Source organism: Helianthus annuus, chromosome 12, assembly GCF_002127325.2.
Source record: "Helianthus annuus cultivar XRQ/B chromosome 12, HanXRQr2.0-SUNRISE, whole genome shotgun sequence".
NCBI lineage: Eukaryota > Viridiplantae > Streptophyta > Magnoliopsida > Asterales > Asteraceae > Helianthus > Helianthus annuus.
The window spans coordinates 67065249-67137337 of NC_035444.2; the positions used below are offsets into that span (position 1 = coordinate 67065249).

Genomic DNA, 72089 nt, shown 5'->3' on the forward strand with positions numbered 1-72089 from the left:
AATATGTAGTGGGGGTAATGGGTTAGGGTTTCTTGGTGGAATTCTTGTGCATTTGGCCTTAAATCACGCTTAGAACAATGATCTTCCATAGTTGAAAGTAGAAACTGTGGAGGTGATGGTAGGGGTGTTCAAATTTGGTTACCCAGAGTTCCAGAAATCCGAATTTCAAATAGTGAATTTATATATCCAAATCTGAATCCGAATCCAAATTTTTGGATATCCGAAATTTCGAATTCGTTTATTGAAACGAATATCCGAATTTTGAAAAGATATATTTATCTTTTGATATATTTTTAAAAAATATTGGACAACTTGTAAAAAAATATCTGAAATATCTGAATTTTTTTAAAAATCTATTCGAAATATATGAAAATATTGTTTATTTTTTTAAATTCGGATATCTACAATATCTGAATTTTTTAGAACTCTATAAAATCCGAAAATTTAGTTATCCGAATTTTCATATATCCAAATTTTTGGATATTTCAGGTTCGGAATTTCGGATATATATCAGGTTTGATTCCGGTATCGGATATCTTTGCACACCCTTGCCCTTTCGTTATAAATCATGTGAAAATCTATCTCTTATACTAAAGCAAAATAATGTTGACTATTTGACCTTGATGTGGCAATACTCTTTGGCCAGAGAATTAGGTTTTTGAGCGGGACTGGCATTTCTCTTTCTTTTTAATTCACGCGGCTTCTCATCCTCTCTCTCCAATCAATCCAAACCCTAATTGTTCGTCTGTATACATTTCATCTTTCTTAAATTCATCTTTTTCAAAGTCAAACTCTAGATGCGAAGAAAAAAATAAGCCAATGGATCTTCTGTTGATTTCTCAAACTCAAACCCTAATGGCGATTTCTCAAACTCAAAATATTGTTTCCCACCATTGATTTCTTGACTATCGGAAGAAGAAATTCGTAAAGCTCTTATGATTCGTGTTTTGATCTTTGTAAGATTTCAAAATTCCATTCATATTTTCATTGATTTGTCTTTAATCGCTTGCAGATCTTCTATCATCTCAAGTTGAGCAAACAAGTGGAGTCTTCTCAATCGGAGTCGTATGTATGTTTCCAACACTGAATCTATCACATTGTTAGATTTATATGAAGGTTTTTGGTATTATTATAGATTTGGTAGAATTGTATTTTGATAATCAGTGTGTATCATCTTATAATCGTATAATCTGATCTCTCATCCTATTTCGTTATGTGGTAATTCATCTGTGGCTATTCATCGTATAATCCGATCTACATGCTTCTAACCAGAAACCTAGAACTCATCAGTAGTTCTCTTTATTTGGGTTAGTTTTTGCTGAAATTACTTTTGTTTCTTTTCTATTGTGTTTTCGATCTACTTATTTGTTTTGTTTAATATATGAATTTTTTGTTTTTGCCTCAGGCTGGTGCGATTTTTTAGGTGATTGTTAATCTGCGCATGATTTATGTGGTATGCTTTAGTTTTTTCATGTAGCTATAGTTATTTGCTTTTATTTTTTGTCGAAAGTGTTGAATTTGGTAGTTTGTTGTTTCGTTTAGTTGATTGTTGTATTTGGGGTTTAGGGTTACTCTTTTCCTTATTATTCAGGTCTTTTTTTTGGATAGAGGGTCCTGATGCGGAATATCTGTAGTGCATATTTATTTTGGTTATTGATGTGTTTATTTGCAATTTGCAGGTTTCTTTGTTGATGTTGCAGATAGATGGATCAACGGAAAGGACTGTAATTCGACAAAGTAACTCACCCGATTCCTCTCTGTCGTTTCATTTCTACAATTAATTCTTCAATCGGTACATGTTTCAACATAACCCATCGTATATTCTACTTATTAGTATAGTTTATTCCGTTATCTCATGTATTCTATATGTTTTTCTTTGTAATAATCAAAAGCCCTAAAACTTTAGGGAGAAAGTGTTCTTTGTTTCGAAATTTATATATCGTTTTCCTAAATTGATTTAGGTATTTTGTTTATTCTATTCATGTTTTTTGTTTTCGGTGTGTTATCAGTTGATGATTTCGTGGATTATGTATGTCTCAATTATCATTCGAAACAATTATCCCATCAGTCGTTTCAAGTAATCGTTATAGTTGTTATACATTATAGTGATGTATGGTATGGTAGAGTTTTAATTGAGTAATTATGATTTGTTTGCATCTATATACTTTAATATATATATATATATATATATATATATATATATATATATATATATATAGGGGAAGGTTCAAATGAAAACCACTAGTTATTGTGAAAACTCGAAAACTAATTAATAAAAGCCAAAAAAACATACAAAAAATTTTTTTTTTAATTTTTTTTTTTTTGCAATCAAAATTTCGCAGGTGTTTTAATATAAAAAAAAATTTCAAAAAAAAAAAAAAATTTGTGTAGTGCACATGTGTAATACTGCACATATGTATGTGTACTACACAAGTGTATTATTACACATGTGCACTACACAATTTTTTTTTTTTTTTTGAAAAAAAGTTTTTTTATATATATAAAAACTAGCGATTTTTATAAAAAAAAATTAAAAAAAAAATTTGTGTGTTTTTTAGACTTTTTTTAGTTAGTTTTCGAGTTTTCACAATAAAAGTGGTTTTCATTTGAACCATCCCCTATATATATATATATATATATAGATCAAGTATTTTTATAAGAAATCTAATTACAAACAGTGGGGATTGAGAATATGATTACTGGTTGAATGTAGACAAGGTGTTTGATGAAATGTCTGAGTGAATGTCTGATGTTTGTTTGCTTGTGTTTAGTTTTGTTTGATTGTGTCTTATGGTTTTTTGTTTACAGAAAATGGAGAAGCTTTTATTGAATGCAGACCGGTTGTCCAAAAAGTCGATGATTGATGCGCTTAAACCATAGCAACTTTTTGCATTTGATTTGTTCAATATGTTATATAACTCCTGAATTTTTTAGACTAACAACTTTAGCTGAGTTTAGACTAACTTAAATTATGAAAAATTATGATGCAGAATATTGATCCTGCTAAAAGACCGGGTGCAGGACCTGGTGGTTATGAGTCACTAAAGAATCATCGTTCTTTTAAGGAGTTGATTGGCATGATATAAAGTCAAAGCTATACTTGTATTGGAGAAGCTATTTCTAAAGGCCAAAGAAGTAATTCTACCTTGATACATTATACATATTATTATCCAACTTTCTACAGGCTCCCAATGCAGCTCCGCATGTCCTGCGGACACAAATGCAACTCCGAAATAATCGGACCTGCGTGAGGAGTTTTTGCACCATTTAAAGGCAGTTTTTTTTTTGATGTGAAATGCACTTTTGTATAAAAAATGCGAAATTTTGACCTTTTAATGCACTTTTCACTTTTGTATAAAAAAAATACAGCCACTACAGATTTTACTAAATATCGGCGATATCCTCGATATTGTCACTGGCCGAGATAATGCCGATATTACAAAACGATTTTTTGGGCTTCCACCGATAACCGAGATATCGACGCTATAGCACCGCTATAGCGCCGAGATTAACTGCATAGCCACTACTATGGATGTATGTCCTTTATCCCTTTTTTTCATTCATATTATTATTATTATTATTATTATTATTATTATTATTATTATTATTATTATTTATGTTTCTTAAATTCTTTTGATTTTTATTTATTTAGAATGCTAATGTATAACAGCATACAAATTGTTTGTGGACAACTGGGATGTAGAAGGATCTTTTAAGCCATTGCATTTTAGAATCCAACAAGGCAAGCTTTTGTTCGATCCACTATTTAAAGGCATTTTGGGTATTGTTTTTTTTTTCCAACAAGGCAAGTTATCACATATACTTATGTTTATTGGATCAAGCTTTATGTGGTTTTAGTTGACTGAATGTGTGCATCAACGCAAGCTTTTCTCTAGATCCATAATTTAAGGTAATGTGGGAGAACGATAGTGATGATGATGTCTGACCATGCAGGGCATCGGCTTTAGTCTCTTTCTCTATCGCTTTCGCCGGAACAAATCACGACTATTCCAGCGATGGTTTTTAGTGTGATCAGAGCTGCTGTATGATGGCAATGTGGCTAAGTCCTAGCGGTGGCAGTGGTTTCAAACAGAATGTTCCGGCAACAGAGGTGTGTACCTGGTCGACGTTCTCGAATAGGTTGTCGCTGAGGTAAGTTTGGTCGTTGTTTTTTCTGAAGATGGGTTTGCTATTTTGCTTTAGGGTTTTCTCAAATTATGTACTTGCCTATGATTCATTTACATGTACTTTTCAATCAAACGAAAGAAAAGAACATAAATTGTTCATTAACTGTTATGATCATTTGTACGCGCTTTTATTTTTACGTGTTTTTTTTCTTTTCGCAAATTTGATCGACTAACATTCATTTTCTTATCAAAAGTAGGAATCGAGTAGCATCGCAGGTTCATCTCCAATGATTAATCGATTTATGATAAGTAATATGTAGCAAACTTTGGTAAGAGAATTTGAAACTAATTTGGATGATTTGGTATTCTATGGTTTGTGTTTAATTTAACTGATTTGTATTTTGTTTTTTTTTTTTTTGTGGATTTTTGTTTCTGGAAGATGCAGTGACAATTGTCGGAGGAAGACCGACGGAAGACGGAGGCACAGACGTTGGTCGTCAGCGATAATGAAGGTTGTTAAACTCATCATGCTTATGGTTATCTGATTATTCAGGGTTAAAGATATCTATCTTTTATATTAAACTCATCACGCATGGTATGTTATGCAATTGGAAGCAGAATCTAAAAAGAATAAAAACTGAAATCATGCCAAATGACGGTTTTAACACGATATGTTTTTTAAAGGTTTAAGTCTGTCTCTTATTGTAGGCTTTAGTTGCTTATGTGCTTTTATAGGTGTTGGAGCAACATTCATGTCTGCTCAAATGGTCAAGCACCTTGGTATTTTAAAGTGTCACACCCCGACCACGATAAAACAACAAATCGTGGCGGAAACATCGGGGAGTGTTGTAACAGAATCATTGTTTCAAAACACACGGAAATTTGAAGTTTCGTTTTATTAAACATTAAAAATTTACATCGTCTTGAAATCTAACAAAGAAGTTAAACAGAGTCTATTATTGTTATTAAGTCACTAAGGCCTCGTCCAGACCTATGTGAGTATGCATCCTAGCAATCAACATCACCTGAAACATATGTGAAAACAAAGTCAGCAAAGAAATGTTGGCGAGTACATAGGTTTTTGAGAGTGTCGGATTCATGGCTAGATTACATGTTGCAATACATAATTAAAAACCTTGTTTTGAAAAGTATTGTATTGCGACATAATTAACCGACTCAAATCAAGTTGGTTATAATTTATAAAATCTCGTAGCCATGATTCTTAACCCAAAACATTTGTTTTAATAAACCAAATCGTATAACATCTCGTAAAAACTCGTTAATAATTATCGTTAATAAAATTCGTATGGTTTATATCATTTCGAAAACCTCGTTTGTGTGACATCGTCTCAAAATCGTTTACCCAAGTGAACTAAATAACGCCACGGTATGTAATACGATGAAAACACTTATATATAGGAAGTACCAGCGGCGTATCCACCATGCTTTCATCACATTACACCCGTCCCGTTATCTAAACACTAACCAAAAACCAATCGTTTATCCAATTCGTTTAATTCGTCATAATCGTTTCAGTCGTTTAAATCATTCTCGTTTTAATTGTGAAAACTACTTTTGGTTGTCTTGCTAATAATATCCAAACCTACGTGACTCGCCTATCGCCAATCTCGCATTAACTAACCACCAAAGGGTAAGTTAACAATCATCTCGCATTAACTAACCACCAAAGGGTAAGTTAACAATCATCTCGCATTAACTAACCACCAAAGGGTAAGTTAACAATCATCAGATTCGGTCGTTACCCACCTAACCCACACATAACCATGGGTGCAGTCTGATAACGGGATTTGTCAGATCCTATGGTACCATAACCTAATACTGGTCGGTTCGGCCAAAATTAATGGATATTATTCGTTATGTAAATACAACCAACAAGTTTGTTCACTTTATCAAATCTTTATAAATTTTGTATAAACCATATCATTTATTTTTGAAACCCTCGTTAAAACCTCGAAAACATTTAGCACATGTGAATCACCCCAAAACAATTGAAAACAGTAAAATAGGGTAACTATGTACTCACCTGAGAATGCTTAGTGGTCTATGAACAACAACCAAGCAAAGCTAGAGGGAGCACGGAATCAATCGGCAACCTAACTATATAAATAAACCGGACCTAAGTCGGAAGATCGGATAGGATGAGGTCTTGTAAACCAAATGAGTTATTGGAACTCATATGACATGGTTTAACAAAGCCTACATTCTAAATCGAAACTTAACCTAAGTGCTTTCGACCCGTTACGACCCATTAAGGTAGCTTACGCTACTTTAACGCGTCGTTCGCGCAAACGCGCGTTCGAGACGTCTAACTAGTCCTATGACAAGTATTATATGCCTAAACATGTTTAAATAAGTTGCATAATCAGTTTAGGTGACAAAAGTTAGGTTACATATGCTTAAAGTCCAATTATGCATGAAAAGGGCATTTTGGTAATTTACCTAAGGCATATAAACCACCTATCATACAACTACTTAAACTCGGTGACCATAAGGTATAACCTCGGAAGGTTATTCCCTATGAAACTATGGTCACTAAACATGCTTGGTCGGATCCTAAAGATCGACCAAACGGGTCGAGTTCGAAAGTCTAAGCGGTGGTTTAGACCGCTCGACTTACGACTCTAAACAAGCACTAACTAAAAGCGACAAGCTAAACATGTCAAAGCATGTTTAACCTACTGATTTGGTATCAAAACAAAGTGTTTTGATACCTAATAGTAGTTCCGTTGCAAAATGCGTGCTAAAACGCATTTTGACCGAAACTTTGACTCGTCACTACACCTAGCCAACGTGGTAATCAATTGGTATAGTCACTAAGGACTATAACCAACGTGATTACGCTCACGTTGCGAAGTTCAAACGAACTTCTCATTGACCATATCGTGGTCAAAGCTGAAAGTCAAACAATGTTTGACTTTCAAGCTAGGAAAGCAATAAAAGAATGAAAGAGGACTTACAAAGGGTCCAAATAGATTTGGTTCCAAGTATTCTTAGGTAGGTAGTGAAATATCACAACCACTTAGAGAAATCTCAGACCAAATGCAAGGAAAATGGAATGAAAGCATGGCCTTTATATAGTTTTCACAAAACCGTTAGGATCATTTCTTGGAGAAGAGGGAATGATCTAGGCCATACAAGTGTTAGAGAATGATTGGGGGACTTGTTCTCCACACAAACCAGTCCATAGCATTGAAAACCATTGTTCAAAACCATCAAAATCGAGCTAAATGACCAGATTCAAAGTTTCTGTCTGATGGGCTCTCGCGGGCCGCGTAAGAAATGGGCTTAGGCTTATGCGGGCCGCCTAAGAAGTTTGACAGAATTACAGTTTTAGCCCCTGCAAGCCTAAAACTTGGTTTTCGATGCATATTTGACACGTTTAAGCCCCGTTAACCCTATTTCAAGGCTCTAACATGAATTTAAAGTATAGGGCACTCAAAACATGCTCAAAAACATCTCGGATGTCGGTTCGTTTGTCGTACGATCGCGTTGTTCGGTTAATTACGACGGAAGTCGTAACGAACGCAAAAACGATCCAAATTGAGCGACGAATGGAATTTTATCATGCCAATCACTAAAATAAAATATTTTAATGATTACATAAATTTTTGGATGTCCGGATATATTCAAAACGTAAGATATGCGCGAAAATGCAAACTTGTGCACTTTTTGACCTTTTAGTCCCTGAATGACCAATAAGTTTATTTTTGCACACCAAACACCTTAAAGCCTATTTATAAGCTATGTAAAGGATATTTAGGGCATGTTTAACTTATGATCAAGTTCCGGAATGTTCGTTACAGTACGATTCGGCATACTTTCGCAGTTTGTCGAAATTAGTCCCTGTAAGCGAATAAACTTGATTTCGACACACCAAACCTTCCAAAACTTATTTCTAAGTTATGTAAAGGTTATTTAAGGTATGTTAAGCCTATGTCACTATTCCGGAGTGTTTGTCGCGTTAAACTGATTACGTTTACGCATCAGTTCGCGTATAACTTTCCAGAAAGCGATTTAGAGCTTGAAATCGAACAAGAATTGATATGTGCAAATGATACACATATTTATACAAATCCCAAGTATGAAATACAATATTTCATTGATTTGGTATTTGTTTGATGGCCGCGGAGGCACATATGTCACATAAAGGTTGGCTTCTTTTTTACTTATTGTATACTTATATTCCCAGGCTTTCGTATATTTCTGAGGACATCCCAAATTCTAAACTAGAGGTAGCAAAACGGGTGGGTTTTGTATAGGTTCATCAAAATGGGTTGGGTCAGGTTGGGGCCGTTGGGCTGACCCGCTGGCTCTTTTTGATTAACCCATTTGACCATTTAGAGATAAAAACATAACTAAAATTGATCCATTTATTGAATCATTTCCTTAAAACAATATAATTGTGAAAGATGAAAATGCTACGAAGTTGTAATGAATTTCAAGTTGTAGGCTGGAGCAGCTGGATTCATATTGCAAGCTTCAGTTCTTACAAAGGCGGTCGGCGTCTATTGGAGTGGAGCTCTTACAAATCAGACCGCACTTCTGTTTTTTCTTGGTTTTATTGTAAGTCTACTTTTCTTATATCTACACACACACAAAAACATATGGAATTTACAGCTAGCATAAAAGACAAGTTGGTTGTTTGCTGGGTAATGTGTCAAAACAAATTAGATTGACCTACCAACGTTGTTTTTGTACTTTTTTAATAACTGGTATTAATACGTTAAATATAATACTAATGAAATTGTGATCTAGCTCTTAAACATTTCAATATAGGAGATTGTAAACACCTTTCCATCGGCTACTGACCTGTTATTAGTAATTTATATCCTTGGCCAGTTTCATATTAAGACCTTAAATTTGCCATCTCTAATGGAAGTTGTGATCTTTTTCGCATCAGAAAAAAGCCCATTAATTATGCTATCACTGTGTGACATTGGCATTTTAATAAGCTACCATTATCAAATCTCTAAAATGGTTATATATAAAAAACAACTAATATACAGGTGTTATCAAGACTGGGACACATGTCGTATGAAGTAATCGGGTCACAGATTCTACAAACCAAGATCCCGCCTTCTAAAGCAAATCTTATCGGGGCAACCGAGGTTTCAATTGCCAGCTTAGCAGAGTCAATAATATTGGGTGTTGTTATAATTGCAAACGACGTATCACATTTTGGATTTTTGGCCACACTTTCCCTTATATCGGTGGTGGGTGCAGCATGGTTGTTTTGCCGGTGGTTGTTATAATTGCTAACGACGTATCATATATTTTGGAATCTTTCTACTGCGTTTATCGGTCTCGGGTTCATATTTGCTACATCGTGGAAGCTAACATGTAATATAGGCATTGCAATTTAAAAAATAAACTTTCAGGATTCTAGCGGTTCCAACATGTTTCTTATAACTTGCATTTTTGTTATTTTTAGTATTGGCTTTGGTTGTTGTTCCATTCATTTCAATTGGCAAGAGTATTGAAATTCTTATAGGCTGACTTTTTAAGGTCAAACATAATAATATTCTAATACAAATTTGGGATAATTATTATTAAAATTTTTAAGAGGTTGACAACTAGGTTGAATTATACATGAGTAAGCACTACAAAATCTAGATCTCTAATTTTAGTTTCAGGAAGAAATCCAGATTCTCTTAGATCAGAATAGGTAAGAAGTTTGACCTAAAAAGTTCAAAGTGTACATGGCTTTTGGAATAGAAGACACATTCTGATTATTGATGGAATAAGTCCCTTTCCAATATTGCATATGTAGTTTTTGTTCTTTAATTTTATATTCAAATTAGCAAGAAGCTACACATATATAACATATCGGCCCGTTTACTCATGATGAACTTATCGAAGTTGACACGTATATAAAATACGAGATTACAAATGTGGTGTATAAATAAATTTTTAACGACTTGTGATGTTTTGTTGTTCTTTCTTTACTCTTCATTGTGATTTTCTATTAACATAAGTAGCGGGATGTGTCTTTCATTCCAAAGACTATGTCAACACTGTTTGGTAATATAATTTATTAGTTCAACTATAAATAACTATTTTTAGTTACTTAATTGCCGCTACATTTGTCAACTGTTGTGCCATTCAGTAGCATCTTTCATTTAGGATGGGTGGTGTGGAATAAAGCCCCTATGGGCTTTAGCACGTCACGTCAACGCCAATTGCACAAGAGTCCCATTGTGGGATAAAACCCATGTCATAATTAATAAATCAGCTATTTTAATTTAATTTTGTTTATTAGATTATAAACATAATAAATTTATAACAAAATAACATAATTAAAAAAAACAATTAAGACAAAAATTACCATAAATTTAGAATAAAAAAGAAATTACAAACAAGAAATAAAAAAATAATCTTTTAATAGTTTATGTAATACTATTAAATAATAAAATGTTTGTGTTAAGTCACCCGCGAAATTCGAGGGGTTCTTAGACTAGTACCTTTATATAATGAAATGCATGAATAGGTGGTAGCTTAGTTGTTTGATATTGAGTCCAACTTAATTTAAACTAGCGGGATTTCCTCGTGGGATATGACGAGAATTCGGTAAACATCGGTTTGGTTTATGAACCAGCACTCCATTTAACATCATTATATGCACAAAAGAATGTGTTTTGCGCTAAAACCATAAAACAAATACCTATACCGGTCATTAGTAGTGATGCTGATAATAAAACAATAAAAACAAATAAAGGTATCGGTCTTGATAAAAACAATATTGGTACCGATGTCGATATCAGTCCGGTTCCTCACGGTAATATTTTGAATAAAACACTATTTTCAACAAAGTTTATACATAAAGCTCGAGAAATAAAAATATTAACCAAAACTTACAGAAAAATTAATATAACAACATAAAAAGTATTAAATTACTATTCATCAGGAACTTGGTGCAGCTTAGTTTATTTTATTGGCATTGTATGTATAATTAAAAGAGTAAAAATTTGTCCAAATACTTACCCCGGTTAAAACATGAAAATTGTCACATTAATATAGGGACAGGATTTAGAGAAAACCGGGGGAAAGTGTGAGAACGGTTATGGATTGTCCGATCAAAACAATCTATGGACTAGATTGGCGCGGTGACGTTTTCGTAAATAACTTAAATTTTATTACATGGACGCGCTTCATCAAAGGTAAAAAAGGTATAACACCCTTTCTCACATAAAACGCCGCTGAAATATAAAACGCCAACTAAATACAAAACGCCAATTTTATCACTGCGTAGTTTTTTCTGTGTTTTTTAAGCTCCGAGGCTACAAAAACGCCATAAAATGTAAAACGCCATAATATATAAACGCCAAGCCTTACATCCGGATAAATGTTATTTGCATTTATTGTTATAAAACAATATCCCGCCTAAACTACGCGCCAAAAAAAAATTCTATAAATAGAAACGTCTCACCACCTTCCATTTGTCACACCAAAAAAACACACTAAAAACACAATGGTTCCTAAAAACAAAATTCAATGTAAAACGCCAAATAGTTGAGAGAAATCAACGATGGCAAACATCTTTTCTTTGATACTCAGTAATGTTTTGCATGAAGTTTCGCTGAATGATTTGTTAGGTGAGAGGAGTAAGATTTTGCTGCATGAGATGGACAAAATTCAAGAAAGAGAGACTGATGACACCCATATGTCATTTTGTCTTCTTTATTCTTGAAGAAGGTTTGGATGAGTAGAAGAGACTTAACCCAGTGTAAATGCTACTTTGGCCTCGATGATTATAATGAAGATGACGGGCAGATAGCATCCACCCACACGGAGTCGATCTATGTCTCCAACATCCACAAAGACACTTCAACACACGAACAAAGAAAATAAACCACGCCAAACCCAAAACACCATTTATTTGTGGCAGTTCTTGCAGTTTCAAAAAAAGAAAGAGACTGATGACACTGAAGATTTAGATCATAAATTGTTCTATTTGTTTTTTTTTTTTTTGTAATTTTCTTTTTCTATTGTTTGTTGTGTAATTTTCGGCTAAGAACAACAAATACATTAATCTTGTAATGAAAAATATAATAAAACGCCAAACGGACAAATGCTTATGAAACGCCATCATGCCATAAAACGCCCCAAAAACTACCTAACTATGATAAAATTACTTTGAACAAGTACTATTATAATAAATCTAAAAAAGGTTGTGCAAAGAGAATAAAACAAAAGTCTCATCTTTATCTAAACGTCATTGGAAAACAAAACGCCATAATTACAGCCGTCAAGATGGGACATGTTACACCATAAAAACATGTGAATCTGAAAACAAAACACGGTAACTGCAAACAGTAAAAAGAAACGACGGAAAAATAATTACTAACATTTATTTTATTGAAAGCCAAATACTTGGGGAATTGAATTTATTTATCTTTTTCAAAACGACATAACTACCTGTCATGCGCGGGAAAAAAAGTCATTATAGAAGTAGACCATGAGAACACAAACTTAAACACGCCAAAAACATTGCCTAAAACGCCATATATTGTCCAAAACGCCAAAAACTTAAAAAAAATGGCTAAGGTTATTGCATGGAGGTTTGAAGGGTCGGAGAGACGATTCATCGTAAAGTTCTCTGATAGGAGAAGGGTGAAGGTAAGGACAATCAAAGCCATACTTGGTATGGATGAAGAGGTTCAGAGTGATATTCTGGCCCTTGGGGTTCCAATGGCCAACGATTGTGAAAGAACTCGAACTGTAATAAGAAGATTGAAGATAAAATTCCCGGCAGAAGATAATGATGAAGATGATGATGGTGATATTAACGATACTCCTCTACCCACACTTAGCAGTTGGGTGATGCATGAAGAAGCAGGAACGGTTGAAGTGACTTATCAACACGGGGTGCAATATTCATTGCCAATGGAGGAAATGTTGAAGACAGGGAGGCTATTTCTCATTGAACAACTCTGTGATTTAGCACCTTCGAATGATGCAAAATCCAGGGTTGCAATGATATTCAAGAATAGGTTGCAGCAAAGAAAAGACGAGCTAATGGCGTTATACGCCAATCTAGAATTTGATGATGATGAATCTGAAGAAAGTGATGAACAAAGCGATGCGTACATCTCTGATGTAATCCCATCCACAGAAGACTATTAGTTTATTTTGATTTCATATTATTGTAATCTTATAAAATATTAATATGTGGTAATCAATTATTAACAAAGACCCCGAACGCCAAAAAAAATGACCTGGAAAACGCCATAACGCCAAAAAAATTAACTATGTGACACAAAAAGAATTAATTCAACGAGACGAAATCGGGAGGAAACAGTAAAACGCCAAGTAATTAATGATTCTAGTTAACGCCAAAATTATCTTGCACGCCAAAAATGAAGCAGCATGTCACACACGAAAATCGGGAAAAAGAAGAATATTGAAAAGACAAAAAACCCCTCAGACCCTGATCATGTCCCGCGCCACGTGTTGGCCCAGGATGCTTCTCACCGTTCTCACACTTTTGCGCGTTTTCTCCTGATCCCGTACCCATTTATACAAAAGGGAATCAAATTTTCACTTAATTAGCGTTATATATTTGTTAATGGACAACTGATTGATCAATTGTATATATTGTCATGGATCAACTGTATATATTGTCATGCATTTTCAAATATTGATATTTTGTTACGTTATCATCTTTTACAAAGGTAAGTCACATGTTGATTAAATATGAAAAATTTGTGTTATCAAATTACATGACTATAAAACATGATTAGACTTAACATAACTAGTGAATTGAGTCTGTGTTTCTATAAAGCGCAAAAATGATTATTTGAAGTAACTTTATATAATTGTGCAATTATCAAATTTATAAAAGTTGAAACCTTAACATTTAGAGACTGACCCCTATTGTATTATATTAAGCACAAATCAAGTAAAAAATCAGTAGATAAAGGAAACATTGTGAACGATAATACATTCATTCTCTTTGCTTGAAAAATAAAAGTATCCAGACTCTCAACAAAAAACAACCGAACAATCTATCAGTGGCGGACCTAGAAGAAAATTTTAGGGGTATCCCATTTTTTTAACTTGGGTCATCGACGAAAATTCGAGAGCCCGGCGTGGCTAGTAAAAATGAGCCTTTAAAATTTTCTTTTACTTAAGGTCATCCCGGCGTGGCTATCAAACCTAAAGTTGAAAACACAAAATCTCGATACCCACCTCATCATTCTAGTTCATTCTCCTGATCAACTCGTTTATGAAATCTTCATGGTTGCCAGCATCTCCACCTTCAACATAATGATTTCTTCTTTTTCAGACCACCCAAAGGTGCCTTCAGCTTAAATGGCCACAAGAAGTTGTTGGCTTCTTTGTAACGAGGACCAGCGGTAAAAATCTCGTGAATAAGATCTTCGACACAGATGATACCAAACTTTCCAAGACCTTGTTGTTGTCCAAGAAGATGAGTATATAATAATTTTGCATATGTATAAAAAAATATGACGAACTGGCATACATAATACAAACCTGTTCAAAAATTGAGTTGTCGATTAAAGGGATTCTTTGTTTTTAAGTTTTCCATATCCTCTCCTGTAAATCAACTCCTTCACACTCTTCACGTTAGGGTAACTAAAAAAAACACGTATATAATTAAAACTAATACAAATATTAAGACTTGATATCTATTTTTAGATGTAAACATATATACCCGTAAGTAACATATGGCTCAACCCTGTGGAGATGTTCAATCTGGCTTTGTTCACTTTCAAGAACACACCAATAAACATCTAATTTGACAAAAACAGAAAAATATGTTAAAAAAAAGAGCTCAGCAAACCTCAATGATTTCTTTGTTTAAAATAAAGAACTCAAAGGTACATAAACCATTTGACTTTCAGTAAGCTATCAAAATCTAGTTATTTATCATATGATTATTTAACCTTTTTCTAAAGTAACAAAATTCTAAATGTTCCAACATACTGATATCACAATTTGCTTTCTAGTGATTTGTAAAGTCACAATAGAAATTTAGATTTCTAGTTGTTAATGAATCAAAGTATCAAACAGTTGCTTGTGTCACACAATTCATCACAAACTTGTCAATAATGCAAAAAAGATGCAACTTAAAAAAAAACTATGAAACGAATATGAACCAAAATCCAAACACATGTTTTCTGGCTAACAACTTCATATAAAACATTCAAGAAAATGCAACCAGATAACATGCAATTCCCAAAATTATCTATGTTCTACTGAAACAGAGAACAAAAAGCAAAAAGTGAAAGTTTTGGCAATTCGCCCTTTTGTATTATGTAAATAAAACTTGTATCAAGTGCGATTAGAAAATACTATAGAACTAAATTAAAAGATAAATTGTTCTGAATAAAATAATTTGGAATATTGTAAGCATTTGAATACATGCTAGGCAATTTATGAACCATTTAACCTGTAAAGTTATGCTATTAAACATACAATTAGTATAAACACAATTGATGGTTTAACTCAATATATAAGCTGATTCAGAATCAACGATTTAAAACAATCATATGAACTAATAAGCAATATTTCCTAGAGGTGCAATTGGTAAGGTTGAGGAGTCAACACTAATGGCTTGCACAAATCCTTTACCTTGTTGTCTTTCTGACACTGAGTAACCAAGGGTCAAGGCCTACCACCATCACAAACAAGTAGAAAAAAAATGTAGATGATAAAAGAGAACTATGTCTATAAACCTTTAATTTACCATGTCTAGAAACTTCCGATGACCAAAAGGAAGTATTATTAGTAACATATAAGTGTCCTAGCATATAAAACTAGTGCTTAGTTAGTTACCCCCTAACTAATACATTTAAAGCGTTTGTTTGTAGTAAATGTGTCACAAATTGCTATGCATTTCTGAATAGTGTATTTATTTTATAATGGTATATTAAATATGTCAATAATTTTCAAAGATTCTTCATAGTGTATTTGATAACGGTAAATTGAATATGTCAATAATTTTCGAAGAATTTCTGATAAATTTGCAACGAAACTGTGACAAAATTAAGGTGTTTTTAATTTTTGTCACTATTCTTTCGCAAATTTGTTTCGAAAAATGTGATTTATTTTTTCGTCAAAAATGCGATTGTCGAAATTTGCGACGCATTCTTTTTGGTTAGAATAATCCGTAGCAAATTGGCAATTTTTCTAGCAGTGGCCATAAAAGGCTCGTTTTTGGGGATTTTTCTGGGCTTTTTTTAGCTTGAGGCGCACACCTCTTGTACCTGAGGCATTTTTATGCATCTAACTGTTGTACATTGGGTTTTTTGGCTTGTATATGCAACTAAAATCATACAAAAACCTTACTTATAGCTATATTTTGGTAGAGAAAGCTAAAAACCTATGGGATACATAAAAAATATATATATATAATTAGCTTGCGCCTCGGATGCGAAAAGCCCGTCGCTTTTACGTTTGGTGCTTCGCGCCTTGGTTTTAGACCCCGTCCCTTTTGTGCGCCTCTCGCTTTTTAGGCTACTCGATGTGGAAGAGGGTAGTCCTCAAAGGATGCTCCACCACGTAGGATGGGTGTGAGGATGGGCCGGAAGGGGATGGACCTAGGGAAATGGAGGATGAGCCTATATATATATGTGTGTGTGTGTGTGTGTGTTGTATGTATATGTGTGTGTGAGAAGGGGAGGCCAGACTTGAACGGCTGCAGGACGACGAACTCGACGGTGACGGGGCAGTGGAAACGGTGTTCTAGGACGGCGCCGGTCCAAGACGGGGCTAGGACGCCCCCATACCGTGTAGTCTTAAAACCAAGTGCAGCTCTTGGTTAAGGATTTTGGCCTGGTGTACAATTCAGCCTACCCAATTGGCAGAGGTCATTAAATTTCCCATCAGGTACATGAATCCCAAGCTTTCAAGAAAGGTTTGCGTTCTTCATGCCTCATGTTGCTACTTTTGGAGACTAAATTTTCAGACAGAGACAAATCGCTATCATCAATAACACGTTTCTATGGTTAAAGTAATACTTCTATCGTTTGGTCTTCTTTAATGGCGGATCCAGGATTTTTTTCTTATGGGTTCATTTTTCTGGGTGGTCAAATTTCACAACCATATACGTTAGGATTTTCGGACCAAGTCGAGTTGGGTCAGGTCGGGTCAAATCGTGGACATAATAAAACCTAAATTTCATATCAAATTGAGTTAATTGCTCGGATGGTCCCTGTGGTTTCACGTTTTTTCACGTTTAGTCCCCACCTTTTAGAAATAGCAGGTATGTTCCCTATCGTTTGTCATTTTGTTACTCGGATAGTCCCCTGACATTTACTCAGGGGACTATCCGAGTAACAAAATGTTAAACCATAGGGAGCATGCCTGCTATTTCCAAACTAACTGCATCTACTCAGGGGAGTATCCGAGTAACAGAATAACAAACCATAGGGAGCATACCTGCTATTTTCAAAAGGTGGGGACTAAACGTGAAAAAACGTGAAACCACAGGAACCATCCGGGCAATTAACTCTATCAAATTTTCATTAACATTAACCCTAAAATTCAAGTTAAGAAGAACTAAATTAGTATGGTCCTATACAAGTGATATTTTTGGTATATTGTGTCACAATATCATCATAACCATAATATCATATAACAACCACCATATCCATAAGTAAGACAATTATGTTCTCTCTCCCTAAAAATCCTTAACCTCATACATCATCAATAGGGCCGGTTATAGCCAAGTGCTGGAGGGGCTTGAGAACAGGGCCCAAATAATTAAGGGGCCCAAAAATTTTTAAGTTTTCTTTATATATACATAGCCTAAATTTCTTACCGATTACAGGCCCAATCCCTTAACCGATTTCAGGCCCAACCTTTGTCAAAAATCTAATTGCCGCTGGAGAAATCAAACGTCGCGGTTCTTGATCTTCAGTTCTGCACTAGGGATTTCAGATTTCTGATCGAACAACCAGCCAGCCAGAGGCCTAGAATCCAGATCGCAGAGACGCAGAATCGCAGATTAAAGTCAGCATCTGATCATCATCATCGTGATTCAGGACATCAATCATCATAATCATTCTCGCAATCTCGCAGATAAGATAATAGTCATCATCATCACCGCTGCAGCCTGCAGGTGCAGGAAATCAATCGTCGAGACTCGAGGTATTTTGTTTGTTGAATTGTTGTTATATCCTGATTTCGAGTCGTATTTCGAGTTTAACGATTTAGACTGTTATAGTGTTATGAATGATTGAATGAATGATGTGAATTGTTTTTTTTTAGATTTTAGAGTTTAGACTGATTTAGACTGCAGGAAATCAAACGTCGAGTGATCGAGTCGAGGTATCTTACTGTTGTTTATTTAGATTTTAGACTGATTTATTTATGTTTTATTAAATGTATTAGACTTCGTGTGAATTATGATTCAATGGATGCTATTCGTTAATATGTAGAAACTATGCCTCCCGTTCCTAAATACAAACACATATCCGGCCATCAAAAACGTAAGAGGAAGAAGCTAGAGGAAGAGAAAAGAAAGACGGACGAATTAAAACAAAACCGAGTACACAAGTTTTTTTTCAAAAGAAACTCAAAGTTCTAGTTCTAACTTGGGTGATGATAATGTGGGTGAAGACAATGTGAAAGGAGATGAAGAAGCTAATGTGGGCGAAGACAATATGAACATAGATGTAGACAACGTTAATGCTACCGTAGATGAAGAAGCTACTATTTGTGAAGATGATCTTAATCCCGTTCCGGATATTGATATTTTTGATCCTAGAAATTGGGGTGGGCTTAGTAATGACATGATTAAAGAGTTGGTTATGAAAGGTCTAAAAAGAGATATGGATGTTGTTAAGGGCCCCGTGGATAAATTTGGAAGACATTTTTCTAATACCATGTACACTAGAATTCTATCAAATAGTGATACGTGCGATAGAGAATGGCTAGTGTATTCGAAAAAACTTGACAAACTCTATTGTTTTTGTTGTAAAGTTTTTAGAACGAGGCATCCAAAAGGTGGGTTGGATGATGAAGGTTTAGAACATTTCAAGAATATGAATGAATGGTCTGAATTGCGCCAAAGGTTGAAATGCCAAGAAACAATTGACAAAGATGCATATGAGCAATTTAGAAAAGAAAAAGATTATTGGAAACAAGTCATCTTAAGGATTGTTGCACTTGTGAAGTTTCTTGCAAAATATGGCTTAGCGTTTCGTGGGTCAAATGAGAAGTTGTATCAAAAAGGCAATAGTAACTTTTTGGGTTTAGTTGAGATGTTGGAAGAGTTTGACCCGATTATGAAAGAACATTTGCGCCGAGTTTTGAATGAAGAGTGCCATGTACACTTTCTTAGCCACAATATTCAAAACGAGTTGATACAATTATTAGGGGATAAAGTTAGAACCGAAATCATCAAGAAGGTTAAGCAAGCAAAGTATTACTCCATCATCCTGGATTGCACGCCTGATACAAGTCACCAAGAGCAAATGTCCATAATTGTGAGGTATGTGAATTTTAACTCTAGTTCCGTGACCATTGAGGAATCCTTTTTAGGTTTTTTGGTTGTTGATGATACCACGGGTTTAGGACTTTTTGAAGTAACATGTAAGGAATTAGAGTCACTTGATCTTGATATTGGTGATATGCGTGGTCAAGGCTACGATAATGGGGCAAACATGAGAGGAAAAAACAAAGGAGTTCAAACTAGATTTTTAGAAAAAAATCCTAGAGCTTTCTATAGTGCTTGTGGTTGTCATAGTCTAAATCTAGCATTGTGTGACATGGCTAACACAATTACTAAGTCTAAGGAATTTTTTGGAACAATACAACGGTTATATACTATCTTTGTTCATTCTATTAATAGGTGGCAAATTTTGAAAGACAATGTTAAAGGATTAACTCTTAAATCATTGTCTACAACTCGTTGGGAAAGTCGTATAGATAGTATTAAGCCTATAAGAACTCAACTTGCAGATGTAAGAAAAGCTTTGCGAGAAGTTAGGGGGACGGATAGAGATGCTAAAATCATAAGTGAAGCTAAATCATTAGAAGAGTATGAACTTGGTGATTTTGAATTTTTGGCACAAATTGTCATTTGGTTTGAATTATTATCAAAGGTGAATGTGGTGAGCAAACGGTTGCAAGCAAAATATGTTGTTCTTGATGTTGCTATTGATGAAGTGGACAAATTAATTAAATTCTTTAAGAATTATAGAGAAGTGGGGTTCTCTAAGGCACTTGATGAACCTAGAGAAATTGCAAATGAAATAGGTGTTAATGCGGAATTTCGTCAAAAACGTGTGATATATAGGAAAAAACAATTTGATGAATCGTCAAGTGTAGAAGAAGTAACATTTTCACCCGAGGAGGATTTTAGAGTAAACTATTTTTTAAGTATTGTTGATCAAGCTATTTTTTCACTTGAAACAAGATTTGAATAATACCAAAAATTCGAAAAAATATTTGGGTTTTTGTTTCCTAAAAAGTTGAAGACTCTTGATGAAGCCAAGCTTAAGGAGTGTTGTTATCGCCTTGAAGATGCATTGAAGTATGAAGGAGAATCCGATATTGATGCTAAAGAATTGTATACGGAGTTGAAGTTGATTACTACATTTTTACCGAGACACATTGACAACCCTTTTGACGTTTTAGACTATATCTTCCAACGCAATACTACTTATCCTTATGCTATAAATGCATATAAAATGTTGTTGACAATTCCGGTAACCGTGGCATCGGCAGAAAGAAGTTTCTCAAAGTCGAAGTTGTTGAAGACTTATTTACGTTCTACAATGTCACAAGAAAGGCTAAACGGGTTGGCGACAATATCTATTGAAAGTGAAATATTATATACTATGGATTACAAGGAGTTGATCCAGAGCTTTGCTTTAAAAAACGCTAGGAGAACCACACTATTTGCTTAGCAAGTAAGTTCGATACTTTGATCATTTTTGCTACACTATTTTTGTTAATTTGTTTTATATATTTCATAACAATTATCGTAGTATTATGAATTTTTAGTATTTATATATATATCATTGAATGATTGATGAGTTTATGTTATATGAAGATTTGCGAATAGGGCCCAAATTTTTTATCTCGAACAGGACCAAATTTTTTTTTATGATTTTCGGAGACGGCCCTGATTATCAACCCCTCTTAACCAAAACAACACTGTATATTATTTACTACAGATACACTCTAAACTTTTTATTAAGTAAAATTCAATTTTAGATCTTTTTCGAAAATGGTAGACATATTATAAAAAAAATACGTAATAACATTTAAGGAAAAGAAAAAAAATAAGAGGAGATAAAAAATAAAGGCAATATGGCATGTTTGTAGAAATAAATTGAAGTTACGTCAACAAATTTATCGAATTGTATTTTTTAACACTTACGTCAACAAATTTATTAAATTGTATTCTTTAACATTTCAACATTCAGAAATGTAAAATGAAGTGCTTATAATTTGCACACGTATTAAGGAATGTAAAATGGAGTGCTTAGACCAAGCGGTATGGGGGCCGGCTTAGGCTCGGCGAGGCCCGGCGCCGGTCCTCCACACCGCCCCCCTCGCAGTGGCGGATCTAGGATTCCGACCAAGCGGAAACGTTTTATAAATAGGCGGTAACGAAATCGAAAAAAGGTCAAATTTTTCCAAAATTTACACTAAAAACGTCAAAAATTTTCCGACCAAGCGGTAGCGGAGGCTACCCCTTGGTTCTATATATATCCGCCCCTGCCCCCTCGCCCCGTCCCATCCTACGGGCCTCCCTCCTCTCACATATACTTATACATACATACATATGTATATATAGGGGACCGCTAGAATGAGAACCACCTCGAGTTGTAAGAACCGCAAGAACTACTTGATCCGGGGCGAGGTGGACCAATTTTTTTTTCAAAAACGTAGATGCATGTATTATAAACACATTCGTAAAAAAAAAATTTTAAAAAAAATGTCGTGCGTGTAGTTTTTTACACCACAAGTTTGTGGTTTACGAGTTCCGTAAATTTACGGAACTCGTAAACCACAAACTTGTGGTGTAAAAAACTACCCGCACGACATTTTTTTAAAAATTTTATTTTTACGAATGTGTTTATAATACATGCATCTACGTTTTTGAAAAAAAAAATTTGGTCCACCTCGCCCCGTACGGTGTGGTTCTCGCGGTTCTTACAACTCGAGGTGGTTCTCATTCTAGCGGTCTCCTATATATATATATGTAATATATATATAAATATATATATATATATATATATATATATATATATATATATATATATATATATATATATATATAAAGGGGTTCATCCCCCACCCTTTAGGTCCATCTCCTCTAAGCCCCTCTTACGTGGCGATGACGTGGCAGTCCATCCCCTTGGGAATGAGGCTCTCCATACCCACTAGTCTTATGATTTGCATACATCCTACAATTTCTATATACAATTTCTATCAAAATTTTAAAATTCTGTGGGTTCGTCTGAACCCGGACCTCCATGTAAACACCCCCTGATCTTCTTGGTGAAATGAATTCTATGTTTAAACCTTCATGTACTCTTGTTTTTTAATTCTCAAAAAAAAAAAAAAAAAATGCACTCTTATTTGTTTGTTGCGTTAACTACTCTTTGGCAACTTTTTTCTTGCATAAAATCTGCCATTAAAAAAGCAAAAAACTTTGGCAATGTTTTTTCTGTAATAATATCTGCCATTAAAAAAGCAAATACAAAAAAAAAACATTGTTTCACCACATGAGATTTAAAAAAGTGTATGATTTTTTGAAAAGTAAAGTTGTTTTCTGTATTTAATAAATTACTAGGTTATAACCCCGTGTATTACACGGTTGTATAAGTGTAATTTTATATAATAAATAATAGTAAAGATATATCTTTAAAAAAACTTAGGTATTGTACGTGTTTAGTAAAATATAATGTCATATGTTAAGACATACAATTAGAGGTGTACAAAAAAACTGGTTTTAGAATCGAAACCGGAAAAAAAACCGAAACTGGTTTTTTTTTTAACCGGTTTTTTTAATAACCGGTTTTTTTTAACCGGTTTTTTTTAACCGCCGGTTTTTATACCGGTTACTATTCTTGATTTCAAAAACCGGTTATTAACCGAACCGGTTATTAACAAACCGGTTAAAACCGGAAAAAAACCGGTTTTTTTGGGAAAAACCGGTTAAAAACCGGTCCCAACCGGTTATACCGGTTATTGTTTTGGACCTCAAAAACCGGTTATTAACCGAACCGGTTATTAACCGAACCGGTTATTAAAAAAACCGGTTTTTATTTTGGGTGAAAAAAACCGGTTTTTTTTTAACCGGTTTTTTAAAAACCGATTAACCGATTTGTACACCTCTACATACAATTATCAATTTGTCTTTTAAAAATGAATTTTGATGTACTATTTACTTATTATAACATTAATCTTTGTTTTTTTATTTAGAGTAAATTACAAGTTTTGTCCTTTATGTTTACATCAAATTTCAGGCGCTGTCCTTTAGCGCAAAAGTTGACAGGCGGTGTCCTTTATCTTTCAAAATCTTGCAGGTTTTGTCCTTTAAGCCAAACTCAGTTAGATTTTTTAGTTAAATCTGGTCATGTGCAAGAAACATGAGGGTACTATTGTAATTTCAGCTTCCAAGGACTATTTTGTAAGATAAATAATATCAAGGGGTTATTCTGTATTAAACTTAAAAATAAAAATATATAAAAACTCTCAAACCCTCTCTCTCTCTCTCTCTTGATCTGAGTCCATCCCTCTCTCTTCTCTCTCTCTCTAACATAGACCACCACCACCACCCCTCTCTCTCTTTCCCATCGCCACCATCAGCCTCCACACACCACCGCTACACCGACACACCACCACCATATCCCCGCCGTTCACTTTCTCTCTCTGACTTTACCCACCACCACCACCACCTCCCACCACCCCACAACCTTCACCGCCACCAGCCCCACCTATTGAACACCACCAATTCCACCACACCACCCAATGGTTTATCTTGCTAAATCTCTCTGAGTGACCTTCTTCAAGGTTTAATCAACTCCAGATATTCAAAGATCGTGACATAATTTGCAGATGGGGATTGCAAATAGGGATCTGGGGAGATGAAGTAGGTGAAAAGAGGGCTTATTCTTTTAGCAACTTGTATCATCGTTGAATGGAAGAAGGCTGCTAACAGGCTTTGTTGTTTCATCTTTCAATTGTTGTTTCATCATCGTTGATCTCGATTTCAAGTTCTAACCTTTGAATGTGTAAATTGTTTGCAGTAAGGGCATAAAGCGCGACTTCACTACGGCGATTCTTGAATGGAAGAAGGCTGCTAACAGGCTGGTTGTTGATGAAGCTATTAATGGTGATAACTCTGTTGTTGTGTTGCATCCTGAGACCATGGAAAAGCTTCAGCTTTTTAGAGGAGATACTATTCTGATTAAGGTAGTTTTTTGTTTGATTGTTGTTTGTTGTTTGGATTGTTGATCTGATGTTTTGTTGTTTTAGAGTATTGATTTGTCATGCTGCCATGTGATGTTTCTGAATAATCCCTAATTTACGAACTTGATTCAGATTTGTATGTGATACAGAGATGAATTGAGGGGTTGTGATGTTTTTTACACAAGAGTCCCTTGCTATAAGTTTACACAAGAGTCCCTTGCTATAAGTTTTTTTACACAAGAGTCCCTTGCTATAAGTTTTTTTACACAAGAGTCCATGAGGATGTAAAATGACAAGAGTGCTGTCACACCCCCAAAATCCCACCTGCGGAGTACTACCGCTTGGAGGCGTGACTGACCAGGATCCAGCCACCAATCATACTGAACAAGCATATAAGTAATTATAAAAGTTTAACCAGTACGATTAGTGTTTCAAAACAAACAAGTTAAGTTGCAAGCGGAAGCATAAGTTTAAAGTTGTAACATAAGTTCAAAAGTTTCAAGTTTAACATAGTACGCAGCAATCCGTGTCCCACAACGATCCTCCTCCATGCAAGCTCCAGCTGAGTACCTATGGTCCTGCAAAGCATGTAGTAACGAGTCAACAACTAGTTGAGTGAGTTCACGGTTGGGTGTTCGTTTTAGTTGTTTCGAAAACAGTTTACTTTATCTGGCATCCTGCCGTGGGGGTTACCCCATAGTTTAAAAACGTGACATGTTCATTCCCAGTTACTCCGGCATTCCAGCCGTGGGGGCTACCCCATGTTAGTTATCAGGCATTTCGGCCGTGGGGGCTACCCCATGCGTACACTAGACTCGTTACCATATCGACTGCTGACTGTAGTCATGTTTATGTGCCCTGAAAAAACATCAATGTCTATCATCATTGACGTGCCCCAGATCCATTAGTTCACGCCCGTCCTCTGCGGCACGGTGTGAGGCTTGTCAGACCTAAATAGCGCTATCTAACTAATGACCCGCTCGCCATTGGCCCGGCGATTAGTCGATACAAAAAGGAGGGACTTCGTGATAGAGTTTTAGTCTAGTACGTTTATCCGTCCATCCGGACGAGGAATCACATTCCTGAACCACTGACGTCCTACCCAAGGAGGACGAGGAATCCACGTTCCTTAACCCCGTTCCCAACCCAGGGAATCCCATGCTTTGTAGAGGGTGTGAACTCACCTTGGTTTGCTCGGCAGTTAATCACAGAAAGTCAATGAAGTCGCAAGTAGTCAATAACGTCCTAACACGGATATTACTTATAATCAGATTCAAACCAAGCAGTGCACGAATGCTCAACACGTATGGCAAACACGTTTAACAGTAACAGTTCACAGTTAACAGTCAGACATAATCCAAAGTCTAAGTGTGAGGCCCAAACAGTTGGGCTTGTGACAACAGGCCCAAACAACACGTATAGAAGCACAGAAGTTCCTAAGTCCGGCCCACTAACCTAGGCCCAAAAGTGTGGTCTCGAGTCGCAACCGGACTCGCAAGTATGGTCTCGAGTCATGCTGTGTGTGCTGATCTCAGGTGGTCGCGAGTCGCAACCTATGTCGCAACCATGGTTTCGGCTTGTCATGCTGTGGTCTCGAGTCGCAACGGGACTCGTAACCGGTGGTCTCGACTTGTCCTGTTATGGTTGCGAGTCGCAACCGCGTGGTCTCGAGTTGTCACGCCGTGGTTGCGAGTCGCAACTGGGTGATTGCGAGTCGTAAGCTGTCGTTTTCATATTCACGTGTTGATGCAGATGTAGTCAGCCAAATGGTACAATATAATCAGGCCCAAATCAGGAAGCAACCAATAGAATTCCACTAACAATTTTCCTAATCAGGCTATTAGTCAAAGTGGATCAAAATCACAAGGGTTTTTCATATCTTCAACTATCATTCAAAGTGTTCTTCAAATATTCAAACATATTCATCACATATTCAACTTTTGTTCAAGCAAAACTATGAACCATAATGAAACATACTTGTCATACTCATCAAAACATCTCAAAAATCATATCTACACCTATCCGATTTGCACGATACAACACATAAACAAACCGGTTTTTCATAATCATCAATAATCAAGGGTTTGTGTCATATTTGGTCACAAGATATCATGAGTTCCTTAGCAACACATTTCAACACTAAAACTTTTTAACACACATAAAACTTCATCTCATTCATGCATCCATTTAAGCACAAACATAACATGAACACACTATTACTAAGCATTCAACCATAATCATCAAGAAACACTAACAATAAATATTATCTCATGCATTTTATTATTTAACATAACTAACATAAATCCATAAACACCATAAATACTAACCGGTTGGTGAGGTGTGTGTGTGTGCCGATCCGAAGTCCAAATCCGAGAGTTTCTTGTGCCAACCGATTGGATCCGAGAGTCTTGGAGGTGTGTTTGTGTTCTTAGGTTTTAAGTGAGAGAGAATAGGAGAGTGTGTGGGTGTAATGTTTCAACAAATGGTAAAACTAACTAAGGTGGTGTATTTATAGTCAAGTTCCAACTGTTGCACCCTTATGGGTTTCGGCTAAGGGTTTTCGGCCCAATGGCCCAATCGGCCCAAAGGCCCGAACCGGCCTAATGGTTACGGTTCACTCGAGACCACATGGTCTCGAGTCGGGTTCTCGCTGTCTCGTGTCGGGTTCTCGGTTCACATATAACACATACATACATACGTACCAGTGCACACATAACAAAGCACATAAAAGTTCACATTTATCATTAAGTTTAATCAGTTAACTAGTCACATAACGTACAAGCAAGTTACATCGAGACACAACGAAGGTTCTAGATTTCGAGTTGTCACATCATCCCCAAGTTGAAAGAAATTTCGTCCCGAAATTTGATGGCACTCACTGAGGAAGCTAGTCAAGTTGCATGGTTTTCCCGGTTATCCTGGGGTGTCACATCCACCCCCCGTTGATCTGGAATTTCGTCCCGAAATTCCGTAGCTTCAGCCTCAGTAGCGTTTGTACTGTTCTCAAACAGTTGGGGATACTTTTGTTTCATCCGATCTTCGCGCTCCCAGGTGAACTCTGGACCGCGACGTGAGTTCCAACGAACTCGAACAAGAGGTATTCTAGTGCTCTTGAGGACCTTAACATCCCGGTCCGTGATTTCGACAGGTTCTTCGACGAATTTCAACTGTTCGTCGATCGTGAGTTCCTTCAGAGGAACTACGTGCGTTTCATCTGACAGACACTTCTTCAGATTCGACACATGGAAAACGTTGTGAACTGCACCGAGTTCTGCTGGTAATTTCAGTCTGTAGGCCACCTTGCCTATTTTCTCAAGGATTTCAAAAGGTCCAACGTACCGTGGGTTGAGTTTGCCGCGTTTACCAAAACGAACCACACCCTTCCAGGGTGAAACTTTGAGTAGTACCCGCTCCCCAACCTGGAGCTCAAGTGGTTTCCTGCCCTTATCGGCGTATGCCTTCTGACGGTCACGAGCGGCCGCCATGCGTTGTCGTATTTGAGCAATCCGCTCAGTAGTGTCTACCACATGTTCTGGACCAGTGATTTGACTATCTCCCACCTCTGCCCAACAGAGGGGTGACCGGCATTTACGTCCGTACAATGCCTCAAACGGAGCAGCTTTAATGCTGGTGTGGTAGCTGTTATTATACGAGAATTCCACGAGTGGCAGATGCCTTTCCCAGCTGTTGCCAAAGTCGATTACACAAGCGCGAAGCATGTCTTCTAATGTCTGGATAGTGCGCTCGGACTGCCCGTCCGTCTGTGGGTGATACGCTGTGCTCATATCTAGACGTGAGCCAAAAGACTTGTGCATTGCCTGCCACAGTTCCGAAGTAAAACGTGCATCTCGATCAGAGATGATAGAGGTGGGCACCCCGTGCCTCGAAACGACTTCCTTGAGGTATATTTCTGCTAAAGTGGAGAACTTATCCGTCTCCTTAATTGCCAAAAAGTGTGCGGATTTCGTGAGTCGATCTACGATCACCCAAATAGTATCATTTCCGCGCTGTGATCTAGGTAGGCCAGTAACAAAATCCATGGAAATTTGCTCCCATTTCCATTGTGGTATCTCTGGTTGCTGAAGTAGGCCTGAAGGTTTCTGATATTCCGTCTTGACTCGCGCACAAGTCAAACACCTGCTGACGTAAGTTGCTATGTGGGCCTTCATGCTAGGCCACCAATACGTAGTCTTAATATCGTGGTACATCTTGTCCGAACCAGGGTGCACCGAGTAGCGAGATTTGTGCGCTTCATCCATCACAAGTTCCCGTAAATCGCCATAGGGTGGGACCCAAATGCGTCCTGTTACATAATAAGCACCGCCTTCTTTCTGTTCTAAGCGTTGCCTCGACCCGCGTAGAGCTTCGGCTCTAACGTTTTCTGGTTTCAGTGCTTCTATCTGAGCAGCTCGTATTTGCGAAGGTAGACTAGAATGGATCGTGAGTTGTAAAGCTCTTACGCGCTTAGGCACGGTGTCCTTTCGACTGAGGGCGTCTGCCACAACATTGGCCTTGCCCGGGTGATATCTGATAGAGCACTCGTAGTCATTCAGCAGCTCGACCCATCGTCGCTGCCGCATATTCAGTTCCTTCTGCTTGAATATGTGCTCTAGGCTCCTGTGGTCGGTGTAGATGGCGCACTTGGTTCCGTACAGGTAATGCCGCCATAACTTAAGTGCGAAAACAACAGCTCCCAGCTCTAAATCATGCGTCGTGTAGTTCTTCTCGTGAACTTTGAGTTGTCGTGAGGCGTAGGCTATGACTTTATCTCGTTGCATCAATACACAACCAAGACCTTGAATTGATGCATCACAGTAAACCACAAAATCATCTGTGCCCTCTGGCAGTGAAAGAATAGGTGCACTACAAAGTCTATCCTTTAGATGCTGAAAAGCCAACTCTTGTGCATTTCCCCAATGATAAACAACGCCTTTCTGTGTTAGCGAGGTCAGAGGCTGCGCAATCTTAGAAAAATCCTTAATGAATCTCCTGTAATAACCTGCCAATCCCAAGAATTGGCGAATTTCCTTCGGTGTGCGAGGCGCAGGCCAGTTCTTAATAGATTCCACTTTGGATGGATCAACGTGAATCCCATCCTTGTTCACCACATGCCCTAGGAAATGGACCTCTCGAAGCCAGAAGTCGCATTTCGAGAACTTCGCGTAAAGCTGTTCCTTCCGAAGGAGTTCCAGAATAAGTCGTAGATGCTGTTCGTGCTCTTCTTTGCTCTTAGAATAGATCAGGATGTCGTCGATGAAGACTATAACAAACTTGTCCAGGTACGGCTTGCACACTCGATTCATCAAATCCATAAAAACTGCCGGTGCGTTTGTCAGCCCAAACGGCATGACCAGAAACTCATAGTGCCCGTATCGAGTCCTAAAGGCCGTCTTAGAGACATCCTCTTCTCGAACTCTCAGCTGGTGATATCCCGATCTCAGATCGATCTTTGAATAGTAGCTCGACCCCTGCAACTGGTCGAACAAGTCGTCAATACGCGGTAGAGGATAACGGTTCTTCACAGTCACTTTGTTGAGTTCACGATAGTCGATACACATTCTGAAGGTACCATCCTTCTTCTTCACAAAAAGTACTGGGGCTCCCCAAGGCGATGAGCTAGGACGAATGAAACCCTTATCCAAGAGTTCTTGTAGTTGCGTGGAGAGTTCTTCCAACTCTGATGGGGCTAAACGATAAGGTGCACGGGCTACAGGCGCGGCTCCAGGAGCTAGTTCAATCTGAAACTCGACTTGGCGATGGGGCGGAAGACCAGGTAATTCCTCAGGGAATACCTCAGGATAGTCGCGTACAACGGGAAAATCTTCTAACTTCTTCTCCTTTTCTGTGGTATCAGTAACTAGAGCCAGAATCGCAGTGTGGCCCTTTCGTAAGCATTTCTGGGCCTTAAGAAGAGAGATGATGTTCTCAACAGCACTTCTCTTGTCGCCACGAATCATGAGAGGTTCACTACCTAAACCAGGAATACGAACGATCTTCTCGTTGCAAAGAATCTCTGCTCGGTGTTGGGATAACCAGTCCATCCCAATGACAACGTCGAAACTACCCAAGACAATAGGAATAAGATCAATAGAGAAGGTCTGGTTAGCGAGAATAAGCTGGCAACCTTTGACTACGTGTGAGGCTTCCAAACTCTTACCATTAGCTAGCTCTACAGTGTGCTTGTCGCTCAGGGGTGTAGGAATACGCTTAAGCATCTTACTAACTTGTAGTGACACATAACTAGTATCGGCACCCGAATCAAATAAGACTGTAACATAAAAGTCGTCGAGAAGGAACTTACCCGTCACCACGTTGGGATCATTCCTTGCTTCACCTTGACCAATCACGAACACACGCCCCCTAGCACCATTGTTGTTGTTCCCATTGTTACCATTCCCCTGATTGTTGTTGTTGTTGTTGTTGTTGTTCAGTTGGGGACAATCCTTCTTGAAGTGGCCTTCAGCTCCACATTGAAAGCACCCTTTGTTGTTACCCTGCTGCTGTCGCTGGTTCTGCTGAGGTTGCTGACGATTCTGATTGGCGGGATATGCGCTCCTGCAATCCTTCGCAACATGACCAGGCTTGTTGCACCGATGACAGTTGCCCCTGGTGCATGGCCCACTGTGGTGTAGGTTGCAACGATTGCATTTGGGGTGATTTCCTTTGTACCCACCATGACTTTGACCACCAGACGACTGCTGACTGGGGCTCTTGTGATCATCTGTCTTTCTCTGCTGAGACTGAGTTTGCACTGAAGTCGAACCCCTGCTTGAAGTTCCATCCCATCTCCGTTTATCCCCACTAGAAGCACCAGAAGTAGTTGCAGCACCTATACGCTTCGGTAACTTGTTCTGTTCCACCGCTTGGTCAGTGAGACGGTGAGCTAACTGTACAACCTGCTGGATAGTAGTCAAGTTCGCTGAAGTCACATGACTTTGGATTTCTGGCACCAAGCCCTTGAGATAGAGTTCAATTCGCTTATACGGAGGATCCACCATAGTAGGACACAACAAGGCTAGCTCATGCGATCTCTTAGTGTATGCCTCAATTTCTGACCCTGACATCTTGAGATTGTAGAACTCATCTTCCAGCTTGTGAATGTCGTCACGACTGCAGTATTCCTCCCTGATCATTTCCTTGAAAGTTTCCCATGGGGTGGCGTTGGCAGCAACCAACCCTAACATCTGCACTTGAGCATTCCACCACGTGAGGGCCAAACCCTCGAGAGTACCAGTAGCATACTTTACCCTGCGCGCTTCAGGGCATTCACACATTTCGAACACAGACTCCAGTTTCTCAAACCAGTGTAGGAGACCTACTGCCCCTTCAGTGCCGCTAAAAGTCGTGGGTCGACAGTCCATAAAGGTCTTAAAAGTGCACACCGGTGCCTGAGCATATTGACCTAAGGTAGGTGAAAGAAAGACAGAGTTTAACACAAAGGTTGGTTCACGAGAGTAGGATCCAAATGATCCTAGAACAATTTCGGACTGCAGGATATACCTCCTGCGTTTGCAGCTGCAAGCGCTGCGGCAACTCGCTCGTTGATCAAAGCCGTCAACTGGGCTTGTGTCATGTTAACGCGTCCAGACATGGTTCTTCATAATAAAAGTAATACGTGTGAGAGAGGTTCGCGTATGCACGATAGTAGGACAGAGTGAGCACGCACATGTTCAAACAACAGTAGCTATACTAATCAAGCATACCATGAGCAATGTACCATGTAACTAACAAGTAGGCAATATACACACATCATATTACCTAGAACGTCGAGCCTTGCATGAGGAGCGAAGTGTCGTTGTGGACCGTTGAGCACTAAACCGGTTATAGTCTGGTTTTAATCAAAAACGTTTCTCCTTTATTAAAACCAAGTTCACTATAACCAATGGCTCTGATACCAATCTGTCACACCCCCAAAATCCCACCTGCGGAGTACTACCGCTTGGAGGCGTGACTGACCAGGATCCAGCCACCAATCATACTGAACAAGCATATAAGTAATTATAAAAGTTTAACCAGTACGATTAGTGTTTCAAAACAAACAAGTTAAGTTGCAAGCGGAAGCATAAGTTTAAAGTTGTAACATAAGTTCAAAAGTTTCAAGTTTAACATAGTACGCAGCAATCCGTGTCCCACAACGATCCTCCTCCATGCAAGCTCCAGCTGAGTACCTATGGTCCTGCAAAGCATGTAGTAACGAGTCAACAACTAGTTGAGTGAGTTCACGGTTGGGTGTTCGTTTTAGTTGTTTCGAAAACAGTTTACTTTATCTGGCATCCTGCCGTGGGGGTTACCCCATAGTTTAAAAACGTGACATGTTCATTCCCAGTTACTCCGGCATTCCAGCCGTGGGGGCTACCCCATGTTAGTTATCAGGCATTTCGGCCGTGGGGGCTACCCCATGCGTACACTAGACTCGTTACCATATCGACTGCTGACTGTAGTCATGTTTATGTGCCCTGAAAAAACATCAATGTCTATCATCATTGACGTGCCCCAGATCCATTAGTTCACGCCCGTCCTCTGCGGCACGGTGTGAGGCTTGTCAGACCTAAATAGCGCTATCTAACTAATGACCCGCTCGCCATTGGCCCGGCGATTAGTCGATACAAAAAGGAGGGACTTCGTGATAGAGTTTTAGTCTAGTACGTTTATCCGTCCATCCGGACGAGGAATCACATTCCTGAACCACTGACGTCCTACCCAAGGAGGACGAGGAATCCACGTTCCTTAACCCCGTTCCCAACCCAGGGAATCCCATGCTTTGTAGAGGGTGTGAACTCACCTTGGTTTGCTCGGCAGTTAATCACAGAAAGTCAATGAAGTCGCAAGTAGTCAATAACGTCCTAACACGGATATTACTTATAATCAGATTCAAACCAAGCAGTGCACGAATGCTCAACACGTATGGCAAACACGTTTAACAGTAACAGTTCACAGTTAACAGTCAGACATAATCCAAAGTCTAAGTGTGAGGCCCAAACAGTTGGGCTTGTGACAACAGGCCCAAACAACACGTATAGAAGCACAGAAGTTCCTAAGTCCGGCCCACTAACCTAGGCCCAAAAGTGTGGTCTCGAGTCGCAACCGGACTCGCAAGTATGGTCTCGAGTCATGCTGTGTGTGCTGATCTCAGGTGGTCGCGAGTCGCAACCTATGTCGCAACCATGGTTTCGGCTTGTCATGCTGTGGTCTCGAGTCGCAACGGGACTCGTAACCGGTGGTCTCGACTTGTCCTGTTATGGTTGCGAGTCGCAACCGCGTGGTCTCGAGTTGTCACGCCGTGGTTGCGAGTCGCAACTGGGTGATTGCGAGTCGTAAGCTGTCGTTTTCATATTCACGTGTTGATGCAGATGTAGTCAGCCAAATGGTACAATATAATCAGGCCCAAATCAGGAAGCAACCAATAGAATTCCACTAACAATTTTCCTAATCAGGCTATTAGTCAAAGTGGATCAAAATCACAAGGGTTTTTCATATCTTCAACTATCATTCAAAGTGTTCTTCAAATATTCAAACATATTCATCACATATTCAACTTTTGTTCAAGCAAAACTATGAACCATAATGAAACATACTTGTCATACTCATCAAAACATCTCAAAAATCATATCTACACCTATCCGATTTGCACGATACAACACATAAACAAACCGGTTTTTCATAATCATCAATAATCAAGGGTTTGTGTCATATTTGGTCACAAGATATCATGAGTTCCTTAGCAACACATTTCAACACTAAAACTTTTTAACACACATAAAACTTCATCTCATTCATGCATCCATTTAAGCACAAACATAACATGAACACACTATTACTAAGCATTCAACCATAATCATCAAGAAACACTAACAATAAATATTATCTCATGCATTTTATTATTTAACATAACTAACATAAATCCATAAACACCATAAATACTAACCGGTTGGTGAGGTGTGTGTGTGTGCCGATCCGAAGTCCAAATCCGAGAGTTTCTTGTGCCAACCGATTGGATCCGAGAGTCTTGGAGGTGTGTTTGTGTTCTTAGGTTTTAAGTGAGAGAGAATAGGAGAGTGTGTGGGTGTAATGTTTCAACAAATGGTAAAACTAACTAAGGTGGTGTATTTATAGTCAAGTTCCAAGTGTTGCACCCTTATGGGTTTCGGCTAAGGGTTTTCGGCCCAATGGCCCAATCGGCCCAAAGGCCCGAACCGGCCTAATGGTTACGGTTCACTCGAGACCACATGGTCTCGAGTCGGGTTCTCGCTGTCTCGTGTCGGGTTCTCGGTTCACATATAACACATACATACATACGTACCAGTGCACACATAACAAAGCACATAAAAGTTCACATTTATCATTAAGTTTAATCAGTTAACTAGTCACATAACGTACAAGCAAGTTACATCGAGACACAACGAAGGTTCTAGATTTCGAGTTGTCACAAGTGCCCTCATGTGCAAGGCACATGACCAGATTTAACCAAAAAATCTAACTGAGTTTGGCCTAAAGGACAAAACCTGCAAGATTTTGAAAGATAAAGGACACCGCCTGTCAACTTTTGCGCTAAAGGACAGCGCCTGAAATTTGATGTAAACATAAAGGACAAAACTTGTAATTTACTCTTTTATTTATTATTAGGTTAAAACACATGTATTACATGGGGTTGAATCTCGTTTTTATGATACATGCAAATTATAGGATACAACGGTTTTATGCACTTTCATGCTTATTTGTTTATTTAATTCACAAAACGCTCCTCTCAATTTTGTATTCAAGAGAGTTATGGTACAAAAAGGTGGAGAACGATCCCCACGTTTTTATATATTTCATCACTTTTTATGAATTATACCGTAAAATCGAGAATTAAATTCTTTATGAAAGGACTATAGAATTGTTATATTTAAAAATGGTGTTCTTTCTAAATGTTGATGCAATGTGTGATAAATGATGGGTTTAAAAGTACCCCTAACATTACAAAGGTGAAACTACGTTGTCTAGATTTGACATTTGAAAGAATTGTGCGACTATAATGGTAAGTCCAAATCATCACAACGATGCGTCTAAAAATAACTTATACTTTGATAAAAGCATATGCACTAGACCTAGAATAATTATTTAATTCTAGTAAAGACACTAAACCTAGAATAATTATTTAATTCTAGTAAAAAAAAAAGCTAGACCTAAACTAATTATTTAATTCTAGTAAAAAAAACAATAATACAATTTATTAAGTATATATCAAACATGAACCTTTGATTCCTAATTTACCATAATTTCAATCACCGAACTTCAGGGTATATACATCTACTCATAATACTTGGGTTATAATTTTATGCTTATATAAAAAAACAAATGTTTATCCTTATCTAATTTTTTTTAAATTATTTATAGAAAGACAAATATTTATTCTTATATAGTTTTTTTGTTACAAGATTATTATTATTATTATTATTTAATATGAGATAAATCTTCTATACTATATAATAAAAGAAACCATTTAGTGACACGTGTCATCATATTAGGGCATCTCTTATAAATAATTATTATTTTAGTTTAATTTCTTCTAATTAATTATAGATAACCCTCCTATTAAATATTATTTAATTTAATAATATATATTATATAAAATGTCAACGGAATAAAAAAAAGATAGTATAACATCATCGAAAGTAGATGGGTTATTATCTAATATATATATATATATATAAACATGATAAATAAGGGCTTATGTGTCATGATATGGGGGCTTGCAAAATGATGTGGCATCACCTAAGGCAATCTAGAAATTGGTTTTGGCTTCAAAAAATTCGGGTCATCAAAATTCGTGTATATGGGTTAACACGGGATCCGTTTCCTTTAATTTTGACCCGAATTCCATTTGTACGATATCTATCTGTGTTTCTTTTCCAAAACCCTAGAGAGTCTCCATCTCCATTCTCCATCTCCATTCCAAGCAACTGGTCTTCTCTTCAAAATGTTTTCGTTTTATGAATGGTGAGAAGACATAAATTAATTGAAACCCTAGAGCATCTTCTCCTTCACATTTCCTACCGAACAAGATCAATTGGTTGGATATTTATCAATCTTATAATACTAAGAGTTAAATGCCATTTTAGTCCCTGTGCTTTGGGTCATTTTGCCAGTTTAGTCCAAAGGTTTCATTTTTAACCTGTGGGTCCAAAAAGGTTTCACAGTTGCCATTTTAGTCCACTGGGTTAACTTTATCCATTTTTTCTGTTAACGAGAAGGCCAATTCGGTCATTTTATATGGTTGAATTGCCCTTTTAGTTTACAGAATTACATACAAAATGACCAAATTGGCCTTCTCGTTAACAGAAAAAATAGGTGAAATTAACCCAGTGGACTAAAAAGGCAACTGTGAAACCTTTTTAGACCCACAGGTTAAAAATGAAACCTTTGGACTAAACTGGCAAAATGGCCCAAACCACAGGGACTAAAATGGCATTTAACTCTAATACTAATCTAATCAATGTAAGTTTTCGTTTTTATCATCATTATTTCTGTTACTTCCTCTATACATAACCAGATCATCAGCGTTTTTGAAAGAGCTGATTACACTCTCTTCTTTTTTTAAACCCTAGGTATCAAAACTTTGCAATCAAGAGATCATCAAGAGATTCACGGTTTGTGTGTTCTTCCAACTTAGAGTTCTATCAGATTTCATATATTTATTCTTTGATTTTGCAAACTATTAATGTTCATCTTTCGTGTGTTTTCACAAAAAGTTTTTTTTTTTTCTAATCATGGAATCTGTAGTTTCCTAAACGTGATTTCATGATATCCTAAAAGAATGATTAAGTTTTTTTGTATCAAAGCAGAGTCTTCAAGAATCTTGATATTTGGTTTTTTATGTAACTGGTTTGGTTCGAAACCGAGATCGACAGGTTATTAAGCGGTTTTGGGAGTTTGAGTATCAAACTCGGTTAAAAAAACCGATTTAAAAAAAAAAACTGGTTAACCGGAAAAAACCAATAACATTATATATAAAAACGTTTTATGTTCGGTGAATAGGATCGTATTTTATCAATGAATCGTATTTTATATTCGGCAACTTTAATTCAGCAAAAACGGCAACAAAACATCTGGTTTTTTTCAGCAAAAAAAACCCAAAAAAACATGTTTTTTCAGCAAAAGACGGTAACAAAACAGCATGTTTTTTCAGCAAATAAATGCCAAAAACCTGCAGTTGTTTTCAGAAAAAAGACATGTTTTTCAGCAAAAAAAACGTAAAAAAATGCAGGTTTTTTCAGCACCCGGTTTGGCAAAAAACTGCAGTTTTTCAGCAAAACAACCTCAAAAATGCAGTTTTTTTTTACGAAAAACCTTAAAATAACGCCGTTTTTTTAGTGAAAAATGCAACCACCAGCAGCGTCGCTGTAGTTTTTAAAAAGGTTTTGGACCAGCGAAACTAAAGCGCCAGCAGCAGTGTTCTGCAATTTTTTGGACTGGGTTCGGGCGTTCGGTGAAAACAGCAACCAGTAGCACTACAACAGCGTTCTGCAGATTTTTGGACTGGTTTTTGGGACCGGTTTTCTGAATCGGTTATAAATAAACCGGTTCTGAATAACCAGTTTTAAAACCGAACTGATTCGGTTTGGACCAGTTTTAAACCCGTGTTAGAATTTAATGATAATATTATATATTTGTTTTGTTTACTGTAGTCTTTATTATCGATTATAACCTTATTGTGGTGAATTATTTTAGTTAATCTTTATGGTACAAATTATTTGTTTTAGTTGTTGAGTTAGATCGATGGAAATTCCTTTTGATTGATCAAATTACTTTGATCGTGTAACCACCAAATGTTGATCAACCCATTAATGTAGTCAAAGAGTCCTTCCGTTCTATCATGTAAGATTCAAGTGTAATACTTGATATGAATTTGCCTAATCTTAGCATTTCTTAAACTGAATTTTAGGTTTACATGGAATTTGGTTTTAATGATTTAGGCTACAAGTTTTGCTCGAACAAACATCGACCGATCTACGTGAGAAGACAAAAAGAACCCTGGTGAATCACGGATTTCGGCTCAGGTACGAGTAATAACTAGGAAATTAGCTAAGCCGTTGATTTTGCATTACACATGTGATTCACCGTTCTAATATTGTTGCACAAATCTTTTGTTAAGTTGTTTTTGTCGAGCGCTTGGTAACGGTTGTTAAGTTGGTTTCATCTAATGTTCATTCTATTCGTATTTATCTTAGGCCTGAGCCTCAATGGAATCGTACAACAGCCGTTGCAGTTGTTGTTTTTGTGTTTGTAGGTTCTTTCGGCTCCATTGATGCTTTCTTGATGGGTTTGATTTGTAGACTGGTGCGACATATTAGCCAAGAAGATGTTATTTCTTTACTCATTGATGATGCACAAATGGAGCGAAAGTAAAAAGAAATTCCACAGGTATGATAATTCACCATCACTTTATTGGATGCAACTGACTGAGTATTATGATTTTGTTTTTGTGGACGGACTTATTAGATGTTTTTTATATGATTCAATAACATTTGGTGCAATATCTAATCTCGATAACATTTGGTGGATGGTGAGTAATATGCTTCTAATAGGTTCATAGTCATTTATTAAAAAGCAATTTAGCTATATATTAACAATAGCATAAGTTTATATCTATTTTGACATAACATTGATCTATATTGATGTTATTTTTACCACAACAGCTCTTGGAAAAGTCCTTGAAGGTTAAGGAGAACGAACTTTTGAGATGTCACCAGTTGCTTTGGTTTTGGTATCAAGATCCTGAAGTTGATTGGATGGGGATTTCTATGTTTGCTATATGGACCAGGTTGAATATAAATTGCTATGTTATTTCCTTCTTTTAGTCTATAAAAAAGTAATATTTTATTGGATTATAATTTGAACACATATGTTGTAGGTAGAAGCCAGATATAATAAAAGAGATATGGATTTAATCGGACCAGTTGTTTTAAATCTCTACAGAACATATGGTAAGCTGGCAATAGTTTTTCCCTAAGATCATAACTATACCAATCTTTGTTTTGATTCTAATTTACCATACTGGAAATTCGATCAATCAATTTTTTTATTCTAATTTACCATACTGGAAATTTGAATGTATTTCGTAGGGATTTGTAAGCGACGGATGTGGTGGCAAAGATTCGAGCGATTCATATGAAGATTTTAGGGCTTCAATGGTGGAATTGTGTGAAAAGTGCTTTTGCAGAGAGATCAAGTTTAATGGAGGAGCTTAATTTCTGGTAATCTATTTTCATAGATGTTTCATTAGCAATAATTATTACCCTAATGGACCCCTAAATCCCATTAGACCATCATTTTCTTCTTCATATCAACAGATGTTGCTCTATTAATCTTTGTTTTCAATGGGTTTACTTTTTTAATGTGGTTCTATTATCATTATTAGGTCATTATTGAACAATTAAAGTTGTTTACTTTTAGTGTTGGGCTTATTGCTAAAGGACATGGCTGCCTTTTTAATTATATTTAGGTGGCATGGTGAAATAGCTTCTTGCTCAATGTGTTTCTTAAAGCCGTTATGATGAGAAGACGCCAGAGCTATTAAAGATGTTTCTCTATGAGTAATTAATTTATCAAAACTTCGCACATGTGTATGTCTAATAATATTCATTTCTTATTTCCTCCAATTGTTCTTTTGTTTATACAAGTAAATTGACCTGGTGATGATCACTATAGATTGAATCAATGTACATATTTTCTCTTCATTAAGTTTTGAAACCGCAAGTGGGAGTGCGTTTGTTTATATGTAATGTTATATCAGTTGATTGACTTACATGCATATCAAATTAGCTTTTGTTTTCCATCTTGTATTGTACCATGGTGTAGTCATCGTAGATGAAAAGCAATACATTGCTGGTGGAAGTTGTAATGGGTAACAATTAGTTGATGTTCGGGTAATGTCATACCAGATTTCAAATGTAAGTTGATAATTAAGATGAATTGTTACAAGTTTGATAAAGAATAGCCAAAACAGAACTAAAGTCAATGTTTTTTCTTATTTTCAAATAAGACTCTTCTTGAAATGGGCAAATATAATAATTGGGTTATCCTAATTTTGAAGACACATATTAAGTGAAGGTCTTTTTTCTTTCATCATTCTAACACATGTCTGCACATTATGAGGTTTTTATGCATTTGAGTCCACCTCTCATTTAGCGTGTTTACAATTTTGTTATTGGATGTTGCAGTCGTGTTGGGGTCTCGGGTATGTGGTGGCTACTCTTTTTATGTACATATTATTTAAATAGTTTACAACATCTTTTGGTCTTTTAATATACAGATTAAATGCCTTACATTTTAAAAGACGACAAATATGAGACAAAGTACAAGACTGACTTAAAAGGTACAGTACCTAGGCAATGCTACTTAGGCAAGCTTAGTATCGACACCAAAGTTTATATTATATAGTATCGACACTAAAGTTTATATTATATACATAAACACTTATAATTTGGTTGTTTTTTTTTTTTTTTTTGTAGAGGGAACTCAATTTACTACGGGAAAGGTTTTGGTAACTCGAAGGATATGCATCTTCAAAGGGACTCGACTATCTTTAAATTGTGTATCCACTGTATCACTAATTTATGTAACATGAGACTTTGTATTTTATTTTATTTGTACACTTAATATTTATCTTAATAGTTTTCTACAACCCGGGTAGCACTCGGGTGATAACCTAGTCTAATCTAATACTAATAAAAGACTCCAAATAATGCCACATGGCAATACCTACTTATTCCTCAAATAGATTTGCTTACATAATTATTAAAAATATGTATTAAATTATTTATTATTTTCATAACAAAATAATGAAATTAATAAAGAAAAACATTAATTCGATGCTTATCCGTTGATTCATTTTGTTTTAATTTTTATTCTTAAGCAAAGAGTCATTTTATTTTTTTAATATGTTAATATTAAATTAATTCATTAATTAATATGAATATATCAAAATCAAAAGCTTTATAACGGTTAATCTAAGTTATGTTAGTTTATATTTTATAAGAGTCAAAGTATCTTCATGATAATTTTGAGGCAAATCTACACTCATCAATTGTCCTTAATGGACTTAAACTTTTAGGCTTGCTAAATCATAGATAACTACTAAAGGTCGATGTTCTAATAACCATAGATAATTACTAAAAGTCGATGTTCTAATAACGTCATTAAGAAATATTGATTAAAAGATATGGTTTACGCAATGGAACCCGACTACAGGTCCAATCAATGGCTATCAGGTTATTGAGGCACAAATCTTATTTGGAAGTAAAATTGGTGCTCAAAGGCTTATCTCTAGATTTCAATTAATACCCTAAGATAAAATGACTCTGTAAATATTGAAAAGGAAACAAATTTCTCTCGCCGTATCTTTTGTCATTCCAATAAATAAAAGTCAAGGACATTCACTATGTAAGGTTGGTTTGTTTCTAAAAAAAGTAGTTTTTACATATGACCAACTACATGTGACATTGTCCAAAGTAAAAAATATAGTTATGTCAATTTATGTAAAGATTGTTAAATTATATAATTTCTATTTTTAAACCTGTGTAATACACGGGTCTAATAATCTAGTTTAATATAAATTGTAGATAAACCATCTACTTAATTGTAAATAATTTTTATTATTTAATATAAATTGTAGATAATTATTATTTAATTTAAATTATTAAATTTAATATATGTTTCAAACATTTAAAAAATAACGGATAAAGTTCCATAAAATATCGTATTATTTATTTATATTAATTACTACGTTAAAAATTATATCTTAATAATTGAATCAAATATCGAGCATTTTCATAACAAGAGTGGAGGGAACGATTTTTTTGCTTAACAAATTATTTATTTATTTAAGAGTAAATTACGATTTTGACCCCTGTGGTTATATCAATTTTACCCTTTTAGCCCAAAAAAAGAATTTTTGAGCATTTTCATAACGAGAGTGGAGGGAACAATTATCTTGCTTAACAAATTATTTATTTAAGAGTAAATTACGATTTTGGCCCCTGTGGTTATATCACGTTTACCCTTTTAGCCCAAAAAAAGAATTTTTTAACATCTGAGCCCCTAACGTCTTTTTTTCTAACCCTTTTGGACTAAAAGGGTAAAAGTGATATAACCACATGTGCCAAAATCGTAATTTAAAATGCAAGAAGAATAATAACTACATTTATCATACTAATGAATTTATCCAAAAATAACCATTCATTTAAGATGCAAATCACGTCCAGATATTTAAATTTTAAAGTTATATATAATTACCAATATTTATACTTATCTAATTAATTTAAGTATTATTTTGTAGCTATAATTTATCTAATTGGCTAATTGCTATATGTCTAATCTCGACATTTCAATAATTTTTAAGAACTAATAAATTAAGACCACTGTTATTTAACTAAAACTTAGGTTATTAAATGTATGTTCACATGACTTTTAAAACTCATGAGAAAGTAGATGATACATTTGTCTTCTAATCGATGGTTCAAATGCTTTCATATTTATAAACTTGACAAACATCACAAGTTTTGATAATACATGGCACAAAATTTTGTTTGGATATTAGAAAAGCGTCTTAAAATATCGTTTTTTAATTATTAAATCTCCGTTATTAACTATTTGATTTTTTATTTACTTAACCCGTATAATACACGGGGTTATAACCTAGTAGGAAAATATATGAGAAAGCAGCTGCAGCAAATAAAAGAATTTCATTTCATTTATTAGTATAAGATGATTTATCCTTCAAAAATCACTTAAATATTTAGTGAGATATGCTTAATTTCCGATCTATATTAATATATTATCACAATTTAACATTAAAAATTAATGATTAATATTTATTATTCTAACTTTAAATTTAAACCTTAAAAATTAATGATTAATAATTTATTATTTTAACTTTAAATTTAAATCACGTTCGAATGGGACGGGATGGGATGGATACTTATTTAAACCTGAATTGATTCTTTATCGCTTCATGTTCTTCCAGAAACCCTAAATTCTGGAAATTCACTATGGATTTAAAGGGTAAGATTCTATATCTTTGTTATATATTTGCTTACTTTGGTTTTAGGATTTCACCGTTGTCAATGATCACGGAAACAAGTTTTATATATAGACCGATTTATTTAGGATTTCACCGTTGGGGTAAAGGAGGTTAATCTCGGATTGAAAGCCCCATAACCCCCTTTATCCCAACATAAATTCCCATAACATATGTGTATAGTGGATAACCCCGTAAACCCCCCCTTCAATTATATATATAATACCTATGTATGTATAGGTTTGAGAGAGATAAAAAAAAACCGCAGCCCATAACCCCCCATAACGCCCAGGTGGCGGTGTTTTGGGCGTTATAGGGCGCTATTGGTTGTTTTCACACCCTCATACATGGCCTAAAGATATAAAAACCGGGATATCGATTATAGGTTGTGTCTCATAATCGAACTAAATCGACCTATAGACACCATAGCATTTACATATAGACACTCAATGTACAACCATCTGTTCTTTTATAAGTAACTCAATTTCTGTTTTTCTTAAATGTAATAAACAGCAAATAATAAGCGGAGCCAGGTAACTATCGCGGAAGCAAATGGAATCGGTAACTTGCCCGAGCATTTGAGTGACTCAGTGTTAGAGCGGCTCCCAATCCGAGATATTATAAGGACAAGCATTCTTTCAAAAAAGTGGAGGTACAAATGGACTACAACTAGGGCATTGGTTTTTGATGAGCAGTTTTCAAATAAGTTGAAAAAATATGGAGCATTTGGTAGATATGGATTTATAAGGGTCATAAACCAAGTCTTGCTTATTCACAAGGGTTCTATCTCCAAATTTTATCTCTATATACCAAGCATGCATCTTGATAACTTCCTAGAAGTTGATCAATGGTTACTATTCTTATCAACAAAAGGTCTAGAGGATCTCACTCTTGCTAACTCAAGTCAACCTTATCAACTTCCATTTTGTGTGTTCTCTTGTCTCGAGCTGACAAAGTTGGAACTTACGCGATGTATCTTCAAGCCACCACTTAAGTTTGAAGGATTTCTCTTTCTCGAAAGCCTCGTTCTAAATTATATCGATTTTAGGACTCAAGTAGGCGGAACTGGGATCAACTTACCACAACTTAAGAAGTTGACCATGCGTTCATGCATTAATGCATTCAATCTTCAAATCAAGGCTACACAATTGCAGAGTTTAGTAGTCAAGAATTGCCATGATGTCATGTTGCTGGAGTTATTGCATAGTCAATGGCTTGCTTCGGTTTGTATAATTCTGGGGAAACCCATAAAAGACTATGTAAGACTCAAAAAGATGAATCTCGCATTGATGTTCTCTCACATGCCTAAAGTTCAATGCTTGTCTATTGATGCTCATTTTCTTAAGGTATGATGGATATTGGATTTAAATAACATCAACTTTTACCAATTAGCCGAAAACACTCTCAATTTTCGATTTGTATCACATCACTCCCAACTTTCAACTAATTTTCCTCTGTGGCACTCCTTAACCAGTTAGCTGATGTCAAACGCCACGTCAGCTGCCATGTCATCAAAAAATGTCACATCAGCTGCCACGTCAGCTGCCATGTCATCAAAAAATGTCACATCAGCTGCCACGTCATATGTCGCATCAGCAAAAAGGGCCACATCAAATAAGCAAATACTAAATAGGTTAGATTTCAGTTAGTTAGGGAGTGCTAAAGGAAAATAAGTTGAAAGTGTTGTACAAATCGAAAGTTGAGAGTGTTATCGACCAATTGGTGAAAGTATGGGTTATTTAAATCCAATATCCCAAAAATTAATTTTGGAAATAAAATTTCACCGTTATATAGTTCACACGTTTTCTGACTTAAAATCTCACTTTCAACTCCTAGGTTTTTATTGCGGAAAAGCCAGAGTGGTTTCCACATGTGGTTAATAATTTAAAGCGTTTGAGGCTGATAGATTTTTCACTTGGTGATTTGGATGATCTACATGGTGTTCTTTGTTTGCTTCGAAACTCACCGAATCTAGTAGAATTGCGTATGACGCATACTGAGACGGCAAAATCATCTTATTACTTACCCATGCATATGCAACCTGGTGTGGAACCAGCTTCAAATCATTTGGAATCACCAGACTGCCTGGACCAAACATTGAATCGGTTACGAACCATTGACTTATCACCTTTCCAAGGATCAAAAACACAATTGCTTTATGTAAAGATGTTACTTGCTCATTCCCCATCTCTTGAGAAGTTTACCATCCAAGCAGATGGAGCTTTGAATGGTAATAAAAGGTTTGACATTGCTAAGGATCTTATGCGGTTCCCTAGAGCCTCGGCGAAAGCAGAAATGATCTACTTGGACCCCAAGACATGTAAGAATGTCTAACTACATTGCAAATTTGTTATTTACTTTCATCTAATTTTTATTGTTCTGATTAATGTGGGGCAATAGAATACTACAATACATGGGAAATGGTTTATGAGAAACTTTAAATTATAGTAAGAGTTAACGATATTCTGGAAACATAGTCACTCGGTCGTGCACACTCTTTCGAAACTTATGAACAATAGTTACCTTTCAACAAAACTAAAGGTTACAATGGCTAAAGAAAGTCAAGTTCTCATTACTAGTTGTTGTGGCATAACCTTATTTTGCAAAAGATGGAATAATTCCTTTACTATATAGATATATACAGAGGAGGGTTTAATGGAGAATACTAAAAAGTGAGGAATCTGGTAATCATGCATTTAACATGTTAAAAATCATTTAAAAAAAAATTCAGAGCTTTTGCATATATAAATACATGTAGAAGCCTTTTTAATAAAAAGAATTCTTAAAAAATAGTAAAAAAAAGGTTAAAAAATTAGAAAATAATTTTTTTATTGGAATAGCTTCTACATCTTTGTATGCAAAAGCTTCGAAATTTTTTTTGAAAAAAATAATGTTAACATTTTAAATTGCATTTTTAAGATATATTTAACATGTTAAATACACTATTCCCCGATTTCCCATTTTATGGTGCATCTACTTTTATATGTAAATGTTTTGTTCACCTTGTTATTTTTGCAGGATGCTTGTGGTTATACATGTAAGCAAGATGGTTGGAGGAAAGCGAAAGTGTTATATTTGTGTACCCAGGTTCACAAGAAGGTTTAAATTTGGTTGTCTTCGTATCATGAGCTTACGTGAAACTATTAATTATATTGTTCTTCTTGTGTGAAACTATGAATTTTATTGCGTTGGACATATTCCGTTCACGAGAATGTATGGTTATGAACTAGTATATATGAAAATGGTAAGATGGTGTGTGTTCAATTGAGTCTATCTTTATATTTTACAATATAACTTGGATTGCGACCCGCCGCAATGCGGCGGGATTCTTTAATTATAACTATGTCGATCTAGGACCCGCACGTTATGTTAAACCTGTCAAACGGGGAAAAACAGACGATGTAAAAACGTTCACCCACACACGCACGTTGCGTCATATTAACTCGCAAAATTTAGAACGAAACGTAAAAACGTTAAACCAAAGACGCACGTTGCAATGTGTTAAGTCACAAAATTTAGAACCAAGCATAAAGCGAAAAATTTGCGGAAAATGAAAATTATAAAGGACCATAGTTGAAAGTAAAAAAAGTTAAGAGGATAGATTGCAAAAGATAAAAAGTTTTGGGTTAAAAATAAAAAAACAAATAGTTTTGTGTTGAAAGTAATTTATGAAATACTTTTGGATGAAAAGTAAAAAAAATCATTTTTTTGGAAAACCCCCAAAGCCAACGTTACGACAACCATATGCATAACCATTTTTTCTTTGAAAAACCCCCAAAGCACACCCCGCGTTGCGGCGGGGCGTAAAACGGTGTCAAATAGTACGAATGTCACACAACCGTCATCGACCACCAACACTGACTCGACCTAGGATATGCGTGTTGCGATGAACCTGTCAAACATGGAAAAATAGAGGTAAAAACGTTGAACCACACATGTATGTTGCGTCGTATTAACTCAAAAAATTTAGAACTATACTTAAAACGAAAATTTGCGAAAGATGAAAAGTATAAGTGAGAAAAGTTGTAAAGTTAAATTGCAAATAATGAAAAGTTTTAGGTTAAAGTTAGAAAAACAAATTATGTAGGGTTAAAACTGTAAAATGTAAAAACCTTTAGGTTAAAAGTAAAAAAAATCAACTTTTTTTTGATAAATACCCAAAGCACAATGTTCAATTTATGATGCATATATAACTTGCTAATTTATATATGGAATAATAAATTGTGTAAGTTTGTTTTGAGTTTTATGCTACCTTCATTGTGCTCTAAAACAAACAAATGTAAAGAAAAATAATTAGAAGATATGTATGAGATTTAGAAGGATAAAGTTATAACTTCAGTGCAGTAAGAATTTGGTAGAGATGGATGTCCAACTGCCCCATTATTGTAACACACAATAAACATAGTGTAAAGATTAAATAGACATGGGTCTTAACATCAGAACTAAAGTAAGTTTTTATTTTTATTTTTTTGATTTTTTTTCTATCTACTTAAGCATTGTGTTTTAGTTGCAAAAAATGTAAAAAAAAAATCGCGTATTTACTCTAGTAGAGTAATTTGTGTATAATTATACTACTAATGTATACACGAAAAATTGTTTTTTTAAGATTTTGGTACTAAAATAGTTGTTTGACAAGATGGGGAAAAATTTCAAAAGAAAAAATATATCCCTTCTTTACTTCTCATGTTACTCATTTGTATCGAAACATAGTCAGTATTTACACAATACAAATTTTATGAACGTAAAGTTAACAACCAATCTCACCTTATTCACTGTAGTTCTGTACTACCTAAGGTAAACCTATTGTCATAGGCTATTGGTTTCCAACTTTTGTTGCGACACTTAGTTCCTACTTGGTTCAGGGTTCTTTTTTTCTTACATGCATTGATAAACAACTTGCATCGGAATAAAATATTATTAGTTGCTTTCATGTAGGGATCATAATGAACCTTAATTCAGGGCTAAACACGTTTCCATCATGTCTTTGGTATGTCTCAACAGACATCTTACTAGATTTCGAATCTAACCAAATTGGCTTCAAGTCTAATCGACTTAATGGACTCGTTATGACCATTGTGTGCCACACTTATCATATCTTTGCAATATTTATTTGGATTATCAAAATCTTTATTACCAAACCTTTCTCATTCAAATGCAAGTTATTACCTCTACATTTAAGTGTTATTGAATAACTTCCAAATGAGCCCCTTTCTTCTCAATTTTGAGAAAACTTCTCAAGTACCATTTTTACATACCCTAAAAACGTGTAATGTCACTAATGATGACTTTCATACACCCGTGATAAAAAAACAAACATCTATCTATATCTTTGTATTATTAGTCATCCAAATATATTACTCTACTCAGATTATAGTTGCTTACTAGAGCTTCTAAGCTATATGAGTTCTCGTATGAGACCGGTTAGAGTTATCATCAATGAAATGAAGTTACAGACTTACAGTTAAAAACAGGGTTGGGAATGAATGGAATACACAAGGCAGGGTTGTAAGGTGTTGTTGATGGTGAAATTACAAAATTACCCCTGGGGTAACAGTGAAAGTAATGGCGGAATGAGGGGCAGATCGATGTGAACTGGAAACGTTGAGGACTCATGTCCAAATGCTTAAACCGATTAAAACATGAAACTTGTCACATTATATAAAAAGTTAACAAAAATCACTTAATTAACTTTAAATTTCTTAATATGATTAGACCCAACAAATTAGAGAATTAATCCTAATTTTTATAATGTGTAACATCATTATTAGAAGTAGTTTTATACAACTGTGCGATTATCAAGTTTATAAAAGTTGGAAACCTTTTAATATTTAGCAGCGACTGACCACACCACCATATTGAACACAAAATGAAGTCCAAAAAACCAGTAGATAAAGAAAACAATCTGAACGATGATACATTCTCTTTGCTTGAAAATAAAAGTATCCGACTCTCAACGACAAAACAACCAAACAATCTATCAAACCTAAAGTTGAAAACACAAAATCTCGACACCCACCTCATCATTCTAGTTCATCCTCCTGATCAACTCGTTGATGAAATCTTCACGGTTGCCGGCATCTCCACCTTCAACATAATGATTTCTTTTCTTTTTCAGACCACCCAAGGGTGCCTTCAACTTGAAAGGCCACAAGAAGTTGTTGGCTTCTTTGAAATGCGGACCAGCAGTTAAAATTTCGTGAATAAGATCTTCAACACAGATGATACCGAACTTTCCAAGACCCTGTCGTCCACAAAAACAATTTAATAATTATTTATATTGCATAATTTAGAAAAGATTACAACAAAAAGATGTAAAAACAAACCTGTTCAACAATCGAGTTGTCAGTTAGAGGGATTCTTTGCTTGTTAAGCTTTCCATATCCTCTCTTGTAAATCAACTCCTTCACACTCTTCAAGTTAGGGTAACTGTGAGGAATCATATGTTTAGCTTAAATATACAAATAAGTAAGACTTTAAATCTGATTTTGGTGAAGATATATATATATATATATACCCATAGGTAACATATGGCTCAACCCTGTGTAGCATGTTCAATGTGGCTTTGTTCACTTTCAAGAACACACCATTGAAAATCTGGTTGACAAAAACAGAAATATGTTAAAACAAAGAAAATAGCAAACACAGTGATTTGTTTTGTTTAAAAAACAGCTCAAAGCTACATAAACCATTTGACTTTTAGTAAGCTATCAAAATCTAGTTACTTATCAAGATTCAAGCGACAACAATAGAGAAAAACACTTCAAACTAACTTTCACATGATTGTTCAAACTTTTTCTAAAGTAAAGATATTCTAGAAAAACGGCGTTCCAACATGAAGTAAAGATAACTTAATCATCTATAACATATTGATATCACAATTTGTTTTCCGATGAGTTGTAAAAACAAAATACCGATTTCTACTAGTTTATGGATCAATGCGTGTTCACACATTTCATCAGAAACATTTTTGGGTGTAAAAAAATGCAAAAAGATGCAACTTTAAGAAAACCTATGACGCAGTTTGAACCAAAATTCAAATGCATGTTCTTTGGCTGACAATTTCAAAATTCACATTCATAAAAATGCACCCAGATCACATGTAATTCTCAAAATTATATATCTACTGAAACAGAAAACAAAAGCATAAACTAAAAGTTATAGCAATTCACCTGTCTCAGACGCAGAAGCTGCAAAATCTTCTTAGACTTTGGGTCCATTGCATTGATACTAGACGTTACAAATGAGAAAAAAAAATTACTTATAAATATAGAACAACAATACACTTACACGTTAAACAGAGAAGATATAGTTAAAAGAACTGAAAATGCCAACAAAACTTACCCTCGAATACGAATAATGAACAGCATCTTTGCCTCAGGGTTCACGTAAAATCCACCTTTCAGTCTAGCCTCACGCTTGAGCTGAATCAACTCCTTGTCCTTAATTAAAAACAAACAAACATAAATGTCAAACTACCAATAAATAAACCAACAAATCAAAAAAAATAATAATAAAAAACAAAAAAATGGAGATACCTGAGCCTCATACTCCTTGCTATACTGCTTAGCCCTGTTAAAGATCAACTTCCGGTTAGCTGCATTCTTCTTCTTCAACTCTGCATCCTCTTGCTTCTTTGCAAGAGCCCACTCCTCGTTTCTCTTTTGCTTCTTCAACACAGACTCTGGAACAACTGATCCTCCCTTGGCAACTTCAGCCATTTCTTCGTTCTAAACACACGTTTATTGTAAAATACAAATTTCAATTCATACTCGACAAAATAACACATTTCATACTAAAAAAACACATCTTTAAATTACTTAACAACAGCCATCTTCCACACAAATAAAGGTCAAAACTCTATATAAAACAATCAATTTTCGAAGATCAAAATATCAACATCAGTAATCCACAGTTGACTGGATCAATGAAGGTATAAATAACATATATACGTATCTATAATTCATGAGATCGAACAGAACAAAATGTCAAGTAAAAACACATTTCAAACATACATATACAAACAGGTAAAACATTCACTGTTTCTAAAATCAGAAGAACATCCGTAAATCTTAATTGACTGAATCGATGAGCTAATAAAAAACATATACATGAATATATCCGTCAAAAAACCTAACAGCTAGAAACGATAGAACAAGCAATGTTTCTAAACTAATAACATCGGTAATTCACAGTTGATTAAAGCGATGGACGTATCAAAAACATATATCCGTATGTATTGAGGATTGATGAGATCGTAGAGCTAGAAACGATAGAGAATACGATGTGATTGTAAGAAAGGTTAGAAAAGCATACCTAATGTTAGCGGCACCGGCGACGTAGAGAAATCACTTCACTTGTGCCTACACGATGAAGGCGATGATAGTGGAATTAGGGTTTTGTAGGGTGTGTGTTTTAAAACCAGACTTGGGTTTTAAGTGTGGCCCAGTGGGCTTTATTTTTGTAAGTGTTGGATTGACTTCTGGGCTTTGACTTAATATATCATGCAAATGGCCTTTCACTTATTTTGAACTCACGTTGATGAAGTTAACGGACTCTAAATAGAGTGGGGGAGAATGAGCCACAACTAAACCAATGTTTTAAAAATCGGTTTTTAAATCGTATTGGGTTAGGCTCAGATATAGTTCAACCGGTTGAAGCAGGTTGTACCGAATAGGGCCGGCTCAACGTTTCTCGGGGCCTAAAGCGAACGATGAAATAGATGCCTTTTGTTAGTATAAGGTTTTTTAGAGTGTAGCAATTTTTTGTTTTTCTTTTGACAATGGCACTTCTTAAAATAACATATCTATATTTCATTTAACATATCATTCTTGTTTCAGTAATAACCATTAATATCTAAAGAGTAAATTACAGGTTTTGTCCTTTATGTTTAAATCAAATTTCAGGCGTTGTCCTTTTGGCCAAAAGTTTACAGGCGGTGTCCTTTACCTTTCAAAATCTTACACCTTTTGTCCTTTAAAAATGTCATGTGCAATGCACATGAGGATAAAATGGTAATTTACTCTTTTAAATATTTATGTATTGCTTCCTCTTCACTTCCAACCCAATCTTATTCCAACTTTCTTCCCCTCGTTTTCTCTCTGCTTTTTTGTTATTTACCCAACCCGACTGCTCTATAACTCAAACACTTGATCACATTTCAAGAACCAACAAAATTGTCATATTTATCTTCGAAGTTCCAATCTTTCTTCCATAATTTCCCAAAAAACACACACCCATTTGGGAATACTGATCAAAAAGGTCAAATACCCGTCACACCCAGTTCAGATCAGTTGTTTCAAGATTCAAGAATGGAAAAAGATGCTTTCTTTAACAATGGAACCCACCGTCCCCAGCCACCACTGACCACCACCCTCAACCATTACCACCTTTCATCATCTACAAACTTTCCGATCTCAAACCTGCGACAACTACCCCACCGCCGTACACTCCGTCGTCTTCAATCTCAGATCTGGTCTGTCGTCAACGATCTCAACCATATCAAATCCCGAACCATCGCCACCGGTGTAGCAGCCTGGGGGCCGCCGTGAAACCATCACCACCGTCGTAACTGTTGGTCGCCGTGCCTGAGATGCAACTAAGATGATAGTGGTCAACCCAATCTCGGTCAACAAGTACAGATCTGAGGTGTGGGTTGGTGCGGTGGTGGTGTGGGGGTGGTGTTGGCGTTGTGCGGTAGTAGTGCTGGTGTGAGGGTGGTGGTGGCAGGTAATGGTGCTAGTGAGAGAGTAAAGAGGGAAAGAGTATGTCACTGAGAAAGAGAGTGTGTTAAGAGATTTATAATTTATTTTTGTTTATTTTATTAAAATTTAAATTCATTAAAATGGTTTTCTTAAGTAAAAAAAAAATTACCCTCATGTGCATTGCACATGACATTTTTAACTGAGATTTCTAACCAAGTTTAGCGTAAAGGACAAGACGTGCAAGATTTTGAAAGGTAAATGACACCGCCTGTAAACTTTTGGCCAAAAGGACAACGCCTGAAATTTGATGTAATCATAAAGGACAAAACTTGTAATTTACTCATATCTAAATTGTTTCAGTAATAACCGTTAATATCTAAATTGAATAACTTAATACATACTATTTCTTTCACTCTATTTTTATCAATACACACATAAACTTGTAGTTTGAGACCAAAATATATATTTCATTAAATAAAAGTTTCTTAGATATAAATATAACTAAATAAATTAGGGCAAAAAATTGTAATTTATATAAGAGTTAATTACACAAATGGGTCCTGTGGTTTATACCTAATTTCGCCTTTGGGTACTAACTTTTTATTTTAACAGATTTAGGTTCTATGGTTTCAATTTTGTAACACATTTGGGTACTAACACCAAAATTAGTTAATTAATGACTAAAATACCCTTGCATTTTTTTAAGTTTATCAATGTAACAAATTTGGGTACTAACACCTAATTTTATTTAAGTTTAAATCTATTTCACAAAATCTATTTATTTTTTTATTTTCATCTTTTTATTATATCTCTTAATTAACATAAAGTCTATTTATTTTTTTTATTTTCATATTTTTATTAAATTTCTTATTTAACATAAAATCTACTTGTTACACCAATATTTTTTTTAAATAGATTTTTTAAATAAAATCTACTAGCTATATAGTTTTATGTAAATTAAATTTCTTACTAGTTTTAAATAATGTAAACCTTATTCATTTTGAATTTTGGATATATATGATTGATAATAATAATAATAATAATAATAATAATAATAAATATCTTTCATGTAAAAAAAATTAAGTCATTTTTAACTCGTTTTTTATTCATTTACATTTTACTATTTTAGAAAGATATTTAATTTACATAAAATCTACTAGTTGCACCAGTAAAATCTACTAGCTATATAGTTTTATATAAATTAAATATCTATTTTACAAAAAAAAAAACGAGTTGAAAAAGGGTTATTTTTTTTAGTTTTATCTAAAATACCTAGCTATATAGTTTTATGTAAATTAAATATCTTTCTAAAATAGTAAAATGTAAATGAACAAAAAAAACGAGTTAAAAAAGGCTTAATTTTTTTTACATGAAAGATATTTGTTATTATCAATCATTTCAATCCAAAATTGAAAACGAAAATTTAATTTACATAAAACTATATAGCTAGTAGATTTTATTTAAAAAGATATTGGTGTAACAAGTAGATTTTATGTTAAATAAGAAATTTAATAAAAATATGAAAATAAAAAAAAAATAGAGTTCATGTTTGTTAAGAGATATAATAAAATAATGAAAAAAAAAATAAATAGATTTTGTAAAATTGATTTAAACTTAAATAAAATTAGATGTTAGTACCCCAAATGTGTTACATTGATAAACTTAAAAAAATGCAAGGGTATTTTAGTCATTAATTAACTAATTTTGGTGTTAGTACCCAAAGATGTTACAAAATTGAAATCATAGAACCTAAACCTGTTAAAAAAAAGAAGTTAGTACCCAAAGACGAAATTATGTATAAACCACAGGACCCATTTGTGTAATTAGCTCTTTATATAAGTTGTTAAATAAAACTATAAAAAAATCAAAAGGAAAAAGTATCACATTAGGTAATTAATGAATACTTAAAAAACAGAAGGGTAAATTCAGTAAATTGTGTGATTACTTTTAAAGGTAAAAAAGTAAGTATCAAATAATTATATTACTCGTCTAATTCACCTTTTTATTGTCTGAATGACTAGTTCATCTTCTCCAACAAAACCTTTGAGAAAAACAAAGGAGCTCACACAATTATGAATTAACCTATCTTTTCTGTTATTTTTCCCCTTCACTTTCTAGGAACATATACTACAAGAATCAAAGAGTTTTAGTTGTGAAAAACAACAATTACACCCTCTTAAAATTGGGGGCCTTAAAATTATGGGGTCTAAGGCCCTAGCTTTATTTGACTTATTGTTGGTGCATGCGTCTGTCAACTTCGTCTTGTATCGAGTCTTGCATTGTTCAGGGCACGAAGATCGAGAAATGAAGATAAAAAGTTAATTTCGCATGAAAGAAGTAATTCCGCACGGAATTACCATCTGGTAATTCTGCACGAAATCAGTTAATATCGTGTGAATCGTAATTTCGCATGTAATGTAATTCCGTGTGAAGCATATTTCGTGCGGAATTAGCATGTCTATATATAGCTGTAATATCGTTTCATTTGGTACGAAAGTAAGTTAAGATTTTCCGACGACGAAGCTCTGTCGAAGTGTCTACAGATTTGTAATTGTTACCAAATCAATAGAAAGACAGTTAAAAGTGATATTGAAGCTGAATCACACACAATATGTCTGTTTCCGCCTTTCATATTGTGTAGAACACCTCTGATCGACTCGTTCGGGTCAGAAAACGATCCTACATGTGGTATCAGAGCTCAGAAGGAGGAGTTCTGCAGATTTCAGCTTGATTTCATCTCTTTTTCTTACTTCTACACCTTTTCTTCTTAATTGAACAAGTTTCCACGGTTAAACTGATCTGAATTTCACATATTATAAGCAAAACAATGTTTTAATGAATCCTTGAAAGAATTGAACCATAATTCAATCTAAAACTGAAAATTTTGTAATTCCGTTTGAAAATCTGTTCGAACATGGTGACATCGGCATAATTTCTCTTGAAAATGTTCTTTAATTTCGCACGGGATTACACTGTTTAGCTAATTTCGTTTGAAAATACTTCTAATTCCACACGAAATTAGAATTTCGATTGAGTAATTTCGTTCCAAATCTAATTTCGTGTGAAAACTGAGTAATTTCGCACGAAATTACCTGATTCCGTTTGAAAGTTACTAATTTCGTTTGATAGACTTGTTTCAGGTTAATCTCGCTTGAAAGTAATCTCGTTTGAACTGGTATTCCGTTTGAAAGTTGTATTTCCGCATCAAGTGATCCCGCTTGAAAGTAATTCCGTTTGAACAGAACAGTGTTGTGAATTTTGAGAAACCGAATTATGGAAGAGGAATTTTATAACGCTTTTGCTACCCCGATCACAGTTACTCAGCAGACAATGTTGGAAAACGAAACGGGCACTATGCAAAAACCGCCCAAACTCATGAACATCGAGGAGTATAAGGGTTGGGAAGAACGGTTTGAGAACTGGGTACAAGCAAATTATTTGGATGCTTGGGAATGCATTGAAACGAAATACGTTAGACCAACAAATGATGACGAAGAGGTGATTGCTATCAAAGATCTTAGTGCCGAGGAGAAAAAGAAATACAAAAACGAAAAGATGATGATCAATTTACTGCAACAGGCAGTGAAAGAGGATATCTTGGTCTTACTGCAACACACTGGGAGTGCATATTCGATCTGGAAAGCATTACGATCTAAGTTTGTTGGAAGCCAAGAGATGATCAAAAACAAGAAATCACTTCTGAAAAAGGAGTTTGATTTATTTCGTAGTTTGAAAAATGAAAGCACAAAACAGATAATTGAAAGATACTGCAATCTGTTGGTAAACATGAAGAGGGTTAGCATCAACAAAGATAATGAAGAGTTGATTGAAAAACTGGCTGATGCATTGCCACATGAGACTTGGGGCACATACTTGATGATGTTAAGAAACAAGAAAGGATTCAATAATCTAACACTGAGCAAGTTTATTGAGAAGCTTGAAGCACAGGAAATGGAACAAATAAAGATTTCAAGAATGAAAGTGTTTGACGGTGACAAGATATTGGGCTGTACTACAAAGCCGGGTTGAATGAAAAGGCCAACATGTCACCGAAGGTTGAAACAACATTCAATGCAAAAAGCTCATCGGGAGGTTCGTCTAAAGAATCAAGCAGCAAAACGAGTTTTTCATCATATCCATCATTTGATCCGATTTTGGCAACAACAAAGAATGGCAGGAAGTTACAGTGCAACATTGTTTTGAATCTTGAGGATGATCAAGATTATACAGAAGAAGTTGCAAAAAGCCACATGTCTTTGCTGGGGACTGTTTTAGAATCATATGGGAGCTTTGTAGCCAGAAGGATCGGGAATCCAATGCTTACAAAAGAGGATTACGATCAAATAGATGCTGAAGAGATGGAATTGATGGATATAAAATGGTGTTTGGCGAGTGTGTTGAGGAGAGCTGAGAAATTCAAACAGATCACAGGAAGAGATGATCTACGTGAGGCTAATGTTTCTACTTTAGGTTTTGATAAATCTAAAGTCACTTGTTTTCGTTGCAGGGAAAAAGGACACTTCAAGAGGGAATGCACTAATCGTGAAGCAAGTGGAGCTCAAAATCCATTCAACAACAATGATTACTACCGGAAGGCCATCTACCATCAAGTTGCTCAACAACCAAATCAACAACAGCCACAAACAGCACATGGAAGGAATGTGGTTGAAGAATCTTCAAAGGGAGCTTGTATGGTGAATCAAGATGAGAAGAAGTCATCAACAGGATTCAACTGGGACAAATATATATCAGCTGATGGTAAAGCATGTGTGATAGACCACGACGATGAAAAGTTACCTGAAGGATTTAGCTGGGAAAATTTCAGTTGGGATGATTATGATCCTAACAAAACTCCAGTTCACACAGCTTTTGTTGCTCGAATTGAAGAAGATAGTGATGATGACACTGAGTATTATGCAAAAAGAATGAGAGATCATTTGAAAATGATGACAGAAAGCGACAGTGAAGATGATAACGCTAAAAAGAAAAAGGTCAAAACACCAGTGAGCAGTGATGATGAAGAAGTTCCAGTTGTCAAAAGAAAAATTAAAGTAGTTCCAAAGTTGAAAATTAATGAAGATGTTGATACCAGAGAGATTCCTGTGAATTGTGAAACTGTGAGATCATGAAGAAGAAAAACAGTGAGTTGACTAACAACATGAACAGGTTGAAGGAATCTTATGATGTATTGAACAAAGCAATGAATATGTACAATGAAACAAGCGATGAACAAGCAACAGCAATGAAGACACTTCAGGGAGCTTTCATGACGAAGCAGAAAGTTGTGAACAATTATATAGAGAAGTGTGCTGTTCTTGAACAGAAACTGGAATTAATTGAAATTGAAAGAGTTAATCGTTTGTTGAAAAGTTACTCATGTACTTCTTATTTCATTGACAGGATTTATCCAACTATTGAAGGCATGAAGGTGTTTGAAGATGATGAAGTAATTAAAGAACAGAAGACATCTGAGGAAAAGATTCCAGAAAAGAAGAATGACACAAAGAAAAAGACTGGCAAAAAGACATCTGGTAAGAAACAGGGTGTCAGTTACAACAAGTGTCCACCCCCGCTGGAAAATGGATATTTGCCCAGAAATCCAAATTCTGAAAGAGTAAAAAAGGCAACAAACCTACAATGGGAGTCTGGTACTTCAGTCAATTTGCCAGAAAATATTGATGTCATGTTCACATCGTCTGACACTGATCAACAATCTCAATTAATGAAGAAAGTGGTGGATCATGTGTTAGATAACGATGAAACCAAGGAGTCAAAGTCGGAGTCTATGTCGGAGTCAAAGTCCAGCACTCCGAGTCAAACCGAAAAACAGGGCAAAAGAATTTATAATAAAAAATTCCTGTTATCAAAATCTAATTTGGATGACGAAACGTTTAAAGTTGCATATACTTTGAATGATTCTGACAAATTATATTCTGATGAGGAATTTCCAATAAGAGGTGTCAAAACTGAAATGATCAAAAAGGTTTTCAAAATAACAGAAATCAATATTTCTGAAATAAAAGATGTAAATCTTACTGATAAACCTAAAAAATACACCTCAAGAGTTCAACAAAGAGAAAACAAGAAAAAATGTTACAGTTCTGGTTTTGGTTATCGAAAGAAACCAAACCATAACGGTAATTTCAAAAAAAAAAGGTTTAGGATTTATTCCACCAGAAAATCAGAAAAATGAAAAATATGTTCGAGATTTTAATTCAAAGATGACATTTGTTTCAGGTACATCTTCTTAAGAAGAAAAAGAAAAGTTGTTCAGAAAACAGTCAAACAGAGATTTCCTTGCGAAAAAGCAAGAAGAGATGCAGACTATTGATCAGAAAAAGGAAACTCGAATCTGTTTCAAATGTGGAAAAAGTGGTCATATTGCCATGAATTGTTCACAGGCAAAACAAATCAAACAGGGAGTTTCTAAACTGAAAGAGAAAGTGATTGAGTTTGAACCACAGATTGATAAAACTAAACTTTTCAAAAATTCGAAATTTGAAATTGGTGAATGTTCAAACAGGTTTTACAAGAAAAGAGCTAAATCTGACAACCAGAAATGGGTTGTTAAGAAATCCGGTGATGGTTCTAGCGATGATTCTAGTTCATCAAAATCAGAGGAGCTATCTTCTGGCGATGAATCTGATTCCACAAAGTCAGAGGAGCCACAGGTTGAGGAAAAAGGTGAAAAATCAGTTCCGACTGTGGATGATGTGAATTTTCCACCACTTCGGGCTGAAAATTTTAAGAAGAAAATTGGAAAAGTTGAGATTTCAAATCAATTCTTTTCTGAAAAGAAGGAATTTGATGTTGAAAAGGCCTTTAACCCCAAAGTGCATCATATTTTTGGAAAAATGATTAACGGGAAGGCAAAAGGGGTTAAAGAATTTTATGAGAAGAAGATGAATTGCAAGAAACCGAGTGTTGGTAGCTCGGTATCACCCAAGGCTGGTCAGGCTTGGGTGGATATATTTTTTGATTAAAAAACCTTACTTGCCGGAGCTCCAGGTTGGTAAGAGTGGAGCATGAATCGGCATCTTTCTATATTTTGAGTTTGATTGTGTTTATTTACATGTGGTACAGAGTTTTGTTCTGACAAAGTGATTAATCAAGGTCATTAATTTGAACTTGATGTAATCCTTATACAAATGGTTGAAAAGCAATATGATGAACCCCGAACCTACAAGTGGTTTGTAAAATCAACTAAACTTATTTTCCAGAAAAACCATTTTGATTAAAACAAACTTAAGTGTTTTGAAATCATAATGAGAAAATAGTTTGTTGTAAGGGGGAGTTCTGATTGTTTATGCCGAGTGGATGGCGAATTGAAGCTTGAAACAACAGTTGTTAATTTTCTTGTACAGTTTGTTTTCAAAGTTTCTTTAAATGTTTTTGAATTTTAGGGGGAGTAAGAAAATTTCAGAAAACCCAAAAACATTAGAAAAATGAAAAAGCCAAAAACATGATAAAATAAAAAATGAGTTTTGTTGTGAAAAAGAGGAAATGATAGCACATCAGTGGACTATCACAACATGCTAAAGAATTGGAAAGTCAAAAATGTGATAAACAATCTCACTGTGGATGTGCCAGTATGTTTTTGCACATTTAGTAAATTGTTTTCGAGATATAAACCTAAATTTCAAACTTGCTTATATCGTGGGGAACATTTCTTGGATATATGGGTAACCCCTGAAATCTTGTTTGAAAGGTTCCTCTTTCTGAGATACTAGGTCTTTATACTGAGTGATATCTGGGGTATTATTCTGGGACTTCTGATTTTGCGGAAGCAATGGCCTAGTCCCCGTATAATACTTTGCATTTGCTTGAAATATAGCGCTGCCCTCAGTACAAAAATGATGACACATTGAAAAATGCTAATCATGTGCTATTGAAGAAAATATTCTCTAAAGGGAACACACCAAAAGTCGAGCCGTCATCTCTCTGCTGAACAGAAGTTCTGACCTGAGCTCTCACGGTTTCGCAGTTAACCCTTTAACAGATATTATCTAGGTATACTCACCTGTTAGACTGAATATTGGGATCTGGATACGGGAGTATATTCAAGTGGTGGGACACACGAATAAGTTTAAGTGCTTAAAACACTAATTCGTATCTCGAAACAGTTGAACTTTATGTGAAAATTTAAGTGGACCAGTATACTGACAATCTAGGTGAATTGTTTAGAACTTAAAATGAAATAAAGCTTAACGGTGTTGGTAATTTGTCTCAAAAACTGATATGATCCTCTTACACAAACTCACAAAAAAGGTTGTATGTAAATATTTCTTTACTACATTTCATTTTATTCAAAAATTCCAAAAAGATTTTAAGTATGTTTTAGCATAAAATTTTGAAAAAAATCAAAAAGATTTTCGACAACTGTTGTTGGAGAGCTGATTTTCAAAATTCCAAGTGCTAAACATAATAATCCTTAATTTGAGGGGGAGTTTGTTTTTAAAATGGATAAATTTTGGAAGTTTTTTGTCTACAAGTGGTCATCAGAAGTTTTTCAAATATAAAATCATTCTTGATTGATCTTGTTTCTGAAAATGGTAGACAAGAAGCATAAATTTGTCAAATATTAAATTTGTGAAATTTATTGCGAGGTAGAGATTGTACAGGTTTGATTAAGAGCTGGGTCAATTGATCCTGAGGATTCTGTGAACAGAGAAAGCCAGGTTTCAATCCTAAGCAGAGTGTGAGCCAGATCATGATCTTGATTCTGTGAAAGCTAGACTGCGATCCCAGTTTATCGAAAGGGGGAGTCTGTAGATGATAAGAGCCAGGTTACGTTTCTGAAGATAAAGTTCACGTACGCTGATGATGCTGATGAACTTAAGGAATCAAGAGATCTGATCAAGAGAATTAGAGAGAAGCAAGAGTCAAGTTCAGATCCTGGTAAAGGAGTTCGAGGGGAGTCTGTTGGTGCTGATAGAGAAGAGAAGAAAGAGATTTGAGGATGCTTTACAATGTAAGATACTTCGAAGAAGAGCCCGAAGACTGATAAAGACTGAAGATGTTGAAGACTCGACACTTAAGACTCGTCAACATTCGAGGGGGAGTCTGTTGGTGCATGTGTCTGTCGACTTCGTCTTGTATCGAGTCTTGCATTGTTCAGGGCACGAAGATCGAGAAATGAAGATAAAAAGTTAATGTAGGATCGAGAATTGACCCGAAGGAGTCGTTCAGAGGCGTTCTTCTATGTTTCAGGTGCGGAATAACAAGAAACGTAGGTAGAAATAGCTTGTTCTTCACTTAATCTACTGTTTTATTGATTTGACAATGATTACAGCTCAATCGTCACACCGGCAGCACCTCGGTATGGAATTCGACAATGTTTTAAATGATTTCGCTTATAGGGTTTATTTAGGAATGGGAGTTTCGCTTATATGTACACGTCCACAAAAGCGGAACCTCAGGTGTACGTATAAGCGGAACTATTATGGTCCATATAAGCGAAACCTATTCTAATGTCCCTATAAGCGAAACTATCTTTCTACACACATACATTCTCCTGTTTTCTCGTAAATCTCGCCCTAATCTACACAATACAATGTATGACTCGATCCAAGACGAAGTCGACAGATGAAGTGCACCAACAGACTCCCCCTCAGATGTTGACGGAGTCGTCCATCGAGTCACGACAATGCTGTATCTTCACATCTTCAATCTTGATCAGTCTCTGGGCTTTTCTTTCTCTCTATTTTCAGACTCTCCCTCTCGATTTGCTGGCATTCCTTTGTTCTTCAGCAAAATCTGAATCAGGATCATTGTCTGGCTTTTCATCAATCAAAATCCTCATGTATCGCAATCTGACTTTCGTTCAGTTTCAAGATCAAAACTTGGCTATCTTCTAGCTTGAGTCTTTGGATCGACCTGACACAACTTAACCTGCAAAGACTTAACCCAGAAATAAATTTTCTAGATTTAACAAATTTAATGCACCAACAGTCTGACATAATCAGATGACACCTTCTCATAACATGTACACCAACAACACTCTCTCTTAGTTCACACACACATGATGAACCACTTTTTGATTTAGACAACATATTTGGATATTTCAACCACACTCCCCCTCACAATAATGCCATCATGTTTAGCACTCGGAATTTTGAAAATCAGCTTTCCTACATCAGTTGTCAAAAATCTTTTTGGCCTTTTCAAAAGATTTATGCTAAAACACACCCAAAATCTTTTTGGATTTTTCTAATAGAAAGTAAATGACACCACTTGTAAAGACAGAATGAAGCAGAAATGAAATATATACAGGCAATATTTTTGTGAGTTCGTGTAAGAGGATCATATCAGTTAATGAGACATGTCACCAACACCGTTAAGCTTATTACATTTTAAGTTCTAAACAATTCATTTAGATTGTCAGTATATCGGTCCACTGAAATTTTCACACAAAGTTCAATTGATCCGAGATACGATATTAATGTCTTAGATACTAGCTTATTCGTGTGTCTCACTACTTGAATATACTCCCGTATCCAGATCCCAGTATTCAGTCTTACAGGTGAGTATACCACAGATGATATCTGTATAGGGGTTAGATGCGAGGGCCGTGAGAGCTCAGGTCGATACTTCCGTATACGCAGAGAGATGACGGCTTCGACTTTTCGGTGTGTCCCCTTTAGAGGATCTTTTAGAATTTCAACAGCAGCGACTATCAATTTTATTGTTTCATCAGCATGCTGAGGGCGAAGCTATGTTTCAAGCTTTTTGCGGAAAGCATTATCCGGGGACTAGGTCAGTATTTCCATACAGCAGAAGTCCCGGGATAATACCCCAGATATCACTGAGCATAAAGACCTAGTATCTCATAATAAGGGACCTTTCAAACAAGATTTCAGGGGTTACCTATATATCCAAGTTTGTGTTAACCCACAGAACAAGCAAGTTTGAAATTTTATTTATATCTCGTCACAATTTACTAAGTGTGTAAAAACCTACTGGCACATCCTCAGTGAGATTGTTTATCACATTTTATCTTTACATTTCTTTAGCATATTGTGACAGCCTACTGATGTACTATCATTTCCTCTTTTTACAACGAAACTCATTTTTGAATTTTATCATGTTTTTGGCTTTTTCAAATTTTCTAATGTTTTTGGATTTTCTGAAATTTTCTACTCCCCCTAAAATGCAAACACATTAAAGAAATTTGAAAACAAACAAGACTTCTTGACCCACTTGAAGAAAATTCAAAACAAACTGTACAGAAACACGACAACTGACATCGAATCGCATCAAATCGCCATTCACTAGGCAGAAACAATCTGAACTCCCCCTTTCAACAAACCATTTTCTCATTTAGATCTCAAAACACTTAAGTTTGTTTTAATCAAAATGATTTTTCCGGAAAATGGGTTTGTTTTTACCACTTGTAAGTTTATCACTTGTTTAAGTACGGGGATATGGTTCATCATCTTGTCAGTTATATCAACTGTAGGAAATCAAGTACAACTTAATGTCCTTGATTCACTTGTAAGAATAACCACTTGTAGGTATAACCAATCAATACCAATTGTAGGAATGAATCATCTACATTTTACCCATCAAAGTGCCGATTCCTGCTTCGCACTTACCAACCTGGAAGCTTCGGCGTAGTCATTCAACCTGTAAACATTCAAACACTTATCAAAAATTTTCATACACAGTCATCAAAACATGAATGATGCTGATTCATTATCCACGATATAAACTTGGGATCTCCGGCGTAGTCCTTCGACTATCATGGAAAGCAGACTTCCATCCAAGTCTTTTCAGACTTGATGGCTTTCAATTCTTGCATAGTGGGATTGTAAGTTGCCTTCTTAGTTGCATAGAAGTCTTTTACCCCCTTTGCTTTCCCATTCAACATTTTACCAAAAATTTTCTTTACACTTCCATTAAATGTTTTCTCGACATCAAATTTAGCTTTCTCATTGTAAAATTGATTCGAGATTTCAACATTCCCAACTTTCTTTTTAACTTCTTCAAATTTCAGTGATGGAAAATCATCATCATTCACTAAAATTTTCTCCTCAACCCGTGGCTCTTCTGGCTTTGTGGAACCAGATTCATCGCCGACATTTTCATCATTCTTTTTAACAACCCACACTTGGTTGTCTTTTTCTTTCTTTTTGTAAAAATTCTTCTTCGAACACTCACCAACCTCATATTTTGAATTTTCAAAAATTTTAAGTCTATTGGTTGGTGGTTCAACATCAACAACTTTGTCTTTTAATTTCCGAGAAACTCCCTGTTTTGTTTTTGCATTTGTCGAACAGTTCCATGCAATGTGACCAGCTTCATTGCACTTGTAACAGGTTCGAGTCTCTCTTTGATAAAACATTTCAGTTCCATTCTTCTTTCTTTCAGCAAGAAACTCTTGATTTAACTGTCTCCAGAATGGTTTCTTCTGTTCATCTTCTGAGCTTCCACCTGACACAAATTCTGTTTTTGTTTTAGAATTTTTATCATTTTTATAGTTTTCTGGTGGAACAAAGCCTAATCCTTTCTTTTTGTAGCTACGATTGTGTTTAGGTTTCTTTTGAAAACCAGAACCAGAATTGTAACCCTTTTTCTTGTTTAGACGTTGTTGAACTCTTGAAGTGTACCTTTTAGATTTTTCAAAACTTTTCAAAACTTTCAATTCAGGAATATTAACATCTATTAGTTTGAAAGTTTTGTTAATCAATTCTGTTTTAATACTCATTATTGGAAACTCTTTATTGTAATATAATTTGTCAGAACCATTCAAAGTATAAACTACTTCGAATGTTTCATCATTCAAATTTGCTTTTGACAACAAAAATTCTTTACTATAAGACCATTTAACCGACGAATTTTCCCTGTTGACTGACGAATTTGACTTCCCAGACTCAGACTTTGACCCAAATTCCTCATCAGTATCCAACACCTGATCGACCACCTTTTTGATTAACTCAGACTCATGATCAGTATCGGACGAGGTAAACGTGACATCAATGTTATCTGGTAAAACATCAGTTGTGTCGGTTTTAAGCTTTATATTGACTGCTTTTTCCAGTTGCTCCTCGTTTGGTTTTCTAGGAGAATACCCTTCCCAAATTGGAGGCAGACATTTGTTATAGCTAACAGTCGGTTTCTTACCACAAACTGTCTTCTTCTTCGACTTCTCGTATTGAAAAGCTTCCATTCCTGCAACAGTTGGGTAAATACGATCAATGAGATAATCAGAACTAGAATAACTTTGAAGTAAACGTCTAATTCTCTCATTCTCAATCTTTTCTGTTTCCAACTCTTGCTTCCATTTAGCACTTTCTTCGATGTAGAAATTTATGGCTTTTTGCTTAGACATCATGACTACATTCATCATTGTCAGTGCTTGTACTCTTTCTGAGTTTGTCTTTTGGAGAACAGTTACTGTTTTGTTCAAGACATCGTACGACTCTTTCACGTAGTTGAGGTTGAACAGTAACTGCTCTTTCTTCTTCTCGTACTTAGCTATTATGTCATCTTTTGCTGCACATTCCTTGCAAGCTTCCAAACATTTCATGCAAGGCTTGACGACTTCAACAATCTTCTCAACCTCGATTGTTTTCACCACTTCTATCACTTTTTCTTCCTCGTTCACCTTCTCTTCTTTCTTTTCTACTTCATCAGTCTGTGCAATCTCAACAATCTTCTCAGCAACATTTTCAACATTCTCGTTCTGAACAACATCTTCAATTTTCACTTGTTGTTGTTCTTTAGCAGCTCGTTTCTCCTTTAGTTTCTCCAAGCGATCTGCAAAATAGAAATGAAAACTTTCAGGAGAAAGATGAGATTTTGCAACATTTATATGTTTCTCTTCCTCATCATCACTGCTACTATCAACTGGTGACTGATCAAACTGTACAGACTTTTCAGAATCAGCATCCGACAAACTAGAATCAGATGGTGTTTGATCAAATACAACTTCTTTTTCAGAACTAGCAACATTTTGAACACTCTCATCTGAACTCTCTAAACTTTCCTCAACATTTTCCGAAAGTTCATCAACACTTTCTGAATTTTCATTAGACGTAACAGATTTTTCATCCTCACTCGTCACATTCACTCCAATAGATTTCATCCATGTAGCAAACATGTCTGGCTCTCTGACAATCTTCGCAATGAAGGCTTTGAACTCTCCTTTTTCATCAACGAACATATCCCAGCTGAAACCTTCAGGTAGTCTCTCATCATCTTGATCAACTATACAGGCTTTGCTGTCTGGAGATATGTATTTGTCCCAGCTGAAGTCCACTAAACACGCTCTCTTAGAATCTTCAATCTTTCTACCATGAGCCGTCTGTGAATCTTGTGATTGACCAACCTGCTGATAAATGGCTTTCCGGTAGTAATCATCTTTTCCGAACGGATTCTGAGCTCCACTAGCTTCTCTACCCTTGCACTCCCGTTTGAAATGGCCTTTCTCCCTGCAACGAAAACAAGTAACTTTAGATTTATCAAAACCTAAAGTAGATACATGAGCATCAAGAAAGTCATTTCTCCCAGTGATTGTTTTGAACTTTTCAGCACGTCGAAGAATACTTGCAAGACACCATTTGATATCCATTAATTCCATCTCTTCGGCGTCTATTTGATCGTAATCCTCTTTGGTGAGCATGGGATTTCCGATCCGACCAGCTACTAGACCTTCATAAGATAACAATACGGAACCAAGAAGAGCCATGTGGTCTTTAGCAGTGTCTTCTGAAAAGCTTTGCCCTTCTGGAAGATTTAAAGCGATGTTACATTGAATCACGTAACCATTTCCTGTCTTTGTGTCCTGAGACTGAAAACTTGTATTTGACTCTTTAGGATTGACACTAGGAAATGATGAAAATCCGCTGCTGCTTTTGTTTGAACCCTGATCAACTTTTTCTGTAGAATCCCCAGCACTAAATGCGGTTTGGATTTTCGGACTTCTCTCAGATTCTGGAACTGGAACACTCCCTTTGTAATACATCTTTACATCCTGTTGACCACTGGGACTGTTCATCCTAGCAATCTTCTGTTGTTCCAGATCCTGACTCTCGATTTTCTCGATGAACTGAGAAATCGTTAGATCGTCATACACTCCCGTATTCTTTAATATCATCAAATATGTTCCCCACTCTTTCTGCGGTAGTGCATTAGCAAGTTTGTCTACCCACTCTTCACGATCTTTGGTAACACCCAACATCGACATTGATCGCACTAAGTGACAATATCTTTCAATCAGCTTCTTTGTGTCTTCACCCGGTAGACTGCTGAATAAATCAAACTCCTTTTTTAGCAACGCCTTTTTGCTTTTAATCATATTCTCGCTACCCTCAAATTTGACTTTAAGTGCATCCCAGATTGACTTTGCAGTTTATCATGCTGAAGCAGTATGAATATGTCTTCTTTGATTGCTTGCTGAAGAAGACTGATCATCATTTTCTCAGCTTTGTACATAACCCGTTCTTGATCTGTGAATTCTGATAACTCTTTGATAACCCACAATTCTGTTCGAGGCAACACGTATTTCTTCAGAATACATTCCCACGACCTAAGATGGTTTGCCTGAACCCAGTTCTCGAATCTGTCTTTCCACCCGTAGTATTCTTCGATACTCATCAATTTCGGGGCTTTTGGGTGGTTCCCGTCTTGTTTTCTAAATTCATGGCCTGAGCAATCGCAGCTGGACTAGACGGTGTTGCAAAAGCGTTGTAGAACTCGGTATCCATGACTTTTCAACACGTATTTCAAAAACTGTGACAGATAAGCGAAACTAGAATGATCACAAAAGCGAAACCCTGTTGACACAAAAGCGAAACTAGTTGTTGTCCGAATAAGCGAAACTAGTTGATGTACTCTGAAGCGAAACTACTAATGCACTAATAAGCCAAACTTCAGAGTTCAAATAAGCAGAACTACAAATGTTCTTAGAAGCGAAACCAATAAGCGAAACTCCAAATCTGTCCCTTGAAGCGGAACCTTTCAAGTGGAACCCTGAAGATTTTGGAGCGGAACCTTACTTATTGTGACATACGAACGGAACTATCAAGTAATTTGGAGCGGAACTACTGATAATTGACCAAATAAGCGGAACTATGATGTACGAAAAAGCGGAACTACACTATGTCCGAATAAGCGGAACGAAGTTTGAAGGTAATTTCAACCATTTTTAGTCCGTAAATTGATCTGAAACTTTCCAGGGTTTGTTAATGTTCCATTGTGCACTGTCTGTGAAATTTTTAACAAATTCCGACCAGTAAATCTTGATCTGGTGAAGAAAGAAAGTGTAGAAGTAAGAAATGATGATGAAATCCAGCTAATTTCTGTAGAAAACCTCCTCCCAAGCTCTGATAGCACTTGTAGGATCGAGAATTGACCCGAACGAGTCGTTCAGAGGCGTTCTTCTATGTTTCAGGTGCGGAATAACAAGAAACATAGGTAGAAATAGCTTGTTCTTCACTTAATCTACTGTTTTATTGATTTGACAATGATTACAGCTCAATCGTCACACCGGCAGCACCTCGGTATGGAATTCGACAATGTTTTAAATGATTTCGCTTATAGGGTTTATATAGGAATGAGAGTTTCGCTTATGTGTACACGTCCACAAATGCGGAACCTCAAGTGTACGTATAAGCGGAACTATTATGGTCCATATAAGCGAAACCTATTCTAATGTCCATATAAGCGAAACTATCTTTCTAAACACATACATTCTCCTGTTTTCTCGTAAATCTCGCCCTAATCTACACAATACAATGTATGACTCGATCCAAGACGAAGTCGACAGATGAAGTGCACCAACAGTTAATTTCGCATGAAAGAAGTAATTCCGCACGGAATTACCATCTGGTAATTCCGCACGAAATCAGTTAATTTCGTGTGAATTGTAATTTCGCATGTAATGTAATTCCGTGTGAAGCATATTTCGTGCGGAATTAGCATGTCTGTATATAGCTGTAATATCGTTTCATTTGGTACGAAATTAGGTTAAGATTTTCCGACGGCGAAACTCTGTCGAAGTGTCTACAGATTTGTAATTGTTACCAGATCAACAGAAAAACAGTTAAAAGTGATATTGAACCTGAATCACACACAATATGTCTGTTTCCGCCTTTCATATTGTGTAGAACACCTCTGATCGACTCGTTCGGGTCAGAAAACGATCCTACACTTATGCTAGAGTCGGCCCTGGTACCGGACGGTTCAACTGGGTTGACTAATTAACCTTATATAACTATAAAATACAATTTTTACTCAAAAAATAATTCAATACTATATTATTTCATAATAAAAAATATCTCAAAAGTTAATCCATAACAAAAAAAAAATCAAAAATTCACTATTGATACTTTTTTGGGCGCTCGGTTTTACTAAGAAGGTAAATCGTCACCTTTTTGGGCTCATAAAAGATTAAAAGTTCAAATTTTAATCTTTGACCCGGTACCGGTATACCGGTATAACCCAATTTACCGGCGGTACAACTTCTTTACCGTTCCCTCAGTTTACCGGTATGATTCGTGCTCGGCAAGCTTCCGGCATTCGGTTTAACCGGTTCAACCGACCGGTATAAATCGATTTTTAAAACATTGAATTAAACACTAAATTAGTAATAAAGCTTACATTTCGCTAAAAAATAAAATCTAAACTTAAAGAAAATACTAGTCTTCATTTTTGTCGTCATTTGGTTCGTTGTTTCAAACGTATTCTACCAAGTCTGCCTTAAGGTTTTCATATATGTACTCGTTATGTAACGAGAACATATTCAACGCCCTTTCTCGCCCGCCTCTTGAAACTTAGCAAATTTCTTTATTTTTTTTTGCCAGCCAGGTTGTGAATAGTTTTAACGATTGTAGAGTAGGTTGGGTATATTCCATCAGCAAGATAATAATCGTGCCTGGACTCCACCCCCGAAACCGTTAAACTAGTGTCTGGACAGGTTCCTTGTATGACATCATTGAAGACCTCTAGTTGATGGATGACATTAAGGTCGTTATTCAAATATGTTACACCCTAACACGCTTTAACTGAAAAGACGCAGCGGAAAATACGTACCATAAAATTTCTTTCATTATGAACGTCTTAACTTACTTGAAGTTCATTTTAAGGTGACACATTTATAATGAATACATCAATCGAACTCATTTACGAAATAGAAACATAAACTATGTTTACTAAATTAGATATTCAAACAGTCCCGTACAATCTAACTTGTGACTCGGTCTTCGATCTCCACTCCTCAGTGATCCTCCGTGACTCGTACAACCTACACTTACCATACAATTTCAAACATTAGTACACATTATGAACGTAACAAGATTCATACACTTTTACTTTCTATTCCGTCATTCCTTTGCACTTAAGCATTTCCGTCTGAGTATCCACTCTCCGGTGAGACTTCAACATTGTACCTGCATTATTCTTCATTCTCAAGGTACACTGTTATTTGCATCAATACTCAATCATATTGAATTCATATGAGCATACATACTTACCTACTGGCATACGGTTATACATGCATACTAGCATCCGCATATATACGTTCACACCTACACGCGTATGCACCTTCACACTTAAATACATAATACTTACACCCATGTATATCTACCCGCATACGCACCTACACCGTTACCTACATATATACCTACCTACGTACATATCTACATACTTACACCCATACTTAAAACGAAACATAACGATACACGTGCATACATTCACTAGTGAAATCTATACATAAATACATACATACATACATACATACATACATACATACATACATACATACATACATACATACATACA

The 72089-nt window shown here is 35.7% G+C and overlaps 2 protein-coding genes, 2 long non-coding RNA genes, 1 other non-coding gene and 1 pseudogene across 5 annotated transcripts; 4 read left to right on the forward strand and 2 right to left on the reverse strand.

The window, feature by feature from the left end:
- Positions 1 to 14301: 14301 nt before the first annotated feature.
- On the reverse strand, positions 14302 to 16397 carry LOC110893038 (annotated as a pseudogene).
- Positions 16398 to 18558: 2161 nt separating this feature from the next.
- LOC118485058 (zinc finger MYM-type protein 1-like) lies at positions 18559 to 24662 on the forward strand. Its single transcript, XM_035981289.1, has 5 exons — positions 18559 to 18604; positions 18687 to 20482; positions 20591 to 20688; positions 24386 to 24551; positions 24615 to 24662. Exons 1-5 carry the CDS (start codon positions 18559 to 18561, stop codon positions 24660 to 24662), a joined length of 2154 nt encoding a protein of 717 aa, XP_035837182.1.
- Positions 24663 to 38783: 14121 nt separating this feature from the next.
- On the forward strand, positions 38784 to 40060 carry LOC118484962. Its single transcript, XR_004875227.1, has 5 exons — positions 38784 to 38951; positions 39227 to 39351; positions 39442 to 39514; positions 39653 to 39784; positions 40033 to 40060. It is a non-coding gene; the product is annotated as an uncharacterized LOC118484962 (long non-coding RNA).
- Positions 40061 to 40648: 588 nt separating this feature from the next.
- On the forward strand, positions 40649 to 41201 carry LOC110895230. The gene is made up of 2 exons (XR_002566988.2): positions 40649 to 40905; positions 41042 to 41201. It is a non-coding gene; the product is annotated as an uncharacterized LOC110895230 (long non-coding RNA).
- Positions 41202 to 45469: 4268 nt separating this feature from the next.
- On the forward strand, positions 45470 to 46814 carry LOC110895228. Its single transcript, XR_004875228.1, has 2 exons — positions 45470 to 45928; positions 46627 to 46814. It is a non-coding gene; the product is annotated as an uncharacterized LOC110895228 (transcript).
- Positions 46815 to 49475: 2661 nt separating this feature from the next.
- Positions 49476 to 52048, reverse strand: LOC110895229 (60S ribosomal protein L7-4). The gene is made up of 7 exons (XM_022142509.2): positions 51922 to 52048; positions 51144 to 51335; positions 50950 to 51047; positions 50778 to 50835; positions 50123 to 50202; positions 49932 to 50034; positions 49476 to 49849 (listed from the first exon to the last, which is right to left on the reverse strand). Exons 2-7 carry the CDS (start codon positions 51324 to 51326, stop codon positions 49634 to 49636), a joined length of 738 nt encoding a protein of 245 aa, XP_021998201.1. The 5' UTR covers positions 51327 to 51335; positions 51922 to 52048; the 3' UTR covers positions 49476 to 49633.
- Between the last annotated feature and the right edge of the window lie 20041 nt (positions 52049 to 72089).

Excerpts from the sequence above, each read along its gene's own strand:
- LOC110895229 (XM_022142509.2), bottom strand. The coding sequence starts at position 51,326 with ATGGCTGAAGTTGCCAAGGGAGGATCAGTTGTTCCAGAGTCTGTGTTG. Across the intron at positions 51,048-51,143 it reads GCAAGGAGTATGAGGCTCAG|GACAAGGAGTTGATTCAGCT; the intron begins GTATCTCCATTT and ends TTTTTAATTAAG. Across the intron at positions 50,836-50,949 it reads TTCATTATTCGTATTCGAGG|TATCAATGCAATGGACCCAA; the intron begins GTAAGTTTTGTT and ends TGTAACGTCTAG.
- LOC118485058 (XM_035981289.1), top strand. The coding sequence starts at position 18,559 with ATGCCTCCCGTTCCTAAATACAAACACATATCCGGCCATCAAAAAC. Across the intron at positions 18,605-18,686 it reads CATATCCGGCCATCAAAAAC|AAACTCAAAGTTCTAGTTCT; the intron begins GTAAGAGGAAGA and ends TTTTTTCAAAAG. Across the intron at positions 20,483-20,590 it reads CACCCGAGGAGGATTTTAGA|TTGAAGACTCTTGATGAAGC; the intron begins GTAAACTATTTT and ends TTTCCTAAAAAG.